Here is a 72089-nt window from a genome sequence, read left to right as displayed (position 1 = left end):
CACCAGTGGCTTGGCATCCAGTCACCCACGGGTGAGGTCTTGAATTAGAACGTCCAGTTCAGTTATTAGACAAAAGGAAACAAGTTGCTGGATTTAAACTCTGCAAACAATTATGTCACAGAGAAAACAGGAAGTGGAAAGAACAGGATTTCACTTCTGGAGTCCGGCGATGACATCAGAGGAGCGTCATCCATACAGACTCGACAAGAAAAGCCTGTGAAATCCCAGGTTGGTCAACCGCTAAGCAGGAACACGCTTCAGACGTTCCCCCTCCCTCTGCCAGCCTGTACCCGCTGGTAACACAGTTAATATCTAACACACAGGGCGAGCCGTGCCAGCAGCAATAAACCACTGCCAGTTACCTCATAGGCCTGTCAGTCACGGACTGCACCCGGGGTCAGTGACCAGGGAATAGTTGCATTAACCTGGAGGGACTGGTGACAGGTCTTCAAATGTGTAAGGCCGAGAATTTGATGAGGAAACCTTGTGGGTTGTTGGCGAGATGTTCTTTCTTGCTGCGGTTCCACCTCTTACCTCCCACTGAAATCAATGGGTGACAGAGAAAGTGAATTTATGCCCATGTTTTCCTTCAGGAATTTTGAGGCAGGTCAACTCCCAGCAAAATCCTCCGTGTGAACGGGGCCTAAACCTCCGATAAAAACAGCACCATAGTCAGTCAAAATGATTTAGCTAATCTCAAGAGCAAATTAAGAAAAGGATTTCCTAATACCCTCCAATGAGATCTACAGGAGGAAGAAGGGGTCCCTAAGCCCCAACTAGCCCAATACCTACAGTGTTGCGGCAAATTCATTCACAAGCCATACAACCGGCCCCATTGTTACTCCTTTTGCAGAAATTCCATGAACTTATCCTGTACTGATCCTGAGTTACATCCTGTATTCTACTCCAGAGCTGCACTCACTATTCTGCTGGTAGAGTCACTGTGTACATACATTACTTATCCTGTACTGATCCTGAGTTACATCCTGTATTCTACTCCAGAGCTGCACTCACTATTCTGCTGGTAGAGTCACTGTGTACATACATTACTTATCCTGTACTGATCCTGAGTTACATCCTGTATTCTACTCCAGAGCTGCACTCACTATTCTGCTGGTGGAGTCACTGTGTACATACATTACATTACTTATCCTGTACTGATCCTGAGTTACATCCTGTATTATACTCCAGAGCTGCACTCACTATTCTGCTGGTGGGGTCACTGTGTATATTACTTATCCTGTACTGATCCTGGGTTACATCCTGTATTATACTCCAGAGCTGCACTCACTATTCTGCTGGTGGAGTCACTGTGTACATACATTACATTACTTATCCTGTACTGATCCTGCGTTACATCCTGTATTATACTCCAGAGCTGCACTCACTATTCTGCTGGTGGAGTCACTGTGTACATACATTACATTACTTATCCTGTACTGATCCTGAGTTACATCCTGTATTCTACTCCAGAGCTGCACTCACTATTCTGCTGGTGGAGTCACTGTGTACATACATTACATTACTTATCCTGTACTGATCGAGACTAGTGAGTGCAGCTCTGGAGTATAATACAGGATATAACTCAGGATCAGTACAGGATAAGTAATGTAATGTATGTACACAGTGACTCCACCAGCAGAATAGTGAGTGCAGCTCTGGAGTATAATACAGGATGTAACTCAGGATCAGTACAGGATAAGTAATGTAATGTATGTACACAGTGACTCCACCAGCAGAATAGTGAGTGCAGCTCTGGAGTATAATACAGGATGTAACTCAGGATCAGTACAGGATAAGTAATGTAATGTATGTACACAGTGACTCCACCAGCAGAATAGTGAGTGCAGCTCTGGAGTATAATACAGGATGCAACTCAGGATCAGTACAGACATCTCGTTTGGATACCAGCATTAAAACAATGTTTGTGTCCTGGTCACTCTGAGGCTTCAGGAGGTGGAAACAATGTCCAATATTTAGACGTTTATCTTGATTTTATTTACTAGAAGCCGGGCAATCGCTCGCAGCTGGCAGGAAAGTCATTATCGCTGCACTTAATAGAAATGTATGAAACTTCCGCCATTTACTTGCATTGCACGACGATCATAACAAATACAAAAATACAATTTTTGGGCGGGCAAGTGAAATGACTCACATCCGGGCATAGTGGAAGAAAGAAAAATATTCTCTACACTAAACAACTACAGGTCGGCCTGGTTCACTCTTCTGTCCTATAGAGGTAAACATTGTGTTATTCGAGCGGTGGTGATAAAATACAGCGCTCTGCGTGACACCAGTCTAGCCGCAAACTCTCTGATGTGTTTAGTGGGGCGGGGGGGGGGGGGGGTCGGACTTTCTCCGGATGGTAGACGTTAGGAGAAAGAAGGCTTGGGCATCTTGGATCTTTACCTCCAGTTCTTGAGCGTGCGTGTACGACGGGGGAGTCGGGACGAACAGCTTTGTGCAGAACTGACGTTTGACCGAGAGCTACACAACGTGTATGGACAGTCACCGTTCATTATTTATTACCCGAATAATATTCTAATTGCCAGTCATCGCTGCAGGAGCGGTCAGGTGCACTTAACATGCACGACTGGAACGCCAACCGCAGGACCTTTGATGACAAGATGGCAGCCTGTATCCCGCTGACGACAATGCAAGGGCAAGCGCATGCAAAGTGATCGGTGAAATATATAAATAACCGCCAAAACATTCCCCAATTACACAAGTTCCGAGCGAAGCAGGGGGCACAATTTACGTTTTTTTTCATAGTTTAATTGAATTAGATTTTGACTTTATCGTTTCTTAAAGAATACAATAAAATTCCATTAATCTGGAACCCAATGGTCCAGAAATCCTGTAAATCTAGAAAGAGCCAAAAGAAAAAAAAAAGTCTCACGCTAGAATAGTTGAAATGTCGTATTTCCGGCAGGTCTCCAATAAGTTCTGTGTAAGCCCCGGGCCGGTACATACAGAGTGTGGGGAACCCAAGGAGCCGGCGCAGAAGAACGCGCGCATGTCCAAACGACAAATATTTTGGAGTTACCAATAATCTTCCACTTTGGCGGTTTTCCGGATTATTGGAATTCTCCAGTGTCTGGATTGACGTGGTGTCTTTTTTATACGGTTATTGCGCACGGATCTTGGAGCCGTGTTTTATTTGACTAATGCGAGAACTAGACCCAAGACGAATGCCTGCGTTATGTCCCTGCGCTCTAGGGACCTCTCCTCTGCTTTCAGATGACTGGGGGTTTGTCGCCTCCGCAGCACGGACGTGTCTAGCTCCGCTACGTGCAGTCCCTGCACCGCTGCTCAGATCGCGGTTTGCATTTAACAGTCCAAGTGGGAGGAACGTCCTGGATGCCGCACGGCGCTTCATGGGTGACAGAGAAAACAAAGCTCCTGCACACACAGACGGCTATATTTAGAAGCTGCCGGAGCCATTTTTAGCTCCGTCTATTAATAGCCGCGCTGCTAAACTACTTCAGGGTTTGGGAAATAGAAAGTCCCTGTGAACGGCAGGAAAGGAATGCAGAGCGAGCAGAACGGGAACCGCCAGAGGGAAAACCATTCATGTCAAGGTAGACTGCAAAAATCAGTGGGCAGAGACTGTGCAATAAATATAAATCAACACATTATATATACATACATACATACATACATACACACACACACACACACACACACACACACAGGAGATCAAAGATAGATACAAGATAGACATATGAGACACTATGTGGACAAAAGTATTGGGACACCTCCACATTCCACCTATAGGGACTTCTACGACGTTCCGTTCTAAATCCATAGGAATTGATATAGAGTTGGTTCCCCCTTTGCAGTAAGAGCAGCTTCCAGTCTTCTGGGGGCTTTGTACAAGATTTTGGGGTGTCTGTAGGAATTTTTTGTCCATTCATTCACAACAACATTTGTGAGGTTGGACACTGATGTAGGGGGAGGGGGCCGAGCTCACAATCTCCGTACTAGTTCATCAAAGGTGTTGGATTTGGTGGCGGCCGGTCAAGTTCTAGCATCCCAAACTCCCCCAACCAACCAGCCAGCCGTGTCTTTATGGACCTTGTGCACTGGGGCGCAGTCATGAGAAACAGAAAAGACCGAACCCCAAACTGTGCCCAGAAAGTTGGAAGCTGCAATTGTCCAGAATGTCTTGTGTGCTGAAGTATTAAGATTTCACTTCACTGGAACTAAAATGGGCAAACCTGAAAAACACCCCCATAACATTATCCTCTTCCACCAAACTTTACAGCGGGTACAATGCAGTCAGGTGGGTAACGTTCTCCTGGCATTCACCAAACACCGACATCACCAGACCGACAAGCGTCACTCCACGGAACGCGCCAGAGGAGCGTCACTCCACGGAACGCGCCAGAGGAGCGTCACTCCACGGAACGCGCCAGAGAAGCGTCACTCCACGGAACGCGCCAGAGAAGCGTCACTCCACGGAACGCGCCAGAGAAGCGTCACTCCACGGAACGCGCCAGAGAAGCGTCACTCCACGGAACGCGCCAGAGAAGCGTCACTCCACGGAACGCGCCAGAGAAGCGTCACTCCACGGAACGCGCCAGAGAAGCGTCACTCCACGGAACGCGCCAGAGAAGCGTCACTCCACGGAACGCGCCAGAGAAGCGTCACTCCACGGAACGCGCCAGAGAAGCGTCACTCCACGGAACGCGCCAGAGAAGCGTCACTCCACGGAACGCGCCAGAGAAGCGTCACTCCACGGAACGCGCCAGAGAAGAGTCACTCCACAGACCGGGAACACCCAACAAGACCGGCCCTTTTAGAGATCTGACCCAGTCATCTAGACATCACAATTTGGCCCTTGTCAGTCGCTCAGATCTTTACACGTGCCCATTTTTCCTGCTTCCCACATCAAATTCAAGAACTGACTGATCACCTGCTGCCTTATATCCCCCCCCCCTTGTCAGGCACCATTGTAACCAGATCATCAATGTTATTCACTTCACTTATCAGTGGTCTTACCATTATGGCTGGGTGCATATTACTGTATTTGAGTTAATCTTTTGTATTACGTGCCACTAACGACCAAACGACGGCACGTGGGGAACAATGAATGATAAATGAGGATTATTTAGACTGGATTCTCTAAAACAAAATGTCCAAAATTCGGTGATAAAACACCACGGACGGGTTTCTAGAAGAACGGAAACATTTGGTTTTGGTAGCCGGGCACCAGGTTCCTTTTAATTGTGCTGCTTGCAAGTTTCTGTTTAGGGCCGTCGTATTCTGTAATTCTGCTGGCGACGAGTATAAAACGGCGAACCCCAATAATTGTAATACGGAGGTAGTTTTATATTTTGCCATCTGTCCGTGACATTTAATTGATGTGGGACTGACAACGAGAGCCTTAAAGGTAAGGATTCTCCAACATGTGAGCAAGATCTCAGGAGCAATGAATGAGAGGGACCTCAATAAACTAACCAATACCTCGACATTATCGGGATTGTCCCTCGTGACCCCCGAGGCCTCAAGGTGCGTGGGCTTGACGTCAGTCTGGGTTTTAGGGGTGGGAGCGATAAGACCGACTTCTCAAAAAAGACGGATAGTTCTATGGTCACCGGACGATCAATGAGGCCGTCTGCTCCAAACCGTTCCTTGTGCAGCGCTATTCTATTGGAGTGAGGGCATCTTTGTTTTTTAGATTTCTTATGGTTTCTTATCTTTTTTTTATGTCTTCAGTGTCCTGCTATGTCGGTGACCTCACGTCTTACTGGTTTAAAGCGCAACATCTTCCCGGTCATAGAAGCCCATCCTATAGTTTCATTATTATTGATATTTTGGCTGTGACTAAATGGAATGACTTGTGTTTTGCTATTTGGGGATAGATTTTAGAATTCAGCAGTTTTTCTGAGTTCTTATATTGTTAGGCTTCTCTCACGTCTGCGTTAGACACTCCGTTAGGGGCCTCCATCGCAGATCCAGCCGAGATTACCGGAGACCACAGTGCTGCGCTATTGTTTCAGGTCAAACTATGGACACACGGACTGAAAGCCGACGGAACCCATTAAAGTCAATGACTCCGGCAGGCACCAGCAGTGTCCGTGGTGCATCGGCACCGTCGCCTCTGCTATTCCCTTGTTCTGCTCCTCTGACGGAGAAGAACGGAACACACTGACGCAGGTGTGAATGAAGCCTTATGTGATTGTATGGCTTCCTGGAGACATTTGAGCACATTATTCACAATAGCACTGTTTTTGGGTATATTAATTTCCTGCACTATTTTTTCACCTCCTATTTTAATGAAACCGGCTGATACACCAGCGATCCATCTTGCCATGTACAGTTTTTTTGCACATTTTTGCACTTTGGTCCCCAGGTCCATGTATGATCCATCTACAATTACTCATACTTGCCAGGCTCGTGCTCCGGGTAACTCCGCCTCCTTAGCCGTTTACCGACGCGCCGTCTGCTTGCCAGAACGCCGTGTACACGCGTCACCATGGTAACATGCACCGGACGTCACTATGATGGAGGACGCACTCTCTGTGGCGGCGTGCACACTCCGGGCATGCAGCCGGCCTGTCGTGGCGGTTTTGCACTGCTTTGACTGACGCTCCGGTGCGGTGGTCCCTCCTCCTGACCATATATGTACCCCCTATTCTAAGGAGTTCCCTCCTGACAAAGCTGCAGAACAGTGAAACGCGCGTTGAGGTTTCTTTTGACAGGACCCATCACCGTGTCCAGAGGTAATACTTGTACGGCCTTCAGGCTTTTATAGCCACCATTTTTCCTGTTCTCTGCTCATACACAGCCGGCTCAGGTTATTTACATACGTTATTTAACCACTTTCTTTATTCCATCAGTGCTTTGTATCCTGGGGACATTTATTGAGTGTTCACCTATTTTCTCAGGTCACAATGTCGCTTCTTTAGCCGTCAGGTGCAATAGTGGCACTTTATGAACAGCAAACTATAGCACTGTCAGTCCGACCCTCTAGTTCTAGGTTTTCCAGAGACACCTGCTGAATATTTCTCATGACTGATATAGTCTGGCGATATTTCTCTATATATGCCATCTAGGCTTGTATTGTCCTGATAGATTTCATATCATTGAATAAACTATTTTGTACATTTGGATATACAGTGCTCAGTGGCTGCTCCTGCTCTTATGTTTTAGCTCGTAGAATTTTGCACCCTTATCTATAGAGGGATCTTATAGGTTCTGTAGTCTATAAGAAAGCAGCCATGTTATTTTTAATCCTGTACCACCCCCCTTAAAGAGGAACGGTCACCAGGTCTCTGCTGCCCTCAGGGACCCCGACTCAAATGCTGTATCATTCACTTGTCAGTGCTCGCCATTTTCCGCTAAAATCACTATATTCCAGCAGTTCTTATTCATAAGCGACAACTAGCCCCATCCATCAACCGCTGATCGACAGTGTCCTCTCCATGCACAGTATGAAGACAGAGCTGTCGATCAGCGGCCGGTGGAAAAAAAATAAAAATGTGAATTTAACAAAAACGACTGAATGCTGTAAAATGAGTGATCTAACGGGAGCAAATAAACCAATTAAAACACGCAGTTATAGGCTGTGTAACCACAACCATCAACATACCCTGGGCATGCTAAGAGTAGTAGTTTCACGCTGGCTAATGAGGAACAGGTTGGAGACCCCATACCAGTGTCAATCACCACCCACAACAGCGGAGGTACTTTTACACCGGCCAATTTTGGCTGGTGCAACGAGCGTCGATCAACGACGTTTGCTCCTGTCACACGGAGCTCTGTATGGGGACGAGCACTCACTACTACGATCGCCCGTCCCCATACATTGCAGGTGATCCAATTATGTATTGTAAATTCACAACGTGTGCCGCTACAGGTACAAATCACCAATTATTTCTATTCCCCCCGCCCCCATGTAGCCGCAGCCTCTATCAGACGATTTGGATGTTCACAAATCAATCTCATTCTGCCACGTATATTCGGGTAGAGACACACAAAGCGGTCGATATAAGCGCCTACCCCAACATGGGTCACAAACTAGGATTAGAAATAAAATAAAGCCACTTTTTAAACTTCCTTATGAAGAATGTGGGTGTCCTGGTTAATTTATGAAAGGGTCGAGCTCTTGGATAGCCCACCCTCATGCCAGCTCATAACGGGACATTGCTTGGGCCTGGAATTTGCGGAGGTCTCTCTGCTGTCCCCTGTTCCTCCACTAAACTCTACATTGAACCGGTCCTTGCCAGATTTTATCTTATATTTTCTTCTGATAAGGAAAGGCTGTTTGTTCAGGTTTTATTTTTATTTTGTTTTCTTAATATATACACACACACACACACACACACACACACACACACACACACACACACACACATTGATGTACGAAATATATCCCTATGTTCTGGTTAAGAATGGACCTTGTACACTTGATGTCTTTACATTTTGCATCGCTGTTTGATATGAGGTCTTAATAAAATTACCTTTAAAAAAATAAAAATAAAATAAAGTCACAATAAGATTGGTCAGCGGTGTGCCTGCTTGCCGGTGGTTTCTATGCAGTATCAGATTTTTATTAAAAATAAATAAACTGAAGACCAGGAGGATGATGAGGGCTTTGGTGTCGGATTAGCAGCCACACAGACCTCGAAAGCAAAAGTAGGATCAGAATGTGAAACCGGTCACTGAACACCAGGAAGGGTGATAGAGCGGACAAAAAAAAGAAAACAAGCCGGGCAGGTGATATATAAAGAATGAGAAGTACGTGCACAGGGGAAAATAAATACCAGAGAGAAGCAGGTTCACAATGGGCAGATTACACCGAGGAAAGTACAACGCCCGGCCGAAGCACAACACGGGAAAGTTTACGGGAAGGTACTTTAGTCTAATTGCAGTAAACTTCTAGAGAAAGAGGAAAGAATGTAACAGGACCGAGCCAGAGCCACCTCTATACAGAGACGGCTACACCAACGTGTCCATATATATATATATATATATTGCTCATGGTCCTATTACACGACCCAATATGGGCCATGGAAACGAGCCCCGATCAACATTTGTTTCCACCTTTCACAATTAGCAATGATTGGATATGTATGGGGACGAGCGATTGTTACTACGGTCATTCATCCCCATATATCACCATCATGTCGGTAGAACATCTCCCCGATTACACACCAAGATGTGCTGCCGACAACCAGAATATTTTTAGGCTGAATAAATGAGCAGAACGAGTGTTTGGTTGATCATCGGCTGATTGTTGCCCTGTTTAAACATTGTTTGACCGATCATTGGCCCGTGTAAAAGGGATTTTACAGCAAAGTTAGATCTTGTCCTGTACTGATCCTGAATTATATCCTGTATTCTACTCCAGAGCTGCACTCACTATTCTGCTGGTGGAGTCACTGTGTACATATATTACATTACTAATCCTGTACTGATCCTGAATTATATCCTGTATTCTACTCCAGAGCTGCACTCACTATTCTGCTGGTGTAGTCACTGTGTACATACATTACTTATCCTGTACTGATCCTGAGTTATATTCTGTATTATACTCCAGAGCTGCACTCACTATTCTGCTGGTGGAGTCACTGTGTACATACATTACATTACTTATCCTGTACTGATCCTGAGTTACATCCTGTATTATACTGCAGAGCTGCACTCACTATACTGCTGGTGGAGTCACTGTGTACATACATTACTTATCCTGTACTGATCCTGAGTTACATCCTGTATTCTACTCCAGAGCTGCACTCACTATTCTGCTGGTGGAGTCACTGTGTACATACATTACATTACTTATCCTGTACTGATCCTGAGTTACATCCTGTATTATACTCCAGAGCTGCACTCACTATTCTGCTGGTGGAGTCACCTGTACATACATTACATTACTTAGCCTGTACTGATCCTGAGTTATATCCTGTATTATACACCAGAGCAGCACTCACTATTCTGCTGGTGGAGTCACTGTGTACATACATTACTTATCCTGTACTGATCCTGAGTTACATCCTGTATTCTACTCCAGAGCTGCACTCACTATTCTGCTGGTGGAGTCACTGTGTACATACATTACATTACTTATCCTGTACTGATCCTGAGTTACATCCTGTATTATACTCCAGAGCTGCACTCACTATTCTGTTGGTAGTGTCACTGTGTACATACATTACATTACTTATCCTGTACTGATCCTGAGTTATATTCTGTATTATACTCCAGAGCTGCACTCACTATTCTGCTGGTGGAGTCACTGTGTACATACATTACTGATCCTGAGTTACATCCTGTATTATACTCCAGAGCTGCTCTCACTATTCTGCTGGTGGAGTCACTGTGTACATACATTACATTACTTATCCTGTACTGATCCGGAGTTATATTCTGTATTATACTCCAGAGCTGCACTCACTATTCGGCTGGTGGAGTCACTGTGTACACACATTACATTACATATCCTGTACTGATCCTGAGTTATATTCTGTATTATACTCCAGAGCTGCACTCACTATTCTGCTGGTGGAGTCACTGTGTACATACATTACATTACTTATCCTGTACTGATCCTGAGTTACATCCAGTATTATACTCCAGAGCTGCACTCACTATTCTGCTGGTGGAGTCACTGTGTACATACATTACATTACTTATCCTGCACTGATCCTGAGTTACATCCTGTATTATATTCCAGAGCTGCACTCACTATTCTGCTGGTGGAGTCACAGTGTACATACATTACATTACTTATCCTGTACTGATCCTGTGTTATATCCTGTATTATACTCCAGAGCTGCACTCACTATTCTGCTGGTGGAGTCACTGTGTACATACATTACTTATCCTGTACTGATCCGGAGTTATATTCTGTATTATACTCCAGAGCTGCACTCACTATTCTGTTGGTAGTGTCACTATACATACATTACTTATCCTGTACTTCCAATGACAACTAAAAGCACTGTGAATACAAATCTGGACTATCATGAAGACATCACAAACCTGCACTCAGTGCCAGCCCAGAAAAACAATGCAGGGGGATTAAAATTTAGTTTTTGAATACTTGACCCTTTTGACCGGGATAGGGCATCATCAATGAAAGTGCAATTTCCCTTTAAGCTCTATTTGCATTTAAATGTACAGTATACACTTACATCAGACTAGAATGGAGATTACCAGCCCGGCCTCCTCCTCCATCATCAGTGTCTGACCTTACAAATGATCGTCTGGATTATTGTGCAACAATTCCCACAGACCCCAAAATCTTATAGAGCCCCCAGAAGACTGAAAGATTTACTGCAAAGAGGGAACCAACTCCATATTAAAGGTGTTTCCACCTTCTGACAATTGATCACCTATCCACCGGATAGGTAATCAGTATAGCATAGGTGTGGGTCCGACACCCGGACGCCGCACCGATCAGCCGCTCCGCTGGCTGTGATGGCACATAGTGCTATGTACGGAGCCGGAAGCAGTTGGCTCTGTACATAGCATAGTGGCCGTGCTGCAGAACTGCAGGTCCGCTCCTAGTCACTTGAACAGTACTGCCGCTCAGCCGCTATTCCGTGGCCGGAGCAAACCGCTTCTGGCATGTACGTCCGGTGCAGGGAGGCACCGGACCAGGTGATGTGTGCGGGGTCCGGGTGTCGGACCCCCACTAATAACATACTGACGACCTATCCGGTGGATAGGTCATCAGTTGTCAGAAGGTGGAAAACCCCTTAATGCTATGGATTTAGAACAGGATGCCATAAATGTTCCTGGAAGTGGAATGTGGAGGTTTAGACATTGTTTTAAACACAAAGTAATGATGTTAAACTGCCCATAAACAGTAAATATCCGGAAAGATCTAACAACCATCTCAGTGGGGGGAAATAGATCAGAACGGTTGGACTTAACCTGAGCAACACAAAAGTCTCCAGAGATCAGGAGTTTGGCCGCTGCTTATCATCTGTAGCCCCATATACTTGGCATAAACAGCGGCTCACCTCAAGTCATCGCAGGTCTAGAGGCCCCCCAGTGATCAGCTAAAATCTTAACGGAAATTTTGCAGTAAGTGTTCAATTTCCCTGCAGCGCCACCACAGGGGAAATTAAGTACTACACAGTGTCCATTTAGATCAATGGGTTTTCTATATAGTGCAGTACAGGACCTCAAGAGGGAAGGACAATTTTTGTAGCCGCTCTCCACTATGGCCGAGAGATTAGGATCATAAACAAGGGACTCCCTAGTCTATTAACTCATAATTCACTAATATGGCACACGGTTTTTGATACTGGAGAATCCGTTTAAATAGGTTATATCTCAATGCCAACAGTAAAACGGCTCAAACTGGGTGGAACATGTATCAGTCATGTAGAACCGACCACACAGGACCCCAGTGATCGATCACACCGATCTGTAGAAAGTGATTTGAGACTTGTGGCCTGGTGGCTTTCTAGGTCAATGCATTGGATGACGGATAGGAGCCTCTGTTTTCTTACCGATACCTTGCATGTTAACCATTTACCAGCCTGGCACCAGTCATATACACCGGAAGCAATGACCACTAACCTCGGTAGAAGTGGAGACTTTATCCTGGTTTTGTCCTTCTCCTTATCCTTCTCCTTGTCTTTGTCCTTCTCCTTATCTTTCTGTCGCTCCTTCTCGTCCCTTTTGCTTCGATCTCTCTCCCATTCATCTTTCCTCTTCTGACGGTCCTTGTCTCGCTCCCGTTCTCTGTCGCGCTCTCTTTCCCGTTGACGACGCTCTCGGTCTCTGTCCCTTTCGCGTTCTCGGTCTCGCTGTCTGTCTCTGTCCCGATCACGCTCCCGCTCCCTTTCCTGAGTGGAGAGAAAGAAGGTGTTAGAGATCTTAGTGCAAAAATGCAAAGGCCTAAAAATCCTGGAGAAGAGAAAGGCACAAGAGGTTTCCTGGCACCAATGGGTAGAATGGACTAGAAACCCGGTGGGCCTGGACAGGACAAATCCTATACATTCTCCACCAGTGTTAACTTCTACATGTCATCATAGAGACAATAGTCACCGCTGTCTTTATTTACAATGTTTAATATGGTCACTCAATAGATGTATTCACATGTCTGCAAGCTTCAGATCTGAAATCTCCCAGGAATCCCTCCTTGTTCAGTGTCTGCTTGTTCTGGCAATTTGCATTCTGGTCTATTGAGAACCTTGATGTTTCAAATAACCAGCAAAATAGTGAGTGCAGCTCTGCAGTGCAATACAGGATGTAACTCAGGATCAGTACAGGATAAGTAATGTAATGTATGTACACAGTGACTCCACCAGCAGAATAGTGAGTGCAGCTCTGGAGCATAATACAGGATGTAACTCAGGATCAGTACAGGATATGTAATGTATGTACACAGTGACTCCACCAGCAGAATAGTGAGTGCAGCTCTGGAGTATAATACAGGATGTAACTCAGGATCAGTACAGGATAAGTAATGTATGTACACAGTGACTCCACCAGCAGAATAGTGAGTGCAGCTCTGGAGTATAATACAGGATGTAACTCAGGATCAGTACAGGATAAGTAATGTAATGTATGTACACAGTGACTCCACCAGCAGAATAGTGAGTGCAGCTCTGGAGCATAATACAGGATGTAACTCAGGATCAGTACAGGATATGTAATGTATGTACACAGTGACTCCACCAGCAGAATAGTGAGTGCAGCTCTGGAGTATAATACAGGATGTAACTCAGGATCAGTACAGGATAAGTAATGTATGTACACAGTGACTCCACCAGCAGAATAGTGAGTGCAGCTCTGGAGTATAATACAGGATGTAACTCAGGATCAGTACAGGATAAGTAATGTAATGTATGTACACAGTGACTCCACCAGCAGAATAGTGAGTGCAGCTCTGGAGCATAATACAGGATGTAACTCAGGATCAGTACAGGATATGTAATGTATGTACACAGTGACTCCACCAGCAGAATAGTGAGTGCAGCTCTGGAGTATAATACAGGATGTAACTCAGGATCAGTACAGGATAAGTAATGTATGTACACAGTGACTCCACCAGCAGAATAGTGAGTGCAGCTCTGGATGTTTCAAATAACGGATGTAACTCAGGATCAGTACAGGATAAGTAATGTAATGTATGTACACAGTGACTCCACCAGCAGAATAGTGAGTGCAGCTCTGGAGCATAATACAGGATGTAACTCAGGATCAGTACAGGATATGTAATGTATGTACACAGTGACTCCACCAGCAGAATAGCGAGTGCAGCTCTGGAGTATAATACAGGATGTAACTCAGGATCAGTACAGGATAAGTAATGTATGTACACAGTGACTCCACCAGCAGAATAGTGAGTGCAGCTCTGGAGTAGAATACAGGATGTAACTCAGGATCAGTACAGGATAAGTAATGTAATGTATGTACACAGTGACTCCACCAGCAGAATAGTGAGTGCAGCTCTGGAATATAATACAGGATGTAACTCAGGATCAGTACAGGATAAGTAATGTAATGTATGTACACAGTGACTCCCCCAGCAGAATAGTGAGTGCAGCTCTGGAGTATAATACAGGATATAACTCAGGATCAGTACAGGATAAGTAATGTAATGTATGTACACAGTGACTCCACCAGCAGAATAGTGAGTACAGCTCTGGAGTATAATACAGGAGGTAACTCAGGATCAGTACAGTATAAGTAATGTAATGTATGTACACAGTGATTCCACCAGCAGAATAGTGAGTGCAGCTCTGGAGTATAATACAGGATATAACTCAGGATCAGTACAGGATATGTAATGTATGTACACAGTGACTCCACCAGCAGAATAGTGAGTGCAGCTCTGGAGTATAATACAGGATGTAACTCAGGATCAGTAATGTAATGTATGTACACAGTTACTGTTTAAATGGATAAATATATTTATCAACTGTTGAAAAAAAATTAGGCCTTAAGAATTACTTCCCAAAACATGACAATAGTTAGTTATACTTTCCTCCCCACATTTCACTAGACATATCCTATATAACGGCAGTGTACAATAAAGCTTTGCATTTCTTTATAATAAAAAACTAATGATTAAATGCAGAAGTAAATGTGGCAATTGGTTATACCCCAATATTACAGGTACATACTCTATAACGATATGGCTCTGCCTCTGTGTACTGTACACGGAAGTTTTCATACTGTCCTCCACGCCAGTATCTCTCCATTTCAAGGTCATAATAGGGATCAGCAAAGGGATCGGGGCTGGAAAAAATATATATGAAAGAAGGGTCAAATCATGGAAAACAAGGCCTTACAAGCAGACGTTTAGTGTCACAGACACCTGCAGCTTAGTAGCAAACATCTGAACACTTTTCTCTTAAAGAAACTTTTCTACAGAACGGAAAGCCACAATCAGTTTTTACACCGCTATTAAGGCCCCATGCACATGGCCGTAAAAATCGTCCGTAATTACGGACAGATTCACTTCTATTGACCACGGATACCTTCCCGTATATTGACAGGAAGGTGTTCGTGCTGTAAAAGTGTACGGCAAAAGTTAGGACATGTCCGTTCTTTTGCTTTTCACGGACCGTGCTCCAATACTTTATATGGGAGCACGACACGCAAATGCAGGGCATCATACAACTTTTATTATTCACTGAAGTCAATGTGGAAATTTTGCAACAAAAAGGACACAAAACAAGTAGAGTGAAAGGGATCCTCAATATGGCGTCTGCTTGTAGAGGAAAGCAGCAAGGGAGACTAAAAAAGCCACATCACTATATATGAAACTGGTGGAAAAATAATAGTCATAGGCCACGGCACCTGTTATAAATGAAACCGGTTGCTTGTGCCGGTAACAGTGGTGGGGGGAGATCTATAAATATGGCGTCTGTTCCAAATTGGCAAAACCGCAATGATGTATCCCCATCCCCCACCGCAGACCCTTTCTCCGCAGACAATGGAAAGTTCCACTTTTGAAGTATTAAACTCTGGTTCATAAAATCTTATTATAGAAAACACGACAGTACAAATATAGCAACAGTGCAATCATAAAGGCTTTTACGTCTCCAGCCTGTAACCTACCGGATCAAACTTGTGCTCAGTTATCATCGGACACGTACAGACCGTTCTAATACACAGCTATAAACAGTAATAAATCTCAGCACGTGGCCGTGGTCTGCTTTGTATACTCAGGAGCGCTCAGTAGTAAACGCACGTTGTTAACTTTGTGTACTTTCCAAAACTTAACCATTGTATTGAAGATCGGGGGTGAATTCTAGTGGAATAGAGCTAGAAAATCCTATCTGCCTTCTAAATGCAGCAACATTGGTGCCTTCCTATTACAAAGGCTTTGTGGGAGCTCGTGACCAGACAGACCTCCTGGTATAAAGCCTCATGGACACGGCTCCGAGCTGTATGGAAATCAGAAATCTGTGGGGCGACTACTGGCTCCAATCTCATACAGAACGCTCCATCAGATGCCGCATTACAAAGGGGAATATATAGTACAGAGTAGTGAGAAGGTGCCGTACAACGTAGCACAGAGTCATAGGGACTGTGTGTGCAGCCTCCGTGTACATGGCGTCTGAGAGCATCTATGAGGTGACCCAATAAAGAAAAGCAATAGAAATTGAGCGATTTATAAATAATGCTGTATCGAATATTCATCCTGTAATAGAGATCACATTTGTACTGTGCACAGCTCTCCGAATCGGTCAGCAGTGTAAAGAATGGAGGTTTACATTCAGGTTTCCATGGCTGCATCCACGTTCATCTACACATGTATGAATGTATCCAAGTATGTATGTATGTATGAATGAATGAATGTATCCAAGTATGTATGTATGTATGTATGAATGTATCCAAGTATGTATCCAAGTATGTATCCAAGTCTGTATGTATGTATCCAAGTATGTATCCAAGTATGTATCCAAGTCTGTATGTATGTATCCAAGTATGTATCCAAGTCTGTATGTATGTATATATGAATGTATCCAAGTATGTATGTATGTATGTATGTATGTATCCAAGTATGTATCCAAGTATGTATGTATGTATCCAAGTATGTATGTATGTATGTATGTATCCAAGTATGTATCCAAGTATGTATGTATGTATGTATCCAAGTATGTATGTATGTATCCAAGTATGTATGTATGTATGTATGTATCCAAGTATGTATGTATGTATGTATCCAAGTCTGTATGTATCCAAGTCTGTATGTATGTATGTATGTATGTATCCAAGTCTGTATGTATGTATGTATGTATGTATCCAAGTCTGTATGTATGTATGTATCCAAGTCTGTATGTATGTATGTATCCAAGTCTGTATGTATGTATGTATCCAAGTCTGTATGTATGTATGTATGTATGTATGTATGTATCCAAGTATGTATGTATGTATCCAAGTATGTATGTATGTATGTATCCAAGTATGTATGTATGTATCTATCCAAGTATGTATGTATGTATCTATCCAAGTATGTATGTATGTATGTATGAATGTATCCAAGTATGTATGTATGTATGTATGTATGTATCCAAGTATGTATGTATGTATCCAAGTATGTATGTATGTATGTATCCAAGTCTGTATGTATGTATCCAAGTCTGTATGTATGTATGTATGTATCCAAGTATGTATGTATGTATCCAAGTATGTATGTATGTATGTATGTATGTATCCATCCAAGTATGTATCCAAGTATGTATGTATGTATGTATGTATCCAAGTATGTATGTATGTATCCAAGTATGTATGTATCCAAGTATGTATGTATGTATCTATCCAAGTATGTATGTATGTATGTATGTATGTATGTATGTATGTATGAATGAATGTATCCAAGTATGTATGTATGTATGTATGTATCCAAGTATGTATGTATGTATGTATCCAAGTATGTATGTATGTATGTATGTATCCAAGTCTGTATGTATGTATGTATCCAAGTCTGTATGTATGTATGTATGTATGTATGTATGTATGTATGTATGTATGTATGTATGTATCCAAGTATGTATGTATGTATCCAAGTATGTATGTATCTATCCAAGTATGTATGTATGTATGTATCTATCCAAGTATGTATGTATCTATCCAAGTATGTATGTATTTATGTATGTATGTATCCATCCAAGTATGTATCCAAGTATGTATGTATGTATGTATGTATGTATCCAAGTATGTATGTATGTATGTATCCATGTATGTATGTATCCAAGCATGTATGTATGTATCCAAGCATGTATGTATGTATCCAAGTATGTATGTATGTATCCAAGTATGTATGTATGTATCCATGTATGTATGTATGTATCCATGTATGTATGTATGTATGTATGTATGTATCCAAGCATGTATGTATGTATGTATCCAAGTCTGTATGTATGTATGTATGTATGTATGTATGTATGTATGTATGTATCCAAGTCTGTATGTATGTATGTATGTATGTATGTATCCAAGTCTGTATGTATGTATGTATGTATGTATCCAAGTCTGTATGTATGTATGTATCCAAGTCTGTATGTATGTATGTATCCAAGTCTGTATGTATGTATGTATGTATGTATGTATGTATGTATCCAAGTATGTATGTATGTATCCAAGTATGTATGTATGTATCCAAGTATGTATGTATCTATCCAAGTATGTATGTATGTATGTATGAATGTATCCAAGTATGTATGTATGTATGTATGTATCCAAGTATGTATGTATGTATGTATCCAAGTCTGTATGTATGTATGTATGTATCCAAGTATGTATGTATGTATCCAAGTATGTATGTATGTATGTATGTATGTATGTATCCATCCAAGTATGTATCCAAGTATGTATGTATGTATGTATCCAAGTATGTATGTATGTATCCAAGTATGTATGTATGTATCCAAGTATGTATGTATCCAAGTATGTATGTATGTATCTATCCAAGTATGTATGTATGTATGTATGTATGTATGTATGTATGTATGTATGAATGAATGTATCCAAGTATGTATGTATGTATCCAAGTATGTATGTATGTATGTATCCAAGTATGTATGTATGTATGTATGTATCCAAGTCTGTATGTATGTATGTATCCAAGTCTGTATGTATGTATGTATCCAAGTCTGTATGTATGTATGTATGTATGTATGTATGTATGTATGTATGTATCCAAGTATGTATGTATGTATCCAAGTATGTATGTATCTATCCAAGTATGTATGTATCTATCCAAGTATGTATGTATGTATGTATCTATCCAAGTATGTATGTATCTATCCAAGTATGTATGTATTTATGTATGTATGTATCCATCCAAGTATGTATCCAAGTATGTATGTATGTATGTATGTATCCAAGTATGTATGTATGTATCCATGTATGTATGTATCCAAGCATGTATGTATGTATCCAAGCATGTATGTATGTATCCAAGTATGTATGTATGTATCCATGTATGTATGTATGTATGTATGTATCCATGTATGTATGTATGTATGTATGTATCCAAGCATGTATGTATGTATCCAAGTATGTATGTATGTATCCAAGCATGTATGTATGTATGTATCCAAGTATATATGTATGTATGTATCCAAGTATGTATGTATGTATGTATCCATGTATGTATGTATCCAAGTATGTATGTATCCAAGTATGTATGTATGTATCTATCCAAGTATGTATGTATGTATGTATGTATGTATGTATGTATGAATGAATGTATCCAAGTATGTATGTATGTATGTATGTATCCAAGTATGTATGTATGTATGTATGTAGCCAAGTCTGTATGTATGTATGTATGTATGTATCCAAGTCTGTATGTATGTATGTATGTATGTATGTATGTATGTATGTATGTATGTATGTATGTATGTATCCAAGTATGTATGTATGTATCCAAGTATGTATGTATCTATCCAAGTATGTATGTATCTATCCAAGTATGTATGTATGTATGTATCTATCCAAGTATGTATGTATCTATCCAAGTATGTATGTATTTATGTATGTATGTATCCATCCAAGTATGTATCCAAGTATGTATGTATGTATGTATCCAAGTATGTATGTATGTATCCATGTATGTATGTATCCAAGCATGTATGTATGTATGTATCCAAGCATGTATGTATGTATCCAAGTATGTATGTATGTATCCATGTATGTATGTATGTATCCATGTATGTATGTATGTATGTATGTATGTATGTATGTATCCAAGCATGTATGTATGTATCCAAGTATGTATGTATGTATCCAAGCATGTATGTATGTATGTATCCAAGTATATATGTATGTATGTATCCAAGTATGTATGTATGTATCCAAGCATGTATGTATGTATCCATCCAAGCATGTATGTATGTATCCAAGCATGTCTGTATGTATGTATCCAAGCATGTATGTATGTATCCAAGCATGTATGAATGTATCCAAGCATGTATGTATGTATGTATCCAAGTATATATGTATGTATGTATCCAAGTATGTATGTATGTATGTATCCAAGCATGTATGTATGTATCCATCCAAGCATGTATGTATGTATCCAAGCATGTCTGTATGTATGTATCCAAGCATGTATGTATGTATCCAAGCATGTATGAATGTATGTATCCAAGCATGTATGAATGTATGTATCCAAGCATGTATGAATGTATGTATCCAAGCATGTATGAATGTATGTATCCAAGCATGTATGTATGTATGTATCCAAGCATGTATGTATGTATGTATGTATGTATCCAAGCATGTATGTATGTATGTATCCAAGCATGTATGTATGTATGTATGTATGTATCCATCCAAGCATGCATGTATGTATGTATCCATCCAAGCATGCATGTATGTATGTATCCATCCAAGCATGTATGTATGTATCCAAGCATGTATGTATGTATGTATCCAAGCATGTATGAATGTATGTATCCAAGCTTGTATGAATGTATGTATCCAAGCATGTATGAATGTATGTATCCAAGCATGTATGAATGTATGTATCCAAGCATGTATGAATGTATGTATCCAAGCATGTATGTATGTATGTATCCAAGCATGTATGTATCCAAGCATGTATGTATCCAAGCATGTATGTATCCAAGCATGTATGTATGTATGTATCCAAGCATGCATGTATCCAAGCATGCATGTATGTATGTATCCAAGCATGTATGTATCCAAGCATGTATGTATGTATGTATCCAAGCATGTATGTATGTATGTATCCAAGCATGTATGTATGTATCCAAGCATGTATGTATGTATCCAAGCATGTATGTATGTATCCAAGCATGTATGTATCCAAGCTTGTATGTATCCAAGCATGTATGTATGTATGTATGTATCCAAGCATGCATGTATCCAAGCATGCATGTATTCAAGCATGCATGTATCCAAGCATGCATGTATCCAAGTATGAATGTATCCAAGTATGAATGTATCCAAGTATGAATGTATGCATGCATCTATGTACTGCTGGTACCGTTCAAAGAACTGGAAAAGTGTGAAAAATCGAATAAAAATGTGTTTTACAAAGTAACAATTTAATGAGTGAACAACTTTCTCTTTAAAAGGGTAAATTCACACGGTGGATTTTTGCATGGCGGTCCCGCCCCAAAATCCGCCACAGAATTATTTCTGCCGTCAGCAGGAAGATTCCTCCTCCTATTGACTTCAATGAAAGGTTCCAGCAGAAAAAATAATACCAGCTAGCGGGAAAAAGAAGTGTCCGACTCCCATTGAAATGAATGGGAGGCTGAATTTTGTGGCGGAATCCGCCGCAAAAATTCTGCTGTGTGAACAGGGCCTTAAAATTACCCCTTAAGCAGTGACCGTAGAATATACAAATACGATACTCTGCCCTTTAGCAAATACTCTCGAGCTGTCAGAGTGGACAACGTCCGTGTGCTGCGCCTGGAAATCACGTACAACACATGGACCCATTAATTTCAATGGGGCCGTTCACACATATGTGAGTTTTCACGCAGCGAGAGACCGCTGTGTGAAACTCCCAGCATGTCCTAGATTGGTGCATTTTCACGCACCTATTGAAGTCAATGGGTGTGTTATTTGCACATCAATTTGTTTGAAAAAAAAATTAAAAAAGATGTGCGATCCAAGCGCGTGAAAAACGTATGCCACTCGCAAAGCACACTGATGCATAACGCAATGCAACGCACACCCGTACCAGATTCACGCGCATTTATCTGATAAGCTCGTGTGAATGTAGCCTTAGACTGAGGGGTAGTTCACACCGTTTTTTGGCGCTGTTTTTGACGTGGAAGCTGTGCCGAAAAAACTTTCAAAAATTGGCTTCCATTGATTTTAATCAGTGGTGGAGGTGTTTTTCTCCCGCGAGCGGAAAAAAAGGATTGCGGGAAGAAAAAGCGACATGCTCTTTCTTCCCGCGGTTTCGTCTCTGACCTTCCATTGAAATCAACGGGAGGCAGAGAAAGCGTTATTCGCTGCCCGTTTTTTTAGGTAGATTTTTCTGCCTGCAAAAACTCTGTGTGAACACGGCCGTGAGGTGCACTTACTGCTACAAAAGGGAGTCCACAGTGTTATAAAATACAGACATGAGCGCTCCAACTGAGAGGACTCGGGGGATGAGGGCACATTTGTCTACTTTATTTTAACAGCGCACCTACGAGTTTAGCTCTAGAATACGATGCCCTTCAGTAGAGACATCTATTTCGGCTATTTAGCCCTGTCATATGTCCTATGTGCGCATGATGAGAAGAACAGGATGGACCTCCCTGGTACAACGCCGTAAGTCAGAGCGGGGAGCGGAAATATAGACCTCAACGGGGCACTAAAAATGATCGCATGACCGCTGATTGCCTCTCTGTAATGGATCAGATTTTCCTGCATCCGATGTGCACAGTGATGTCTGGCATAAAGTCATAATAATAGAAGGTCACATACCCATGGGTCACAGTTTCTCGAAATTCCACTTCTCTGGAAAGAAAGGAAAATAAAACAGAGATAAATACAGGTTTAAAAGCAAATCTAAATCCAATAAAATCTTCTAATATTAATCACTCCTGGCTTTGCTAGAATTTTATTACAGACCGAGATTAGCGAAGTCATGAGGCCTTATTCACACCTGCAGTTTCAGGCAGATTTTTTCTTTTTTTTTAGCAACCAACGCCGGGATTGGATCCAAAAACAAAGCATAAAGGAAAGACTACTACATCTAAACTCTTTTGTATCCACTCCTGTGTTTGGCTTAACAATCTGCATCAAAAACTGCACATGTGAACGCAGCCTAAGGCTATGTTTACACGATAAAGTAAAAACCGCTGTAAAATACGGAGCTGTTTTCAAGGGAAAAGCCTCTGATTTTCAGCTGTTTTTAAAGCATCAAAGTATTTTTGATGCGTTTTTTTTTTTTTAGCCGTTTTTGGAGCGGTTTTGCTATCGACAATGAAAAACGGCTCCAAAGCGGCTCAAGTAGTGACACGCACTTTTTTTTTACAGGTGTTTTTTTATGCGCCGTTTATTCAAACGGCCGCGTAAAAAAATGCCCCGTCTGAACGAAACACCATTTTTCCCATTGAATTCAATGGGCAGATGTTTGGAGGTGTTCAGCTTCCGTTTTTTTTTAAGCATTTACGCCCCGGGAAACGCCTGAAAACACTGCATGTGAACATACCCTAAGGTCCCATGCACACAAACGTACTTTTGCGGCTGCAATTCCCCCGAAAATCCATTGGAGAATTGCGGCCCCATTCATTCCTATGGGGCCATGCACACGACCATGGCTTCCACGGTCCGTGCATGGCCCCGGAGCCCAGACCGCAGAAATAACGGACATGTCTTATTACGGGCGTCTTCTGTGGTCCGGGCTCATTGAAAATAATGGCCGCAGCCATGTGCACAGCCCGCGATTTGCGGGCGGCTCGCGGGTGACACTCCGGGGCCGGCCGACCCGAAAATCACGGCCGTGCACATGGCTACAGTCGTGTGCATGAGGCCTAAGGGAGCGATCTCAAGGCCATAGTTTTATGCCATGGCTATAGATTGCTGACTATTGCTTAACATATTAGGATGGACATAATCTATTAAACTCTGATCCATTAGAACACAGTTTCGTGTCCTGCCTCAGTGCTGCTTGATGTAAAAAATGAAATGACAAGTTTTTAGCATGTGTGGACTTCTACGCTAGAAACAGGTTCCGGATTATGAGATTTTCTGTGTTATAGGATGCCGGACTAAAGGAATTTCAGATTCATTGCCTTATTTCTGGTCAGGGATACAGCCAGGAGTACTCACTCATCTGACTCCGGGAAATACTTCTATGCTGTATCTCAGGGCAACCAGAAAAAACCCAAATAAATGAATGAAAAAGTCCTGCAGTAAGAATCGGAGTCTGACGTGTACGCACCCAGTTTCACGAACTTCTCTAGTGATCCGATAATTCCAGTCCCGTAAATAGTCGTTCTCCTTATCAAACTCTCTCTCGTCTTCCCCAATAGTGACCGTGAGACGCTTCTCTTCAAAGTCGGGCTCCTGCTCTTTCCGTATTGTGGCTTTTTTCAGCACCTGAATTGAAAAAAAAAATAATAATAATAATAAATAAAATATGTGGATTGGAAAATAATTCACAGCAACAAAGACTGTCCAAAACCTCCAATATAGAACTATAAAGACCTGAGTGCGGTGCCGAGCAGCATGGTCTCAGTTTATTGGAAAGCTGGGTAACCAGCAATATGGCCACCCAGCATTCCCAGGCTTATACTGCCCACCCTGGAAACACACTGAAGCAGATCGGCCATCCTGGATACTTAGGCCCAGTTCACACAGAGTTTTTGGCCGGCGATTTTGACGCGGAAACAACATCAGAATCAGCAGCAAAAAAACGTCAGAGACAGCATCCCATTGATTACAACAGTAGGCGGCCTCAAAATCCCAGGATTTTTCTGCCAGCAAAAATACCCTGTGTGAATAGGGCCTTAGAAAGCGGAGAGAGAACCCCTCTGAAAGCGTAAAGTGGGGGTGGTGGTCACACTGGCTGCAATTCAGCTTTCCAAGATCAGATAGATACCCAATGTAAGCCAGCAAGCAGGCGGTGATAGGGCGTATGGTACACAGGGTATGTTTGTACCCATGTAGAAACACATTGGTCGGCATAGGAGCCGTATGCACAAAACGGTAGGATATTTTTAAAATCAAAATTCTTTGCAAAGCTGCTTATATTTTATTTTAGATGCAATGGAAGAATAAAACAATGAACGCAAAGGTTTAGGATTATTCAGCTAAAACCCCTTTACATCAGAGAATCTGCAAATTAACTCCAAATGACATTTTCCTAATGGTTTTCTTCTGGGAAGTGAGAATTGTCACAAAAAACACAAGTCAATCTAACGACGCCTTAAATATGCCCCAACACGTCTACATACTACCGCTGTTCGTTACCTCTTTGGCGTGTCGGAGCCCTCTTTCCCAGGCGCTTTCTGAAGGGGGTTCCTGGACTGGAGGAAGTAGCAGTTCTTCAGAGCTCGGAGCCCCCTGTAGAAGGGAAACGTACATTTGTATTACATTATTTCAATATCGAGTAAAAATTCTTACTCCAAAAATCATAATTCTGCAAAGAATCCAGAAGATTTGGGGGATCCATCTCGCTGCCGTCCATGCAGAACAGCAGAGGAGAATATTACGCTGAATGGCGACATCCCGGACAGACATGACGAGCGCTAGTCCTTCCATCTCAGGGTAAACTTCTATAAAGACCATCACAGGTTTTGTCATATAGAAGAAACCCCGTCAATCCCACCTTGTAATAAGTTACACACTGAGGATAGGAGGCCGGATAATAGGTTATTCTCATGACACTTGGCGTATGACCGGATGTGGAGGGGACACAACACTGCAGATCTTACCCAGGGGTTCTGAGCCAGCGGGGCCCCTCCAGCAGAGGTGCCATTTGGGGCAAAGGGGTCTGGTTTAGTGATGAGTGAATAATTTCCCTTATCGTTCATTCCGGGATGTAGAAACCGACAGCTCATTCCCCACGTGCAGTTCCCTAAAAGAGACAGAATGGTTGTTAGTGGCAGGTCATACATAAGACATGTACAGGAAGATCCCTCTAATCCGACATTAATGGGACCAGATCATCAAATATTCTAGATTATCCGGTGGTCATAGGAGAGCAGATACTTAGAACAATAGTGAACCTTCAAAAATAATGCCCAAAAAAAGAGGAAAGGAGCTGCCACAGATTCTGCTGCCATCATGTGCCAGATTATCAAACCTTCCGGATTATGGGATGTCCGATTAAAAAAACAATTCTATAATATTGCGGTGGACTCAAAAGATTTCAGAATAAGTCTCCAGTTATAGAGGAAAACTCTGAAACCACTGTCTGAACCTACGAATACACTGAGTAACTATACACTCCAATCACATCCAGAGCTGCATTCAGAAACCTGTTTTCAGAGTACAGTGCATTGTGGGAGCTCAGATGACACTTATAAAGTCAGCGGTAAACAGCAAGATCACGTTGGATGGTGAAGTGTACATCAACCACCTGATTCCAAAGAGGGAGTTTTGAATGCAGCTTTGAATGTGACTAAAGAAGAAGACACTATGTATGAACAAAGCAAAGTATCCATTTTTTTCCATGTAGATTATATCTATATAAAAGGGATCACAGACTTCGAAAAACATTAGATACTTCATATCTCCATGATAATTAAGCCACTAGGGGGCACTGACAGCCATGATGGCCACAAACCAGATTATTCAACCCCCCCCAAAAATGTACAGAATAATTCTCTACGTGCCATAAAATACATTTTTATTTGTGGGTTTGTGGGTTTTTTTTTTAGCGGGACAGACGAAAGAGAAACAGAAAATCGAAAATCACAAAACAAAAATTCTGGAAAAAAAACGCAGAATTTTACTGAATCCTTCTAGACAATGAGGACAATTTCAGAAGATGCACGGGACAGGACAAAGCTCACATTCTTTGTATGGACTTTAGGCTAGAACCTGTTAATAGTTTATTGCAATTGTGTAAAAAACTAAAAAATTCCGCTCACATGACCGCGTACAAAAGGTATGACCAAAAAATAAATAAATCAATCAAAGGTACACTGGGGAAAAACCAGAGTCAAGCAATGAAGCTGCCCGCCCACAAGAGGCTGTACACACCGGCCGGCAGCATGAAGGAAGTGACAGCCGACGGACGGCACTAAAGAAAGAACTCACACAATAGACATGACGGGGGCGGGGCCAGATCTACACATGATAGCATTCAGCACACGGCTGTCTAGTTAACCCCGTCTTACCCAGAGAAGGACAAGGGGAAAGGAAATTTCCATTGCTGCAGCTCCGGATTGGAAGACACATGAGATGTGGAGACTACAATCAAGGTCTGTATGAAAGGAGGTGTCCAGTTTAGAAAACCCAATCATACACCCCATCAGTGAACCCTGAGTTAATAGAGGGGGGTCCTCTGTTCAGGATCCTCATCTCTTGGTGAAAATGGTTGCAAAAAGCGTCTCTCTCTCTCTCTCTCTCTCTCTCTCTCTGGAGGACCTGTCCTGTATTACACAGACAACACATTGACATGAATGGACACGGTAATACTTAATTTCCCCTGTGGTGGCACTGCAGAGAAACTGAACACTTACTGCCAGGTTCCTCCACAGATCACAGCTGATCGCTGGTGGTCCCAGCAGGAGGACACCCTGATCAGCTTATTGTCAAGGAACCCTTCTAACAAGTAGAGATTGTCCAAAGTGGAGAACCCCTTTAAGAACCCGAACTGCAGTCCATGTGCCTCAAAAACCTGTGAAAATGTTTAAAAATCGAGATCTGTAAGATATTATGAGATGTGTGTAAGGGATCCATACATTAAAGATACCAAACATACTTGTGTGAATGAACCTAAGAGCAAAAAGAAGATCTGCATCCTGAGCGAGGAGCAAATGACATCTGGTAAATAAGTGGATGGAGCTAAGAAGCAATACCAGACATGACCATAGAGAAGCGGGGTGCTGTGTCTGGCAAAAAGAAAACCTGTTTTTAATCTCGAACAACCCTTTTAAAATAGAACGCAAAACTGGTTTCTATTAGGCCTCATGCACACGACCGTAAAAACTCCCGTTATTACGGGTCGTAATTACGACCCCTAATAACGGGCTCATAGACTTCTATTGGCGACGGGTACCTTCCCGTTTTCTCACGGGAAGGTGCCCGTGCCGTTGAAAAAGATAGAACATGTCCTATTTCAAGCCGTAATAACGGCACGGACAGTCCATAGAAGTCTATGGAGCTCTCGTAATGACGGGTGGCTACATGTGTGCACCCGTCATTACGGCAGCGTTGCTAAGCGACGTCAGTAAATAGTCACTGTCCAGGGAGCTGAAAGAGTTAACTGATCGGCAGTAACTCTTTCAGCACCCTGGACAGTGACTACCGATCAGTATAAACCTGTAAAAAATAAAAATAAAAGACGTTCATACTTACCGACAACTTCCTGCTTCCTCCAGTCCGGTCTCCCGCCCGTTGCCTTGGTGACGCGTCTCTCTCGACATCCGGCCTGACGTCCTGGATGACGTTTCAGGCCATGTGACCGCTGCAGCCAATCACAGGTCAATCACAGGCTGCAGCGGTCACATGGACTGCCGCGTCATCCAGGGATGTCGGGCTGGATGTGAAGAGAGGGACGCGTCACCAAGACAACGGCCGGGTAAGTATGAATTTCTTTAACTTTTATTACAGAAAAGGCTGTCCCTTCTCTCTATCCTGCACTGATAGAGAGAAGGGGCTGCTGATTAGTGCAGTGCTATTTTGCCGCCAAAAACGTGCTCGTAAATACGGGTGGAATACGTGTGACACCGGACCCATATTTACGAGCACGGGTTCGTAAATACTGGTGCAAAATGGGTGGAATACGTGTGACACCGGACCCGTATTTACGCCAGCATTTACGGGTGGGAAAAAATACGGTCGTGTGCATGAGGCCTTAGGCCCAATTTTTTAGTTTGGGATAAACAATGGAGGTTCCCTCTCCATCAGTATATATCTATATGTATAAATTGATATACAAATATACACAAAATTAAAAATAAAAAAAGAGAAAATACAAAACACGTATCTGTATAGAACCCTGGACGTAGTCATGGCAACCAGAATAAAACCTCAATTTTTTACACTGTCCATCTACACAGCTCTCCCACATATCTCAATTGTGCGATTACGCTGATCAACAAATGAAGATTGGATTTTATGAAAATCATTGGGACAGATTATACCAAAGGAAAAAAAATTCCTGATGAGAATCCACTAAGAGAAAATGTTAGAAAGCTAGTCACATCAGAAACATTCTCATGCATTGGCCAACATAATCCTACATGAATCTCTGAACGTTTTATACTTTATATATAGAATAAATCGCTGAAACAGAGTCACTGTGTACATACATTACATTACTTATCCTGTACTGATCCTGAGTTACATCCTGTATTATGCTCCAGAGCTGCACTCACTATTCTGCTGGTGGAGTCACTGTGTACATACATTACATTACTTATCCTGTACTGATCCTGAGTTACATCCTGTATTATACTCCAGAGCTGCACTCACTATTCTGCTGGTGGAGTCACTGTGTACATACATTACATTACTTATCCTGTACTGATCCTGAGTTACATCCTGTATTATGCTCCAGAGCTGCACTCACTATTCTGCTGGTGGAGTCACTGTGTACATACATTACATTACTTATCCTGTACTGATCCTGAGTTACATCCTGTATTATACTCCAGAGATGCACTCACTATTCTGCTGGTGGAGTCACTGTGTACATACATTACATTACTTATCCTGTACTGATCCTGAGTTACATCCTGTATTATACTCCAGAGCTGCACTCACTATTCTGCTGGTGGAGTCACTGTGTACATACATTACATTACTTATCCTGTACTGATCCTGAGTTATATCCTGTATTATACTCCAGAGCTGCACTCACTATTCTGCTGGTGGAGTCACTGTGTACATACATTACATTACTTATCCTGTACTGATCCTGAGTTACATCCTGTATTATGCTCCAGAGCTGCACTCACTATTCTGCTGGTGGAGTCACTGTGTACATACATTACATTACTTATCCTGTACTGATCCTGAGTTACATCCTGTATTATACTCCAGAGCTGCACTCACTATTCTGCTGGTGGAGTCACTGTGTACATACATTACATTACTTATCCTGTACTGATCCTGAGTTATATCCTGTATTATACTCCAGAGCTGCACTCACTATTCTGCTGGTGGAGTCACTGTGTACATACATTACATTACTTATCCTGTACTGATCCTGAGTTACATCCTGTATTATGCTCCAGAGCTGCACTCACTATTCTGCTGGTGGAGTCACTGTGTACATACATTACATTACTTATCCTGTACTGATCCTGAGTTACATCCTGTATTCTACTCCAGAGCTGCACTCACTATTCTGCTGGTGGAGTCACTGTGTACATACATTACATATCCTGTACTGATCCGGAGTTACATCCTGTATTATACTCCAGAGCTGCACTCACTATTCTGCTGGTGGAGTCACTGTGTACATACATTACATTACTTATCCTGTACTGATCCTGAGTTACATCCTGTATTATACTCCAGAGCTGCACTCACTATTCTGCTGGTGGAGTCACTGTGTATATACATTACATTACTTATCCTGTACTGATCCTGAGTTATATCCTGTATTATACTCCAGAGCTGCACTCACTATTCTGCTGGTGGAGTCACTGTGTATATACATTACATTACTTATCCTGTACTGATCCTGAGTTATATCCTGTATTATACTCCAGAGCTGCACTCACTATTCTGCTGGTGGAGTCACTGTGTACATACATTACATTACTTATCCTGTACTGATCCTGAGTTACATCCTGTATTATACTCCAGAGCTGTACTCACTATTCTGCTGGTGGAGTCACTGTGTATATACATTACATTACTTATCCTGTACTGATCCTGAGTTATATCCTGTATTATACTCCAGAGCTGCACTCACTATTCTGCTGGGGGAGTCACTGTGTACATACATTACATTACTTATCCTGTACTGATCCTGAGTTACATCCTGTATTATACTCCAGAGCTGCACTCACTATTCTGCTGGTGGAGTCACTGTGTACATACATTACATTATTTATCCTGTACTGATCCTGAGTTATATCCTGTATTATACTCCGGAGCTGCACTCACTATTCTGCTGGTGGAGTCACTGTGTACATACATTACTTATCCTGTACTGATCCCGAGTTATATCCTGCATTATACTCCAGAGCTGCACTCACTATTCTGCTGGTGGAGTCACTGTGTACATACATTACATTAATTATCCTGTACTGATCCTGAGTTATATCCTGTATTATACTCCAGAGCTGCACTCACTATTCTGCTGGTGGAGTCACTGTGTACATACATTACATTACTTATCCTGTACTGATCCTGAGTTACATCATGTATTATACTCCAGAGCAGCACTCACTATTCTGATGATTATTTTAGAAAACATCCAGCAAGCATGTGAACAAACACCCCCTAACATAGATGAGCTCCTATAAAGACGACAGATCCCAGAATGAATGCAAATCACCAGAGCAAGGTCTGGGCAGACACTGAACAAGCAGGGCATACTAGTCAAGTATGTAACGTATGGTATTTCCAAAGTGACAACTTTTTGTTGTTGACCCATTTTCTATGTAAACTATGAAATAGTGATGAAAGGTGAACATGATTTGGTGTGACATCACTGCAGTAGAGGAAAGGCAAATCAATCCCATTGCGTGTAGATGTGACACCGGCAGGTGATTCACTCTGGCTGTTTACAAGAGCGTTCCCTGCCACGCAGCCGCCGACATCCAGAGGATGGGGCAGGATATTGTGTCACCACACAGGTATGTCCTCCAGATACCAACATCTATTCTGCATCACATTAACTGGGAAAAAATCTCTGCAGAAATGTAAATCATCTAAAAATATATAGAACATTTGTGAAATCTGGGGAGGGACCTCACGGCCCACACGTTGCCATAAACGTTCGTGTCTTATGGTGTGTAATTGTGTAATCCACAGAGCCGGATCATCAATGCGTCTAATATTTACGTACAGCGCTAATGTTTTTAGCCGCTCTCAACGGACAAGCAAGTTCTTCATGCCAAGTAGCTAAAAAGGGAAATCTGGCCCCTGATCGGCGGGTGCCATCTGTATATTACGGTTGATACCCTGCTCTAACGGCTGGGATCGGAAATTACCCCTTAGTTACCGCTGTCAATAGCAACCGCGGTATTGAAGCTGTTGAAAGCGGGAGGTAGCCCGCTCCAACAGACCATTGCCCCCGCCACGATATGATCGCGGCGTGCCAACGGTCATAGCAGCCCGGGGGCCTAAAAAAAAAGTCCCAGGTCATGCCACCTTTGTGCTATTAAGCCCTGCCCGGTAAAAAACACAATATACGGCAATATATAAATATACTACGCAAGCCATCCAAAGATCACTGGTTCAAGTCCCCTAGAAGAAAAAAAAAAAAAAAAAAAAAAAAAAAGGTACAAAAACCCGCATTTTACCCAATTTTACCCCAAAGAAATGTAAAAAACAAAAACATAACTGGTATCGCTGCGTCTGTAGAAGTCCAAACTATTACAATATGACATTATTGAACGGTGACCACCGCTAAATAAAATAAAAGCGCCAGAATTGGTCGGTTTTGGTCACCTCATCTCCTACAAAAAAAAAAGAGATCAAAAAGTTGTATGGACCCAAAACCGGTACCAATAGAAACTACGGCTCACCCCGCAAAAAAAAAAAAAAAAAAAAAAAATCAGCCCTCACACCCCTCAAATCAATGAAAAAATAAAAACAATTGGGAAATTGCTGGTTTTTTTTTCATCCCACAAAATAATTTTTGGAAGTTTCTCAGTGCATTACATTAAAAACGACAACTTGTACTGCAAAGAACAAAGCACAAAACACAAAGCCCTCATACGGCAAAGTCAATGGGAAAATGTAAAGTTTAAGTTTTTGTGCTTAATGTGTTTCTGCTAATATCAACCAATCAGATTCTGCTAAAAGTTTAAAGACGGAAGACACACTTGTCATTGGCTGCTGTGGATCTTGTCAGCCACTTCCTGTCATTAGGGAGAGCGGCCACCTTTGCCCTGCCCTGATGGCTGTGACCACAGTCTGGTTTTTCCCACAGCTATGAAATAATGCCACTTGTTGCTGCCAGGTTATTAAAATCCCCGGCGTCTGAGGTCATCGCTCTTTCCATTACTCCTATTCTGTTTAATAAAATGCATTCTAAAAACTTCATCACATGTCCACAGCGGAAAAACACTGCTCAGAGTGACTGGCTGCCTGATATCATCTCCATATAGAAGGGATGCTCATTAATACTCTGTGCTGCTGTGGGGCCAGGCTAACCCTGCCTTCTGTTACCTTCATAACACTGCCCTGCCCTCAAAAACGTCATCAAGAGTCGATAGGTCACTGCCCCCCTCAAACTTAAGCAGACTACGCTCCTTAAATACTCTGCGCAGTTTGAGCCCCTTATCCTTACACTATGTAACTCTCGGCCTCTGGCATCACACTTTCCTCCATTCCCCTCCTTTCGTCTGGATACATTCAGTCCTGTCCTCACTAACATCATCAATAGAGGATAGATCACTGCCCCTCCACACAGATAAGCACACTCCCCTCCTTAAATACTCTGCACAGTTGGAGACCCTTATCCTTCCACTACGTATCTCGCATCCCTATTTCCTCGATTCCCCTCTGATATGGACACATGCAGTCCTGACCTCACTAACATGACAAGTTGACAGGATACAGCTGCCCGTAAGCTTAGTGGACTTGTCTCCTGAAATACTCTGTGCTGCAGTTCTTCCACTATGCATGTCAATCTGTGACCTCCCACAAAATTCGGACATTTCTCTTGAAAACCCTACAGCCTGATCCCACAGATGGGTGGCACTGAATGTGGGGTTTGGGTGGGGGAAGGGATATACATGATTGGATGTGATTTAACACACAGAAATAAAAGGATATGTTGTCAATTCTCTGTGTGGATGTAACCAACTCACTGACAGGGGCAGAGTAGAATTTACTAATGGATGACATCACTCAAAAGTGAAAATCCCAAAAAGGTCAGAAACCTCACACAACAGAAAGTGATTCACCTGTAACGACATCCCCTCCACCCATCACTATTACTTCCCATTACGCATACAGCGGAGGAGGAGGATGATGATGATGATGATTATACCTCCTGACATTAGGGACAAGGGCAGGTTACAGGTCACAATAGACCACAGCACAGAACTAGAACAATTAGGGCTTGTCCACACCTAATGGATTTGAGGCGGAGAATTCCTTCACTATTTCATGCGTTTTTTTACGCCATTTTTTTTCAAGCGCTGTGACGGTAATATTTTTTCTTCCTGTGATGTCATTTCCACCCCTGTAAAATTCGGCAGCGTTTCCGCAGTACATTGTAGTTCCTCATTGATTTCAATGGGAAAAAAAACCCCGCAGGAAATCTGTCCACTTTGAAATAGAATTACGCACCGCGGAGGAATTTCTGGACGGAATATTGACGCAGCGCGTGGACGACATTCGTTACATTTCACCCACTTTGCTGCTGCTTTATTCTGTTGCGCATTTTCTGTCCGCAATTCCGCACGGAAAATATGCAGTAATTCCGTTACGTGTGGACGAGCCCCTACGGCTATTGAAAATTCTGGGCAATGTGGTAATGCCGGTCAGCACGGTTGTCATTATCTCGTCACCAATGTAATAATGTTTAACGTGAAGAACCTGTTATTCAGCCCCAAGAAACAGAGCTTGGGGGGAGGGGGAGCGCTGTGCCCGGCATCCAGCTGAAAAGGACATAGGTAGCGCTATCCTCACGTCCAATCAGCTGCTCTCAGCCAATCAGCATGGCTGAAAAATGCTGATTGGATAATAAGAGCTGCAGCAGACAGCAGCTTATATCGCTCCTCCAGCAGGTCCCGTTCAGCTGGCTGCCAGGCCCAGTATCCAGCCACCAAGAGATATACAGTCTCACCCGCTAGTGAAACCCTCGATTTCAAAGTACAGTTCATTTCCCTTAAGCCCCGTGCACACGGCCGGCCGCGGACAGCCACTTGCATTTTCAGCCCATGCTCCCATATAAAGTATGGGAGCACTGCCGGGAAGAAGCAAAAGAACAGACACGTCCCTATCATTTGCGGTGCACGTCTACGGCCCGGACACCTTCCCGCAGATATACGGGAAGGAGTCTGTGGTCAATAGAAGTGAATGGGTCTGTAACTGCGGACTGCAATTACGGACGATTTTTACGGTCGTGTGCATGGGGCCTTAATCGGACATGAACGGGACCATGATATGTGCTGAATGGACAGATTTCTGGATTATTGGAAAGATATAGAAACGTGTATATATATATATAAACTCACTGGTGAGGGCAGAGAAACATCCTAAACTGCTTCAAATTAAAAAAAACTGCGACTAAACACAACTTTGGTGCATTAATAGTAACCAGCCTCTGACCGCAGTAATGACCTCACTACGGGCGACCCGGCTACCGACGACCTCACCGCTGAGGTCACGGACTAGAAGAGATTTTTCACATTTGGAGCTCTGAATTACCCGACCTCAGATTACAGGAATTCTTATTGTATAATCTATATCATGACACTGAGGCAACTTGATAGAAATAAAACCGTGGAGAATCGGGGAAGGGAGGCGCGGTGGGGGGCAATTTAGGAACGTATTCACCCTCCGCCCCAGTCCTCTATCCATGACCCTATAGAACAGCAGCAGCTGACTGTAATTCTATGTATTCTATGGCGCCCGGGGGCAGCGCGTCCTCGTCAGTGTTAGGACTTGCGGGTCACTTAGGAGGGAATTTGCTGACAACAGACGAGAAGCTTTACATGAAGTGCTGGACAAACCAGGTCCTGACCTTTCATGAAGAAGCGGCAGGTCAGCCGGGGTCTGGTTTTTCTGTCGTTTGGATCCTTCACTTCACCCTCCTCGAGGTCGTCATCCTGCAGGAAGAAATAAAGAAGATAAAAATGTGCTCAGAGTCCGGATATAATGAAAGTCGGCCTGGATTATTGCACAGCTACAACTCCGGCTCCTGCAATGAGAGCAAATAACAGGACAAAACAACAGTAATACGAGTACACGGCGTCAGTGGTGGTATCAGCAAAAATACTCTGTGCTGCTGCTTCTTCCAGTATTCAACTCTCAGCCCTGTCCTCGCTAACATCACCATGCCCCCCCCCCCCCCCCCCCCAACATCAGCACACTCCTCTCCTGAAATACACTGTGCTGCTGGAGACTCTGTACTTTCCACTTTGTAACTCGCCGTCTAGGACCTCCCTCAAGATCAGAACGCTACTCTCCATAAACACTCTGTGCTGCTCTGAACATTTAAAATACCTAGGTAGCTACCAGATGTGTAACCTTACAGCTGAATCTACACAAAGGTGAAATACAACAAGGATAACATACAGCAAGATATATTTAAATAGTGGACCTAGAGCGCAAGACCACAATAGCAAAAATCAATAGTGCCATCCCAGTACCTGTATTTGCTGCCTGCACATCCCTTATACCACTAGATACAATTACTCATCTTTTATTAGGGACAACACTGACATCTAGTGGCAACATTCTTTAATCCGTACGTTTTTCTCGGCCAGTATTATATGGTGTTGCATGACCCCTACTGTTGAAATACAGTACTGCACTTTTTTCTTTTGGTCCCACTTTTAACCAGCAAAATAAAAACCTTTTTTTTTTTTACATTTAAAGTGTACATCCACCTGTATAATGATATATAGTCCCGCTCACAGTGCAGGATCATTTTATAATGTAAACATCACTTTCCAGTCTTCTGCGGGTATTACAGCGCAGGTTCTGCCTCCTCGTCTCACTCTGCGCCTCCTATCTCTTACATTAGGAGCTGTGGCGTCTGCAGGAGTTTAGGTGACAGAACCTGCGCTGCTGAACACAGGGAAGTTATACAATCTGTTCCCACGGGCGACCAGCAGAATCTTAAAAGCGGCTTTGTGTAAGAAAGGAGAACATGATAAAGTCAAAAAGGGTCTAAAAATATTAACGCAAAAAAAAATTCCAAAATGACGACCTCTTATGTTGATTTTAATTGTGAAATCTTCTTATGAACAGATTTATGCTGCGGCTGTCTTAGTGTTTTCCTGCATCAATCCAGCGCCAAGAACCTACATTACCCTAGGATAGGCCATTAACGTGGCAGGCGGTGGAGGTCCAACCCGTGACCTCGACCAATCAGCAGCATGAAGGGGCCGCAGCTCATCGGTGAGGGTCGCTATCCCTTCATTGTTTATCAGTCATTATCTTCTGCTGCGCCCAGATAAACAATGAAGGGGTCACAGCCCTATAGTGAGCACCACAGCCCACCGCTCTGATGAGAAACTGAAGGAGAGACCGCAGAGAGAAGTCATTGATATGGTCTGTGGTCTGACAAGATAAGGATCTGGGGTCTAATGGGGAATTGAATGTGGCACTTTACAGTGAGCAGAGACCCTGGAGTCCAGAGTCCTGCACAGTCAAATATATATATGGACTCCATATATAATAAGTCTGCTAAATATACCCCAGCCCTGCACATACAGTATATAGGCCATATATCATGTATGTGCAAGGCTGGGGTATATCCAGCAAACTTTATATATGGACTCAATATATATGCAAGCTAAATATACCCCAGTATTGGTGGCACTGAAGCTGTTGTGGGGATCATTAACTGTTATGGGGGTACAGTGGTTGTTATGGGGACGCAGACACTGTTATGGGCGCACTGGGGCTTTTATGAAGGACCAGAGGCAGCTATGAGGGCACGGTGGCCGTCATTGAGGGGGGATATTAGTATGGTCTGGCACCGTGCGTGGATTTTGGGTGCTGTAAGGAGAGTTCACAGCCCATTAATATTATTAAGATCAACTTGAGCACGACTTTTTGATATGCACAAAAGGATTTATTCAGAAAGCGGCAGAATAAGTGTGTGTAACATTTTGGCCTATAAATACGGCCTCTCTCAAACACTATTGCCGCAGGGTTAGGGCGTACGCTTCTAATGTAGAGGCGCTATAGAAAAGGTATATATAACCAGTGGTGGACGCGAACCATAGTGCAGCCCTAAGGCTGGGTTCCCACATTGCAGATTTTGCATGTGGTTTTTTTAAAGCCAAAACCAGGAACGGAACCGAATCAGAATAAAAATATAGAGAAAGGCCTTATAGGTCTGCTCTACCTGATCCAATTCTGGTTTTGGCATACAAAATGCAGGCAAAATCTGCAGAAAATCTGCACTGTGGGAACCCAGCCTTACTCTGTTTAAATGGAGCGGGGGTTGCACTATGATTAGCGTCCCCCACTGGTTATATATACCCCTTTTCTATAGCGCCACCACAGCAGCAGTGTATACCCTAACCCAGCGGCAATAGTGCCGGAGAAAGGCCGTATTTATAGGCGCACACATTTCACACGCTTATTTTTCCACTTTCTGAATAAATCCTTTTCCGTATATCAACACGGAGTGCTCAAGTTTATCTTACGAAAATGAAGGGGGCATAGCGTCTGGTGGAGGGGCTCGGAGGCCGTTTCTGTATGGTGGCATAGAAGCTTTTATGGGGACACTGTGGCTGTTTATAAACCACGTCTAATCCTGTAAATCAGTCACATGGTGTTGAGGGGTAACCCAAGCTCACCGCCTGACGTCTGGGAATTTGCCAACAACGGTAAGCTCAGGTATCACACTTAAAGGGAAGACTTTTTTTTTTAATCCATTTTAAAGCAAAATTCAGGTGCCAAGGTGATTTAGAAGTAATGTGTATTATTAGTTTTTAGCCTTTTTTTTAATCTTGTAATAAATAATTGGTAGGGAAATACGGTGTTAAAGGAATAGTAAAACTGATACACAGTGTTGTGCCTAGTGCTGGGGGTGGAGCATGACACAGAATCCCTGTGCCATGCTCCGCCCCTCAGATTTGCCTGGAGTGTTCCTTTAAGCTCCCAACCAGTTCTATTGTTACGTTGAGCTGAACAACTGATTTTTATAACATCGAGTGTGCAAGAAATCCAATGTGGAGTCGACAACCCAAATCACTCACATCAATCTCCCCCTCATCAATCTCTCCGTCGTCGTCCTCCTTCTTCTTGTCCTTCTGCTCCTCTTCTTTCGGACTCTCCTTCTCGTTGAGTGGAGAACCTGCTTTCTCTTTCTCGTCTTCGTCGTCAGCCACAGTTTTCTCTTGGTCGTCTTCCTGGTTGGGACCCGCCGGATCTTCCGGAACCTCCTCATCGTAGTCCAGTTCATGTTCATCCAGTTCTCGAGTCACAGAAGAAGCTTCGTCGTGAAGGTCGTTGCCTCGGTCATCATCTTCCTCATTGGGAGAACGTGGAACGTCTTGGTTGGGTTCGCCTTCCGAGGCCGGAGATTTGATCTCACTCAAGCGATCCTCGTCATCGGAGGGACGAGGGGACCTCACAGAACGTCTCTCGAGTCCTTCCGAGTCACCTTGGTGGGTTTCATCAATGTTCAAACTACTTTTCTCCATTGGAGGGGAATCAGGAGAATCTTGGAGGGCTTCAAAGATGGACCCAGGCATGGCTTTATCCTCTGGAAAAGATTTTGGGGAATGTTTACTGTTTGCGTATGGAGAAGTATAATCTCCGGAGCCTGATAAAGGTTCAGCCGAGTCATTGGGCGAGCTCTTCTCTTCTAAGAGATCATCATTGCTTCCCTCCTCCTCCTCCTCTTCCTCCTCCTCTCTATCCAGCTCATGGTCTGAAGATTGATCCCCATCATCGTCTTCCTCTTCATCGGTCAGCTCAGGCAAGATTTCTTCAGGAGACAGCGGGTCCCGTTCAGGACTATCTGCTGAGGCCATCTGTCAAACGTACCTGAAACACAACAGTCTGAACGTCAGAAACAGAATACATAATCATAGAATGGTGTAAAGCGGTCGTCCAGTCATTCCATTCTCCAGATCTTTGCTTGTTGTCAGTGAATGCAATCTCTCACAGCTGAAGGATTATTACAGTCTGGACAATCCTCTGATCATCAGCACAAATCTCTCTCCTTTCATTATAGTTTGCTACAATGTATCAGTGCAGGTAAAAATCCAGTCTGTTTAGCTCAGAGGAGGTTGTCTAGACTGGATACAAATGTAGCAAACACTCAGCTGTATGTAGTATTAAAGGGGTATTCCCAGAATCGACAATTATCAAATATCCACAGGATTGGTGATAATTGCCTGATCATTGGGACCACCGATGGCGGGAACAGGGGGTCCAGAACCCCTTGTTCCTCCTCCCTGCATCGAGGGGGACATTAAATGGAGCAGTCGTCAAGCATGTGCTACCACTCCATTCAATGGCTATGGACTGACGGACTGGACTCTGCTATTTCTGACATTCCTATAGACATTGAATGGACTGGTAGCACATGCTTGACTGCTGCTCCATTTAATGTCCTCCTGCTCTACAGTCGGGCAATGAGGAGGATCAGCTGTTTTGGGACCCCCGTTCCCACAATCAGTCAGGGTGTCAGCAGTGGGGCCGCCAGCGTTCAGACAATTAGCAACCTATTCTGTGGATAGGTAGTAATTGTCGGTTCTGCGAATACCCCTATAAGTTAGGACCTTTTTTCAAACACTGGATGAAAACTAAAAAGTTCCCGTTCACTGAGAGCAAGCAGAGATCCTAAAAGTGGTAAAGAAAAAGAAGTCAAACAAATTATATTAGAAAGCTGAAGAACTTCTCATTACACGATGATAAAAGGTTAGGTATACTTTTGCTATCATTTTATGCGTCAGTACACTTAAAATAAAATAACTTTGTAAAACTAGATTAAAAATCCACCGTTTTGTGTATTCCACTCCTATGCAGAGCGGTGTCTCTCCCTGGTTACGGACTGCCAACAAACCCTCTCTCCGTGTTTCTGCTTAAAACATAGAAAATCTGAACCGTGTGAATGAGGTTTGAAACGGCCATAGCGATAATTGTTACGTCTATGGTACGAAATACGATCGGATCTGACCAATGGAAATCCGCGCCGCTGCTCAGAACAGTCCATGATTACATTTGTCTCCATCGTTCGTGGTAAATACAGATAAAAGGTAGAGGCGACCGTACACATTAGATTAATATTGGACAAACCTACCGATTCTAACCATATGACCATCTAACGTGTATGGGGGGGGCCTCCGGATTATCATTTGACGGAAGATGTCGGCGGGAGAGAGGGATCGGGCAGTTGGATTTCAACATGCCGACAATTTCGTTCTCAGGGGAGATAAGCCGATGACGGAGGTGTCTGTACTCCCCTCTTCCCATTCAATATACATGCATGCTCGGCCGAGCCCAGGGTTCATGCGTATAGGGGGGGGGGGGGGGGGGAGATTGGGAAGAATAGAGGTCAGCCGGCAGATATCGGATGTGTATTGACAGCCTGCAGCCATGTTTACATCGGCGTTGTGAATTCCGTTCTATTGCTCCGTCGTAGAAGCAGAAAAACTGTATTCAAGCTGTGAGAGGACGGACACCAACAGCACCATTGCTAGATTACGTCGTCGTGTCTGTCATTTTGATGGAAAAATATAGTGCCGCACGCTACGGTATTAATATCCGGAAAATAGGACGGAATCTGCAACGGAGCCTCAAACGCTGATGTGAACCGAGCCTAATACGACTGCACAGGGCTTGTTTATAGACACATAGGTCTGCATAAGAGCTGTATACACAAAAAGGGAAGAGACTATTTGCATTGGAGCAAAACAAGAAATGCTCACAACCGTGGACATGGCCTTGACACTTTACATAAAAAACGTTAGACCCCGTTAAGTAAAGCCCTTGTGTACAACTCCGCCAGATCAGGGCAACAAGTGACTTACGGGACGGACGTGTCCGGCACATTATAGATCACACGCGCCTGGAGAATTATAGCCAGACATCACAGTTACACATTTGTGGGGGTTTTTCTATTCGGCGATCCGCGAGCTTCACTAAACTGATCAGGTGGAAAACTGGAATTTCTATTGTAGAATAATTGCTCCCTATGGGAAATGAATCCAAGGAAGAAGTGAGACCTCAGATGTGCACAGTCCCTGCGCTGAAGTGTCGGATCACTCAGGGAGAACAATACCCCCCCCCCACCGATATAGGCACAAGCCAAAATTAGGAGGTTATCAGGATCCAAAACACAATTTTGGCCTCATGCACATTGGCCGTGCTCGTTATCACGGTCCGCAATTATGGGCACGGCCGGCCGCGGGCAGCCACTCGCATTTTCGGCCTGTGTTCCGATACAAAGTATGAGAAATCTGTCCATAAAAAGCAAAAAAAAAGAGGCTTTCTACGGCCCGGAAACCTTCCCGTAAACATACGGGTAGGTGTCCGTGGCCAATAGAAATGAATGGGTCCGTAATTGCGGACAAATTCTACGGTCATGTGCATGGGGCCATTCAAATATCCTATTAGGAAATTCTGAGTTAATAGGGACGGGGGAGGGGATTCTCGTTCAGGACTCATCTATTAGCATAGATATCAATGTGAACGGTGTAATGCTTCATTTCTCCTGTGGTGGCGCTGCAGGAGAAAATGACACTGCTGCCAGACATCGTGCGGATTACAGCTGATCGCTGGGGGTCCTAAAGCAGGAATAGGTGTGATCAGCTTTTTGTTGGGGGATCTTCCTAACAATAAGGGATTAAGTGGACAACCCTGTTGTGGGGATATTTACACACGCATGTAATTGCAGGAAAACCACAACGAAAAATGCCTGTAAAGACACGTGGTTTTTGCAGCGGTTTCTGCAGTGCGGCAATGAATATCACCTAAAGGGGTTTTCCTGCTCGCACAGCTGCATGATGGCACTTTACATAAACTGTTAGGCTATGTTCACACGTAGTGAGCAAAATGTCTGGAAACACGGAGCGGATTTCAGGCGAAACCAGCTCCTGATGTTCAATGTTTTATTAACAACTTGCGTTTTTCGTGGCATTTTTGGAGAAGTTTTTCAATGGAGTGAATGAAAAACGGCTCCAAAAACGTCCCTTTTGACAGCGACGCATAAAATAAAGGCTCGTGGGAACAGAACACTGTAATTCCCATTGAAAGCAATGGGCAGATGTTTGTAGGCGTATTACGGGCGTTTTTTCAGGCGTAATTTGAGGCATAAAACGGCCGAATTACGCCTGAAAACACTGCGTGTGAACATACCCTTAGGCTGGATTCACACGAGCATGTTCGGTCTGTAAAGGACGGAACGTATTTCGGCCGCAAGTCCCGGACCGGACACACTGCGGGGAGCCGGGCTCCGAGTCATCACGACGGTCTGCGCCGTGCCGAACAGACCAGAGGACATGGGGGATCTCCTCCACTCGCCATTGGAACGGGGTTAGGTGAGTATGTATATAATTATTTTTACCAGGCACTATTGGGGGCAGCTATGGGTGATTTAAACAGCGTGGGGGCAGCTATGGGGGACTTTATACTGTGAGGGGAGCAGTTATGGGGGCATTATACTGCGTGGAGGCAGTTTAGTGGTATTATAATGTGTTGGGAGCACTACGGGGGTAATATACTGTGTGTGGGGGCAGATGATATACAGTAGTATACAGCAGGCTCAGGGAATAAATATTAATTCAATGGCGTAGCATGCAAATAGGGGGCGTGACATGCAATAAAGGGTGTGTCCTAAAGAAAAAATTAATTAAAGGGAACCTGTCACCAGCATTTCCCCTATTAAACTCTACTCACCCAACGCTGACCGCTGCTGTCAAAGGTTCATTGGCGTTATCCCCTCTCCTAAACTGCTCCCCCGACCGTAAATAACGGTCCGCAAACATATTGAGCCTTTTATGGTAATAATCCGGCAGTCTCGTTTGTTCCTCTTCTAATGCCCGCCCACCGCCGAAAACTGGCCTGCCCTGAATGCTGAAATGTTGTCTAAGATAGCGAGATAGCGCACATGCGCCAGTCACGTGTGGTCCGACACCGTTCCCTGCTTCATCCGGGCTTCAATCCTAGTTACTGCGCTGCTATAGTGTCCCGTTGTACGCACGCCCCAGAACAGGACATCGATGCGCAATGTGTGTGGTGGAGGGAGAGGAGGAGCTGACAATCAAAAGTAAGTAGGCGGGGTTAACTCTGGAAGGCTCGAGGAATGAACATGTGACTCTTATGCTCATCAGCATACGGCACAGGAACATTAAAAAACTGAATATTAAACGGTACAGAGCTACTTAGAAGATAATTATAGGTTACGTAAAAATGATTTTTCCCCACCAGGTATTGCTGGATTAATAGGTGAAATGCTGGTGACCGGTGCCCTTTAATGGCAATCGAGGTTACATGTTCAATTAATCGTGATTTTGATCCTAATCTCGCAGTCCTACACTCTACCCAAAATCTATCAGTTTTAACGCATTACAACCATCACATGAGCGGAAGGGCCGGGTGATGGGCTGTTACAGTGACAGGTCGTCCAGGGTAAAGTCACTATAGCGGGCCACGTATACGGACAGTGCTGCGGGTCACATATCCGGACAGTGGCAGTGAAGAATTCTAAGCGCAGATTCACATGCGCCAAGTTTTGTTGCAGAAATTTGTACAACTGAAAAGCAGTTCCTTTCATCTGAACGCGGTTGAATCTGCAGCAGGTGCCGGGATCTCCGCAAGTCCCGTTCTGATCACTGGAACGGATTTTCAGTTGTAGAAATTTCTACAAGAATTCTGCCGCGTGTGAACTCACCCTTAGAAATCCGCTCTGGTAATGTCCGGGTTCCCCGCAGCATCTCTGCTTACGTGTCTGAGCGAAGACGGCTATAGTGACCTTACTACGGACGTGGGGTCGCCGCAGCAGCCATGATTGTCCGGCCTGTTTGCGTGACGGTTGTAATGCCTTTAAAAGGATCTGTCCTTAGGATAAGCCATTAACATCAGACCGGTGGGGGTCCGGCGCGCAGCACCCCTGCCGATCAACTGACTGATGGGGTCACGGCGTTTGTCGCTGAAGCATTTTCGCAGTTAACAGGCTCAGCACCGCACACTCCCGTAGCAGCCATGCCTGGGATTGCAGTTCCGGTTCCATTTAAGTGTCCAGTAAACACTGAAGAAGCCGCGGCCCCTTCACTCAGCTGATCAGCGGGGGATTCAGGAGAAGTCGCTCACCGATCTGATATTGATGATCTTTCCTAAGGATAGGCCATCAATATAAAATGCCCGGAGAACCTTTAAAGGCACCTATTGGGGAGCTTAATATTTTAGGGTCAGTAAAACGTTTTATTTAAAAATGAGGTGTAAAATAACGCCCCGCCGAAACAGAATGCCGTATTTCCCATTTAAATCAATGGGCAGATGTTTGTAGGCGTTCTGCTTCAGATTTTTCAGCCGGTTTTCGCCCAGAAAAACGGCTGAAAATAAACCGTGTCCACATACCCTCATAGAAGTCTCTGAGCCGGTTTTCAGCTGACTCCGGCTTTCCATGAAAAGCTGAAAAGAGCTGAAGTCATAGCGTTACAGACGAAGTGGCTCCTGCTCCTTCATTTCAGCGATCGACAAGGGTTTCAGCACCCAGACCCCCACTGATCAAAACGTCCGACGTCATATAACAAGTTTTATGAAATGATAGTTGCTCTTTAAAGGGCTGTCCACTTAGGAGAACCACTAGCCATACTGACATAGAGGCTTAAGAAACCCCTCCCTCTATTAGACAGAGTCACCGTAAAGAGCGTCTCCCACTCTAGAGGACTTTACGCTGCGGTGGATACCCAAGAGTTAAGTGATCAGCTGATCTCCGGAGGAGTGGATTCAGATGAGGGGGGGGGGGTGCACCACTAAGTTTCAGTAAATTGCATTAATAGCAACGACTCCTTCACATGCAGGAGGGATCTGATCAGCAGTTTGCAGGGATATGGAGAATTGAACGTGGCGCTGTCCTTCCTTATTCCATTAAGGCGTTGCTATTTATGCAATTCTCTTACACACACGTGTAGGTTGGTTCACCTTTTCTTTACCACAGCAAAACCTTTCAACAAAAAAACAAAAACCTTGTTGAGAAAACCAGAATGAGTCGCGGTGGTCTCCGAGGTTCCACTGTGCCCACCCCCCAGACTTCAGAAAACCATTCTATGGGTCGGGCCAAGAACGCCACCTGCCATCACAGGCCATGATCAGCGGAAGAAAACAAAACTTATGGCTGACCTTTCAGCTACAGGACGCCGTGATCCGACCGCCGATGTGACATTTTCCACCATCGTTGATTATTAAAGGGACAGACACTAAATTATCTGCCGTTTTCAGAATTATTTCCACTTGGGAATCCTGACTATTCATTTGCGGTTGCCCAGCGACGGATAACTTACCGTATTTCATACACATTTTAGCCTCTATTTTGCTAAATAGGGAAAATATAACAATCTGCTACTTGAAAAAAAGAATAGTTTTATTCGCTCGAATGCAATGATCATCGTGAGCGATCGTCTTTTGTGGTCAGACTGTTTGTTTTCTTTTAAGGTGCCGTACACTTCAGATGGCCGTCGGCCGAACGCTTCACCGTCAACTATTCCTCCCGACTCCTGCACACACACTGGGCTCTGCTGAGTGTGAAGGTTTGTGGAGAGGGGAACGAGCTGCTGTCACACACATCTGGCTGCCGCTTATCTCCCTCTGGAAAAAATGATCGGGCATGGTGAAGTCCAGCATGTCCGATCCTTCTGCCGTCAGGACAGCCCCATACACATTAGTCGGTGGGTTCGGGCGCCTGTCATCTGACGTGTGGGCACCGTGAGGACGTTCACGTGGAGCGGGGGGAGTAACAAAGCGCAGACATTTACAGTCACATGGCCAGCGGACCCCGGGGTTCATATGTCACAATCATTTTGTCGTCATCTAATGTCTAGGGCGCCCGGAAGACAATCCCCCGATATCTGCTGTTCAGGGGACACATGGAGAAAATTAAAAGTTGGGTTTTTGTTGAAATTATCGGTGCCTGATGTGTATTTCAGCCGCTTATCTCCCTCACCTTCTTGATATAATGCGCGTTCAGCAGAGTTTGAGATTTTGGGGTGCAGGCGCATTACAGTAAATTTCTAAGTACAAGGGGTTTCACCAGAACAAAAAATGGGAACCAAAGTCCTCAGCACCCCGAGAGTGGGCAGATCCATCACTACCGGGGAACCCCAACTAAGGGGAGCTATGGTTACTGGGGTACCCCAACATGAATGCATTCAGCATTACAGGGAGACCCCAAATTGGAGGGCACTGCCGTTACCGGGGGGGGGGGGGGACACACCCCAACACTAAGAGGTAGCGTTACCAGGGAGACGGCAGAGCGCAGCACTCCTGGGAGACCCCGACACAGAAGATTTATTTTTGGGGGAGATAGAGATTTTCTGACCGATTTTTTTCCTATGACCCACATGAAGCCGTCCTGCTCCTGCACGACCCCCCCAATGACCTCTATGAGCCCCCCAAACCCATATGCTCCCCATCCCCAAAAATCTGAAGGCACAATCACCAGGCCCCATATTGATCTGCAACCTCCTATGAAAAAAAGACCCAATAATAAGAGGAGCGCAGAGGAGGCCGCCATCATGTTCTCCCAGCCAGGACGGGCCCCGAAATAAAAGAGCCCTCAGAGTAGGCGAAGATCCCCCGGACTGTGACAGCGGCCATGACAGAAGGGACTACCGGGACAAGCTGGCAGCTATCTCCAGGGCTCTGCCTCCTTACATATCGCTTACCTGAGGCAGGAGAACCGGGGACAACGCCGGGCTCCTCTCTCATACACGGGCGACAACGAGTGACGGGATCCCGCTCCTGGCGCAGGCGGCCGCACTGACGTCATCACCCTGCGACGTCTACTCACTGACGCCATCACCCGGCGCCGTCTCCACACTGCACTCGTTAACCAGTGCCGTGCCGGAGAGTGAGTGACGTCACCTGTATGTATAACCAACATGGAGGCTCTGAGCAGACGGTGAACCGTGGTAATCACCTCAATCACTCGCTAAGGCCCCCAGACCAGAGCCCCGGCCCTCAGCATCCTACATAGAGGGGTCTCTACAGGTTCTCTGTGCTGCGGAGATACAATTGTACTGGCACTACTAAATCCATCATCTCCCGTCCTACTACTCCCATCATTCCCCGTCCTACTACTCCCATCATTCCCCGTCCTACTACTCCCATCATTCCCCGTCCTACTAGTCCCATCATTCCCCGTCCTACTACTCCCATCATTCCCCGTCCTACTACTCCCATCATTCCCCGTCCTACTACTCCCATCATTCCCCGTCCTACTACTCCCATCATTCCACACCATACTAGTCCCATCATTCCCCATTCTACTACTCCCATCATTCCACACCATACTAGTCCCATCATTCCTCATCCTACGAGTTCCATCATTCGCCGTCCTACTAATATTATCATTCCCCGTTCTACTCCCATCATTCCTCATACTACTACTCCCATCATTTCCTGTCCTGCTAGTTCCATCATAGTCCCTATTAGTCCCATAATTCCCCGTCCTACTACTCCCATCATTCCCCGTCCTACTACTCCCATCATTTCCTGTCCTGCTAGTCCCATCATAGTCCCTATTAGTCCCATCATTCCCCGTCCTACTACTCCCATCATTCCCTGTCCTACTACTCCCATCATTCCACACCATACTAGTCCCATCATTCCCCATTCTACTACTCCCATCATTCCCCGTCATACTAGTCCCATCATTCCTCATCCTACGAGTTCCATCATTCGCCGTCCTACTAATCTCATCATTCCCTGTCCTACTAATATTATCATTCCCCGTTCTACTCCCATCATTTCCTGTCCTGCTAGTCCCATCATAGTCCCTATTAGTCCCATCATTCCCCATCCTACTAGTCCCATCATTCTCCTACCTAATAATCTCATCATTCCCTGTTCTACTCCCATCATTCATTATCCTACTACTCCCATCATTCCCCATCCTATTAGTCCCATCATTCCCTGTCCTTCTAGTCCCATCATTCACCGTCCTACTAGTCCTATCATTCCTTGTACTACATGTTGATGATTTTTCTGAGGTGTGACGACATTTGACCTCCATAACGTAAAGGGTCACATCATTCCCCGTCCTACTAGTCCCATCATGTCCTGTCCTGCTAGTCCCAACATTCCCCATCCTACTAGTCCCATTATTCTCTGTCCTACTAATCTCATCATTCTTTGTTCTTCTACTCCCATCATTCCCCGTTCTACTAGTCCCATCATTCCCATCCTACTACTCCCATCGTTCCCCATTCTACTACTCCCATCATTCGCCGTCCTACTAGTCCCATTATTCCCCATTCTACTACTCCCATCATTCCCCATCCTACTAGTCCCATCATTCCCCGTCCTACTACTCCCATCATTCCCCGTCCTACTACTCCCATCATTCCCCATCCTACTACACCCATCATTCCACACCATACTAGTCCCATTATTTCTCATCTTATGACTCCCATCATTCCCTGTTCTGCTCCCATCATTCCCTGTTCTGCTCCCATCATTCCCCATCCTACTACTTCCATCATTCTCCGTCCTACTAGTCCCATCATTCCCCATTCTACTAGCCCTATCATTCCTTGTACTACATGTTGATGATTTTTCTGAGGTGTGACGACATGCGACCGCCATAACATAAAGGCCATTAGAGCTGTGTTGCATTTCTAGCCTTGAATCAGGTCAATGATAAAGGTCGTGGATGCTTTGCTCCTCATTCGCTCTCGTCATCGTGTTGTAAGTGACGCCATAGTTACACAGACATCATGGACACAGCCCCCTCCCCCATAGTAGAATATTCACAACAAGTTTATGGGGCAATTGTTCGGTGGTCTCAGAGTTGCTGCACCAAGTGAGAGCTTCAAGGTGATAATTGCGCTAATGCAACTACACGTAATGTGGGGTTATATAATCCGCATGTCGCATTGTGATGTGATGCGATATTGCGAGGGAATTTGGGTCATTATTTTTATTCTCAAAGAAGATTTCACCCCTAAATGACGGATAATCACCTGTAAAATCGCATGCGGTAAGTTACCATGGAGACTGACCCAAGGACCCTGGTAGGGTGGGATGTGGGGTCCCTACGGTTCCATGTTACTACCTCCGTAAGGCGTCATATTCTCACAAACGCAATCCTTCTACGGGAGAATACCGCGGCGTCTGGTGAAACATGATACCCATTATTTTCTCATGGATTCCATAAGAAACGGAGAAAAAAAACCCCTCCATATGCCTCATCAGAGACTTGTATGGGTGCCATATTACCAATCCGTAAAACGGCCGTGGACATGACGCCTAATACTTCATATTTTGTCTCCCACACCTTTTATTTAAGAAATGGAAAACCTATGAGCGACAGTGGAATAACGGAAGATGTGCTGTGATTGGTTGCTATAGGCGACAGCCATAGTTTGGAGGGCCAATAAGGACGATTTATCAAAACTGGTGCACACGAAAGAGAAAATTGTTTCCCATAGCAACCAATCGGATTGCATCTTTTACACGTTCGGCGTGTAACGCTCCGGGTGCATAGGCTGAACCCCTTTGATTGACCCAATGTATCCCAAAACAATGTCCTATTTTTATAACCTTTCTGAGGGTATGAAAGGATTTTTTCATAGTATTGAAAAGCGTAAGTGATCACAAAGGGGTCCTGCGAAAAAAAAATACGTAGGAGTCTATCGGCGATGTATGACATAGGCTGTCCGTTGAAATAACTGACAGCGCAATGACCCACGCAAATCATTGGGGCTATTCACACGTGTGCGTTATTTTTTGCAGCGAGTGTCCGTTGCGTGAAACTCATCGCATGTCATATTTTGGTCCGTTTTTGCGGACCACGTCGCCCATTGAAGTCTATAGGTGCGTGAAAAACACGGACAGTGCACGGACGATATGATTCACGCATCATTTGCTAAAGAAATAATGAGAAAAAATATATATAAAGGGCAGAAACACGTGAAAAACGGATGACACACGGAACTAAAACACATGAAATACGCTCCGAACGCAAAACAGACGCGCTCGTCTGAATAAGGACATACAATTGTATATATCGGGAGCAGTGTGAACAGTGTGCTGGCCACACGCTAGAGATTTTAGACCATTGTCTATCGACTGTCGTGGCCAAAATGAGACGCAACAGACGCTGACCGAAGACAGATACCTGTGGAAAAGTTGCTCTGCCACTTTGGATTTTTCCGGTCCTTGTCGGGTGAAGTCGTGTAAAGTCATTCATGCCAAATAACAGATCTGCATCCCATCAATAGAAGCCCTGACCGGGCCGCAGATCAAGACAGAGATCGATGGGCGATTTGTAGATTTAACTTGTGGAGATGTCGTCCCTTCACAGACCAACAATGAACGACAAGTCGTGTAGACTATAGAAAATGGCCGTTGGAGATCACTAATGTATAGCAGCTTTAAGAACCAATGGGCTTCATTTATCAACAGAAAAACTGGCCTCTCTGCCCAAAGCAACCAATCAGAGCGCAGCTTGAATTTCTTAAGTAGCTCTGGAAACATGAAAGCTGAGCTCTGATTGGTTGCTAGGGGGAACAAGGCCGGATTTTCTGTTAGGCAGTTTTAATATTGGGTCCCTCATAGTTTAGTTCGTGTTTAATACGCTAAAAACTGTTATTTCAGTCATTAGTGAGGTAACACATTGGGGGAAATTTACCAAATCCGGTGTAAAGTAAAAGTGGAGTAGTGCTCGACTTAATGACCAATCGTATTGCTGCTTTCATTTTCCAGAATGCCTCTATAGAGGGAGAGCTGGAATCTGATTGGTTGCTATGGGTAACTGCTCCATCTTCCTATCGCATCGGATATGATAAATCTCCCCCATTAGACCTTGTTTCTTTCTTACTGAAAGGAGCTGTCTTTGTTGCCCATAGCAACCAGTCAGCGCAGGGCATTGTCTCCATGGCAACATATCGGCTGTGCTGTGTTGCGCTGCGATCTCATGCGATATGCTTGCCGTGAATGTAGGAAGTTGGGGAATGGTTGTTAATTAGATTTCTGCATTGTTGGATTTTTTGCCATCGCAATATCGCGATGACATGCGATCCTATGGGAACACATTACATGTGATACCAGGTTCACAGCCGTAAATAAATCGCGATGGTATCAGACAAAGGCCTCTGTGCGTGAACCCGGTGTAGAGCGTCATTGTCCCACATGGACCCCCGGCGTTTATGTCCTGGTCTGACGGTAAACACATCACTCCCCGGGGAATCGCTCTAATTAGAGAACATGGTTTCCTCTGGTGTCATTAGCGTTTCCTCCTGACAATTGTTCAGCTCCTTGATGAGTATAAGACGAGGCCTGGTCACTCCCCGAGGCATCTCGGCATCTGTCCTCCGCAGATCAATCATTTCTCTATGCCGGGGGTTCATACTCTGTACACTCGGCTGCGCTCTCTCCGAATTTCACCATTGACCTGCGCGAAAGACCGCCATAGTGCGCAAAAGAATAATAAGTCCGTTTTATAGAGCAACAAATGAAAAAAAATGACCGATTGGGAGAGTGCTCACCGGCCAATACAAGACATCGGACACAATTCCATTAATCCGGCACCCGGTGGTTCAGAAATTACGCTAATCCAGCATATGTCAAAACAAGTACCATAGCGGGAAAATGAGCGAATAGGCACTGGAAAGTATATGAACCCCAAAACATGCTCCGTATTCTTCCCCCAGGCCCCGCACATGGGGGGACATGCCAGTAGTGAATGTATACAGCAGTGCGGAGGCTTTCCTGATCTCACACTACGGTTCTAGGCACTAAATATATGGGACGGAGATTTCCGTTGTATCCTAGGACAGCTGGGTGACACGGCGTGGGGGCTACAATGTCGGCCATTTTGGCTGTCACTTGGCTCTTGCAGCTTTTATAAGGAGAATGAACAACTCGACTTAATTTTTAATTTCAGGGGAAAACGCTGTGAATAAAGTGGAGATGCTCCTTACAGGTCTGATCGACAATTACGTGTGATATTAGCGTAGAGCGGTAAGTGTCATCATCATAGCGGGCAGGGTTGTCACCAAGTGGGGGTCTCCAGTCCTCACCGCTCTGAAGAGCTCCTCAGGCTTCCTCCCTATTCATGACTTTTTCATGATTTAATCTCCATTCAGCCTCCCGCAGAGAAATGTTTATGTTCTGTCGTCTCAGGAGTGGCGCTCAACTCTCTACGCCGACCATGCACTTAACCTTTGCCGTACAGCTCTGCTCCATTGTGTGACTCAAAGCTCTGCATAGCGCCATGTATCCCTCCTACCGGCTGATATAATGCCGGGGATGTGAAGTCGCCCACACAGTAATGGACTCAGACCGTGAGTCACCGAGCAGACAATGGAGACTTCTGCTCAATAATTCCTTTTATATCGGCCTCACTGATGCAGCAAACAACGTCCATCATCCACCGCCAGTATACCATGACCGAGCGCACTGAAACTTTATACTATGTTATATTCTTGTATATAGGGGGCAGTATTATAGTAGTTATATTCTTGTATATAGGAGGCAGTATTATAGTAGTTATATTCTTGTATATAGGAGCAGTATTATAGTAGTTATATTCTTGTATATAGGGGGCAGTATTATAGTAGTTATATTCTTGTATATAGGGGGCAGTATTATAGTAGTTATATTCTTGTATATAGGGGGCAGTATTATAGTAGTTATATTCTTGTATATAGGGGCAGTATTATAGTAGTTATATTCTTGTATAGAGCAGTATTATAGTAGTTATATTCTTGTATATAGGGGGCAGTATTATAGTAGTTATATTCTTGTATATAGGGGGCAGTATTATAGTAGTTATATTCTTGTATATAGGGGGCAGTATTATAGTAGTTATATTCTTGTATATAGGGGCAGTATTATAGTAGTTATATTCTTGTATATAGGGGCAGTATTATAGTAATTATATTCTTGTATATAGGAGCAGTATTATAGTAGTTATATTCTTGTATATAGGGGGCAGTATTATAGTAGTTATATTCTTGTATATAGGAGCAGTATTATAGTAGTTATATTCTTGTATATAGGGAGCAGTATTATAGTAGTTATATTCTTGTATATAGGGGCAGTATTATAGTAGTTATATTCCTGTATATAGGAAGCAGTATTATAGTAGTTATATTCTTGTATATAGGAGCAGTATTATAGTAGTTATATTCTTGTATATAGGGAGCAGTATTATAGTAGTTATATTCTTGTATATAGGGGCAGTATTATAGTAGTTATATTCCTGTATATAGGGAGCAGTATTATAGTAGTTATATTCTTGTATATAGGGGCAGTATTATAGTAGTTATATTCCTGTATATAGGAAGCAGTATTATAGTAGTTATATTCTTGTATATAGGAGCAGTATTATAGTAGTTATATTCTTGTATATAGGGAGCAGTATTATAGTAGTTATATTCTTGTATATAGGAGGCAGTATTATAGTAGTTATATTCTTGTATATAGGAAGCAGTATTATAGTAGTTATATTCTTGTATATAGGAGCAGTATTATAGTAGTTATATTCTTGTATATAGGGAGCAGTATTATAGTAGTTATATTCTTGTATATAGGGGCAGTATTATAGTAGTTATATTCCTGTATATAGGGAGCAGTATTATAGTAGTTATATTCTTGTATATAGGGGCAGTATTATAGTAGTTATATTCCTGTATATAGGAAGCAGTATTATAGTAGTTATATTCTTGTATATAGGAGCAGTATTATAGTAGTTATATTCTTGTATATAGGGAGCAGTATTATAGTAGTTATATTCTTGTATATAGGGGACAGTATTATAGTAGTTATATTCTTGTATATAGGGGCAGTATTATAGTAGTTATATTCCTGTATATAGGAAGCAGTATTATAGTAGTTATATTCCTGTATATAGGAGCAGTATTATAGTAGTTATATTCTTGTATATAGGGGCAGTATTATAGTAGTTATATTCTTGTATATAGGGAGCAGTATTATAGTAGTTATATTCCTGTATATAGGAGCAGTATTATAGTAGTTATAGTCTTGTATATAGGGGCAGTATTATAGTAGTTATATTCTTGTATATAGGGGCAGTATTATAGTAGTTATATTCCTGTATATAGGAGAAGTATTATAATACGGTAGTTATATTCTTGTATATAGGGGACAGTATTATAGTAGTTATATTCTTGTATATAGGGGGCAGTATTAGGGCATGACCACACGTGGCGGATTTCCTCCGCAACTGTCCGCATCAATGCCGCACAGAATCTGCGTTGCAGATTCTGCTGCGGATCTGCACAAAATGTGCAGTAAATTGATGCGGACTAGCTGCTGCGGACTGCGGTAAAAGTACTTCCCTTCTCCCTATCAGTGCAGGATAGAGAGAAGGGACAGCACTTTCCCTTGTGAAAGTCAAAGAAATTCATACTTACCGCCCGTTGTCTTGGTGACGCGTCCCTCCTTCGGCATCCAGCCCGATCTCCCTGGATGACGCGGCAGTCCATGTGACCGCTGCAGCCTGTTATTAGCCTGTGATTGGCTGCAGCCGTCACTTAGACTGAAACGTCATCCTGGGAGGCCGGACTGGAGACAGAAGCAGGGAGTTCTCGGTAAGTATGAACTTCATATTTTTTTACAGATACATGTATATTGGGATCGGTAGTCACTGTCCCGGGTGCAGAAACAGTTACTGCCGATCGCTTAACTCTTTCAGCACCCTGGACAGTGACTATTTACTGACGTCTCCTAGCAACGCTCCCGTCATTACGGGAGCCCCATTGACTTCCTCAGTCTGGCTGTAGACCTAGAAATACATAGGTCCAGCCAGAATGAAGAAATGTCATGTTAAAAAAGCAAGACGGATCCGCAGCACACATAACATGTGCATGACAGCTGCGGACTTCATTGCGGAAATTAGAATCTCCATTGAAGTCAATGGAGAAATTCCGCCATGAGTCCACCACTGCTCCGCAACAGACAGAGCATGCTGCGGACACCAAATTCCGCTCCGCAGCCTATGCTCCGCAGCGGAATTTTACGCCTCGTCTAAACGAACACTGCTAAATTAAAGTGTAAGTCAATGGACAAACGGCTCCGCTGCGGATTAACGCTGCGGAGTGTCCGCAGCGGAATTTAAGTGAAATTCCGCCACGTGTGAACCCAGCCTTATAGTAGTTATATTCTTGTATATAGGGGGCAGTATTATAGTAGTTATATTCTTGTATATAGGGGACAGTATTATAGTAGTTATATTCTTGTATATAGGGGGCAGTATTATAGTAGTTATATTCTTGTATATAGGAGGCAGTATTATAGTAGTTATATTCTTGGATATAGGGGACAGTATTATAGTAGTTATATTCTTGTATATAGAGGGCAGTATTATAGTAGTTATATTCTTGTATATAGGAGCAGTATTATAGTAGTAATATTCTTGTATATAGAGCCAGTATTATAGTAGATATATTCTTGTATATAGGGGGCAGTATTATAGTAGTTATATTCTTGTATATAGGGGGTATTATTATAGTAGTTATATTCTTGTATATAGGGGGCAGTATTATAGTAGTTATATTCTTGTATATAGGGGGTATTATTATAGTAGTTATATTCTTGTATATAGGAGGCAGTATTATAGTAGTTATATTCTTGTATATAGGAGCATTATTATAGTAGTTATATTCTTGTATATAGGAGCAGTATTATAGTAGTTATATTCTTGTATATAGGAGCAGTATTATAGTAGTTATATTCTTGTATATAGGAGCAGTATTATAGTAGTTATATTCCTGTATATAGGAGTAGTATTATAGTAGTTATATTCTTGTATATAGGGAGCAGTATTATAGTAGTTATATTCTTGTATATAGGAGCAGTATTATAGTAGTTATATTCTTGTATATAGGAAGCAGTATTATAGTAGTTATATTCTTGTATATAGGGGGCAGTATTATAGTAGTTATATTCTTGTATATAGGGAGCAGTATTATTGTAGTTATATTCTTGTATATAGGGGGCAGTATTATAGTAGTTATATTCTTGTATATAGAGGCAGTATTATAGTAGTTATATTCTTGTATATAGCAGGCAGTGTTATAGTAGTTATATTCTTGTATATAGGGAGCAGTATTATTGTAGTTATATTCTTGTATATAGGAGCAGTATTATAGTAGTTATATTCTTGTATATAGGAGGCAGTATTATAGTAGTTATATTCTTGTATATAGGAGGTAGTATAAGGGCGGGTTCACACATGGCGGAATTTCACTTAAATTCCGCTGCGGACACTCCGCAGCGTTATTCCGCAGCGGAGCCGTTTCTCCATTGACTTTCACTTTAATTTAGCAGTGTTCGTTTACACGATGCGTACAATTCCGCTGCGGAGCATAGGCTGCGGAGCGGAATTTGGTGTCCGCAGCATGCTCTGTCTGTTGCGGAGCAGTGGCGGACTCATGGCGGAATTTCTCCATTGACTTCAATGGAGATTCAAAGTTCCGCAATGAAGTCCGCAGCTGTCATGCACATGTTATGTGTGCTGCGGATGCGTCTTGCTTTTTTAACTTGACATTTCTTCATTCTGGCTGGACCTATGTATTTCTAGGTCTACAGCCAGACTGAGGAAGTCAATGGGGCTCCCGTAATGACGGGAGCGTTGCTAGGAGACGTCAGTAAATAGTCACTGTCCAGGGTGCTGAAAGAGTTAAGCGATCGGCAGTAACTGTTTCTGCACCCGGGACAGTGACTACCGATCCCAATATACATGTATCTGTAAAAAAAAATGAAGTTCGTACTTACCGAGAACTCCCTGTTTCTGTCTCCAGTCCGGCCTCCCAGGATGACGTTTCAGTGTAAGTGACGGCTGCAGCCAATCACAGGCCAAGCACAGGCTGCAGCGGTCACATGGACTGCCGCGTCATCCAGGGAGGTCGGGCTGGATGCCGAAGGAGGGACGCGTCATAAAGACAACGGGCGGTAAGTATGAATTTCTTTTACTATCACTAGGGAAAGTGCTGTCCCTTCTCTCTATCCTGCACTGATAGGGAGAAGGGAAGCACTTTTCCCGCAGTCCGCAGCAGCTAGTCCGCATCAATTTTCTGCACATTTTGTGCAGATCCGCAGCCGTAATCCGCAACCCGGATTAGGTGCGGCATTGATGCGGACAGTTGCGGAGGAATTCCGCCATGTGTGGTCATGCCCTTATAGTAGTTATATTCTTGTATATAGGGGCAGTATTATAGTAGTTATATTCTTGTATATAGGAGGTAGTATTATAGTAGCTATATTCTTGTATATAGGAGGCAGTATTATAGTAGTTATATTATTGTATATGGGAGGCAGTATTATAGTAGTTATATTCCTGTATATAGGAGCAGTATTATAGTAGTTATATTCTTGTATATAGGAGCAGTATTATAGTAGTTATATTCTTGTATATAGGAGGTAGTATTATAGTAGTTATATTCTTGTATATTGGGGCAGTGTTATAGTAGTTATATTCTTGTATATAGGGGGCAGTATTATAGTAGTTATATTCTTGTATATAGAGGTCAGTATTATAGTAGTTATATTCTTGTATATAGGGGGCAGTATTATAGTAGTTATATTCTTGTATATAGGAGGCAGTATTACAGTAGTTATATTCTTGTATATAGGGGCAGTATTGTAGTAGTTATATTCTTGTATATAGGAGGCAGTATTAGGCTGGGTTCACACGTGGCGGAATTTCACTAAAATTCCGCTGCGGACATTCCGCAGCGTTAATCCGCAGCGGAGCCGTTTGTCCATTGACTTACACTTTAATTTAGCAGTGTTCGTTTAGACGAGGCGTAAAATTCCGCTGCGGAGCATAGGCTGCGGAGCGGAATTTGGTGTCCGCAGCATGCTCTGTCTGTTGCGGAGCAGTGGCGGACTCATGGCGGAATTTCTCCATTGACTTCAATGGAGATTCTAATTTCCGCAATGAAGTCCGCAGCTGTCATGCACATGTTATGTGTGCTGCGGATACGTCTTGCTTTTTTGCCATGACATTTCTTCATTCTGGCTGGACCTATGTATTTCTAGGTCTACAGCCAGACTGAGGAAGTCAATGGGGCTCCCGTAATGACGGGAGCGTTGCTAGGAGACGTCAGTAAATAGTCACTGTCCAGGGTGCTGAAAGAGTTAAGCGATCGGCAGTAACTGTTTCTGCACCCTGGACAGTGACTACCGATCACAATATACAGCAACCTGTAAAAAAATATAAGTTCATACTTACCGAGAACTCCCTGCTTCTGTCTCCAGTCCGGCTTCCCAGGATGACGTTTCAGTCTAAGTGACGGCTGCAGCCAATCACAGGCCAATAACAGGCTGCAGCGGTCACATGGACTGCCGCGTCATCCAGGGAGGTCGGGCTGGATGCCGAAAGAGGGACGCGTCACCAAGACAACGGCCGGTAAGTATGAAATTCGTTTACTTTCACTAGGGAAAGTGCTGTCCCTTCTCTCTATCCTGCACTGATAGGGAGAAGGGAAGCACTTTTCCCGCAGTCCGCAGCAGCTAGTCCGCATCAATTTACTGCCCATTTTGTGCAGATCCGCAGCAGAATCTGCAACGCAGATTCTGTGCGGCATTGATGCGGACAGTTGCGGAGGAAATCCGCCACGTGTGGTCATGCCCTTATAGTAGTTATATTCTTGTATATAGGGGCAGTATTATAGTAGTTATATTCTTGTATATAGGGGGCAGTATTATAGTAGTTATATTCTTGTATATAGGGGGCAGTATTATAGTAGATATATTCTTGTATATAGTGGGCAGTATTATAGTAGTTATATTCTTGTATATAGAGGCAGTATTATAGTAGTTATATTCTTGTATACAGTAGGCAGTATTATAGTAGTTATATTCTTGTATATAGGGACAGTATTATAGTAGTTATATTCTTGTATATAGGAACAATATTATAGTAGTTATATTCTTGTATACAGGAGGCAGTATTATAGTAGTTATATTCTTGTATATAGGGGGCAGTATTATAGTAGTTATATTCTTGTATATAGGCGCAGTATTATAGTAGTTATATTCTTGTACATAGGGGAAGTATTATAGTAGTTATATTCTTGTATACAGGAGGCAGTATTATAGTAGTTATATTCTTGTATATAGGGAGCAGTATTATAGTAGTTATATTCTTGTAAATAGGGGCAGTATTATAGTAGTTATATTCTTGTATATAGGGGGCAGTATTATAGTAGTTATATTCTTGTATATAGGGAGCAGTATTATAGTAGTTATATTCTTGTATAGAGGCAGTATTATAGTAGTTATATTCTTGTATATAGGAGCAGTATTATAGTAGTTATATTCTTGTATATAGGGGGCAGTATTATAATAGTTATATTCTTGTATATTGGGGCAGTGTTATAGTAGTTATATTCTTGTATATAGGGGGCAGTATTATAGTAGTTATATTCTTGTATATAGAGGTCAGTATTATAGTAGTTATATTCTTGTATACAGGGGGCAGTATTATAGTAGTTATATTCTTGTATATAGGAGGCAGTATTACAGTAGTTATATTCTTGTATATAGGGGGCAGTATTGTAGTAGTTATATTCTTGTATATAGGAGGCAGTATTAGGCTGGGTTCACACGTGGCGGAATTTCACTAAAATTCCGCTGCGGACATTCCGCAGCGTTAATCCGCAGCGGAGCCGTTTGTCCATTGACTTACACTTTAATTTAGCAGTGTTCGTTTAGACGAGGCGTAAAATTCCGCTGCGGAGCATAGGCTGCGGAGCGGAATTTGGTGTCCGCAGCATGCTCTGTCTGTTGCGGAGCAGTGGCGGACTCATGGCGGAATTTCTCCATTGACTTCAATGGAGATTCTAATTTCCGCAATGAAGTCCGCAGCTGTCATGCACATGTTATGTGTGCTGCGGATACGTCTTGCTTTTTTGCCATGACATTTCTTCATTCTGGCTGGACCTATGTATTTCTAGGTCTACAGCCAGACTGAGGAAGTCAATGGGGCTCCCGTAATGACGGGAGCGTTGCTAGGAGACGTCAGTAAATAGTCACTGTCCAGGGTGCTGAAAGAGTTAAGCGATCGGCAGTAACTGTTTCTGCACCCTGGACAGTGACTACCGATCACAATATACAGCAACCTGTAAAAAAATATAAGTTCATACTTACCGAGAACTCCCTGCTTCTGTCTCCAGTCCGGCTTCCCAGGATGACGTTTCAGTCTAAGTGACGGCTGCAGCCAATCACAGGCCAATAACAGGCTGCAGCGGTCACATGGACTGCCGCGTCATCCAGGGAGGTCGGGCTGGATGCCGAAAGAGGGACGCGTCACCAAGACAACGGCCGGTAAGTATGAAATTCGTTTACTTTCACTAGGGAAAGTGCTGTCCCTTCTCTCTATCCTGCACTGATAGGGAGAAGGGAAGCACTTTTCCCGCAGTCCGCAGCAGCTAGTCCGCATCAATTTACTGCCCATTTTGTGCAGATCCGCAGCAGAATCTGCAACGCAGATTCTGTGCGGCATTGATGCGGACAGTTGCGGAGGAAATCCGCCACGTGTGGTCATGCCCTTATAGTAGTTATATTCTTGTATATAGGGGCAGTATTATAGTAGTTATATTCTTGTATATAGGGACAGTATTATAGTAGTTATATTCTTGTATATAAGGGGCAGTATTATAGTAGTTATATTCTTGTATATAGGGGGCAGTATTATAGTAGATATATTCTTGTATATAGTGGGCAGTATTATAGTAGTTATATTCTTGTATATAGAGGCAGTATTATAGTAGTTATATTCTTGTATACAGTAGGCAGTATTATAGTAGTTATATTCTTGTATATAGGGACAGTATTATAGTAGTTATATTCTTGTATATAGGAACAATATTATAGTAGTTATATTCTTGTATACAGGAGGCAGTATTATAGTAGTTATATTCTTGTATATAGGGGGCAGTATTATAGTAGTTATATTCTTGTATATAGGCGCAGTATTATAGTAGTTATATTCTTGTACATAGGGGAAGTATTATAGTAGTTATATTCTTGTATACAGGAGGCAGTATTATAGTAGTTATATTCTTGTATATAGGGAGCAGTATTATAGTAGTTATATTCTTGTAAATAGGGGCAGTATTATAGTAGTTATATTCTTGTATATAGGGGGCAGTATTATAGTAGTTATATTCTTGTATATAGGGAGCAGTATTATAGTAGTTATATTCTTGTATAGAGGCAGTATTATAGTAGTTATATTCTTGTATATAGGAGCAGTATTATAGTAGTTATATTCTTGTATATAGGGGGCAGTATTATAGTAGTTATATTCTTGTATATAGGGACAGTATTATAGTAGTTATATTCTTGTATATAAGGGGCAGTATTATAGTAGTTATATTCTTGTATATAGGGGGCAGTATTATAGTAGTTATATTCTTGTATATAGGGGGCAGTATTATAGTAGTTATATTCTTGTATATAGGGGGCAGTATTATAGTAGTTATATTCTTGTATATAGGGAGCAGTATTATAGTAGTTATATTCTTGTATATATGGAGCAGTATTATAGTAGTTATATTCTTGTATATAGGAGCAGTATTATAGTAGTTATATTCTTGTATATAGAGGCAGTATTATAGTAGATATATTCTTGTATATAGGAAGCAGTATTATAGTAGTTATATTCTTGTATATAGGGGCAGTATTATAGTAGTTATATTCTTGTATATAGGGGCAGTATTATAGTAGTTATATTCTTGTATATAGGAGCAGTATTATAGTAGTTATATTCTTGTATATAGGGAGCAGTATTATAGTAGTTATATTCTTGTATATAAAGGCAGCATTATAGTAGTTATATTCTTGTATATAGGTGCAGTATTATAGTAGTTATATTCTTGTATATAGGGAGCAGTATTATAGTAGTTATATTCTTGTATATAGGGGGCAGTATTATAGTCGTTATATTCTTGTATATAGGAGCAGTGTTATAGTAGTTATATTTTTGTATATAGGAGGGCAGTATTATAGTAGTTATATTCTTGTATATACGGGCAGTAGTATAGTAGTTATAGTCTTGTATATAGGACCAGTATTATAGCAGTTATATTCTTGTATATAGGAGCAGTATTATAGTAGTTATATTCTTGTATATAGGGGCAGTATTATAGTAGTTATATTCTTGTATATAGTGGGCAGTATTATAGTAGCTATATTCTTGTATATAGGGGGCAGTATTATAGTAGATATATTCTTGTATATAGGGGCAGTATTATAGTAGTTATATTCTTGTATATAGGGGCAGTATTATAGTAGATATATTCTTGTATATAGTGGGCAGTATTATAGTAGTTATATTCTTGTATATAGGGGGCAGTATTATAGTAGATATATTCTTGTATATAGGGGGCAGTATTATAGTAGTTATATTCTTGTATATAGGAGCAGTATTATAGTAGTTATATTCTTGTATACAGGAGGCAGTATTATAGTAGTTATATTCTTGTATATAGAGGCAGTATTATAGTAGTTATATTCTTGTATATAGGGGGCAGTATTATAGTAGATATATTCTTGTATTTAGTGGGCAGTATTATAGTAGTTATATTCTTGTATACAGGGGCAGTATTATAGTAGTTATATACTTGTATACAGGGGCAGTATTATAGTAGTTATATTCTTGTATATAGGGGCAGTATTATAGTAGTTATATTCTTGTATATAGGAGGCAGTATTATAGTAGTTATATTCTTGTATATAGGGGCAGTAGTATAGTAGTTATATTCTTGTATATAGGGGGCAGTATTATAGTAGTTATATTCTTGTATATAGGGGGTAGTATTATAGTATTTATATTCTTGTATATAGGGGCAGTATTATAGTAGATATATTCTTGTATATAGGGGGCAGTATTATAGTAGTTATATTCTTGTATATAGGAACAGTGTTATAGTAGTTATATTCTTGTATATAGGAGCAGTATTATAGTAGATATATTCTTGTATATAGGGGGCAGTATTATAGTAGTTATATTCTTGTATATAGGAGCAGTGTTATAGTAGTTATATTCTTGTATACAGGGAGCAGTATTATAGTAGTTATATTCTTGTATATAGGGGGCAGTATTATAGTATTTATATTCTTGTATATAGGGGCAGTATTATAGTAGATATATTCTTGTATATAGCGGGCAGTATTATAGTAGTTATATTCTTGTATATAGGAGCAGTATTATAGCAGTTATATTCTTGTATATAGGAGCAGTATTATAGTAGTTATATTCTTGTATATAGGGGCAGTATTATAGTAGTTATATTCTTGTATATAGTGGGCAGTATTATAGTAGCTATATTCTTGTATATAGGGGGCAGTATTATAGTAGATATATTCTTGTATATAGGGGCAGTATTATAGTAGTTATATTCTTGTATATAGGGGCAGTATTATAGTAGATATATTCTTGTATATAGTGGGCAGTATTATAGTAGTTATATTCTTGTATATAGGGGGCAGTATTATAGTAGATATATTCTTGTATATAGGGGGCAGTATTATAGTAGTTATATTCTTGTATATAGGAGCAGTATTATAGTAGTTATATTCTTGTATACAGGAGGCAGTATTATAGTAGTTATATTCTTGTATATAGAGGCAGTATTATAGTAGTTATATTCTTGTATATAGGGGGCAGTATTATAGTAGATATATTCTTGTATTTAGTGGGCAGTATTATAGTAGTTATATTCTTGTATACAGGGGCAGTATTATAGTAGTTATATACTTGTATATAGGGGCAGTATTATAGTAGTTATATTCTTGTATATAGGGGCAGTATTATAGTAGTTATATTCTTGTATATAGGAGGCAGTATTATAGTAGTTATATTCTTGTATATAGGGGCAGTAGTATAGTAGTTATATTCTTGTATATAGGGGGCAGTATTATAGTAGTTATATTCTTGTATATAGGGGGTAGTATTATAGTATTTATATTCTTGTATATAGGGGCAGTATTATAGTAGATATATTCTTGTATATAGGGGGCAGTATTAGGCTGGGTTCACACGTGGCGGAATTTCACTTAAATTCCGCTGCGGACACTCCGCAGCGTTAATCCGCAGCGGAGCCGTTTGTCCATTGACTTACACTTTAATTTAGCAGTGTTCGTTTAGACGAGGCGTAAAATTCCGCTGCGGAGCATAGGCTGCGGAGCGGAATTTGGTGTCCGCAGCATGCTCTGTCTGTTGCGGAGCAGTGGCGGACTCATGGCGGAATTTCTCCATTGACTTCAATGGAGAGTCAAAATTCCGCAATGAAGTCCGCAGATCTTATGTGTGCTGCGGAGCGTATTGGTTTTACTACCATGACATTTCTTCATTCTGGCTGGACCTATGTATTTCTAGGTCTACAGCCAGACTGAGGAAGTCAATGGGGCTCCCGTAATGACGGGAGCGTTGCTAGGAGACGTCTGTAAATAGTCACTGTCCAGGGTGCTGAAAGAGTTAAGCGATCGGCAGTAACTGTTTCTGCACCCGGGACAGTGACTACCGATCTCAATATACATGTATCTGTAAAAAAACATATAAGTTCATACTTACCGAGAACTCCCTGCGTCTGTCTCCAGTCCGGCCTCCCAGGATGACGTTTCAGTGTAAGTGACGGCTGCAGCCAATCACAGGCCAAGCACAGGCTGCAGCGGTCACATGGACTGGCGCGTCATCCAGGGAGGTCGGGCTGGATGCCGAAGGAGGGACGCGTCACCAAGACAACGGCCGGTAAGTATGAATTTCTTTTACTTTCACTAGGGAAAGTGCTGTCCCTTCTCTCTATCCTGCACTGATAGGGAGAAGGGAAGCACTTTTCCCGCAGTCCGCAGCAGCTAGTCCGCATCAATTTTCTGCACATTTTGTGCAGATCCGCAGCAGAATCTGCGACGCAGATTCTGTGCGGCATTGATGCGGACAGTTGCGGAGGAAATCCACCACGTGTGGTCATGCCCTAATAGTAGTTATATTCTTGTATATAAGAACAGTGTTATAGTAGTTATATTCTTGTATATAGGAGCAGTATTATAGTAGATATATTCTTGTATATAGGGGCAGTATTATAGTAGTTATATTCTTGTATATAGGAGCAGTGTTATAGTAGTTATATTCTTGTATATAGGGGGCAGTATTATAGTATTTATATTCTTGTATATAGGGGCAGTATTATAGTAGATATATTCTTGTATATAGGGGGCAGTATTATAGTAGTTATATTCTTGTATATAGGAGCAGTGTAAGGCTGGGTTCACACGTGGCGGAATTTCACTTGAATTCCGCTGAGGACACTCCGCAGCGTTAATCCGCAGCGGAGCCATTTCTCCATTGACTTCCCCTTAAATTTAGAAGTGTTCGTTTAGACGATGCGTAAAATTCCGCTGCGGAGCGGAATTTGGTGTCCGCAGCATGCTCTGTCTGTTGCGGAGCAGTGGCGGACTGGTTGCGGACTCATGGCGGAATTTCTCCATTGACTTCAATGGAGATTCTAAATTCCGCAATGAAGTCCGCAGCTGTCATGCACATGTTATGTGTGCTGCGGAGCGTATTGGTTTTACTAACATGACATTTCTTCATTCTGGCTGGACCTATGTATTTCTAGGTCTACAGCCAGACTGAGGAAGTCAATGGGGCTCCCGGAATTACGGGAGCGTTGCTAGGAGACGTCAGTAAATAGTCACTGTCCAGGGTGCTGAAAGAGTTAAGCGATCGGCAGTAACTGTTTCTGCACCCTGGACAGTGACTACCGATCCCAATATAGAGCAACCTGTAAAAAAATAGAAGTTCATACTTACCGAGAACTCCCTGCTTCTGTCTCCAGTCCAGCTTCCCAGGATGACGTTTCAGTCTAAGTGACGGCTGCAGCCAATCACAGGCTGCAGCGGTCACATGGACTGCCGCGTCATCCAGGGAGGTAGGGCTGGATGCCGAAAGAGGGACGCGTCACCAAGACAACGGCCGGTAAGTATGAAATTCGTTTACTTTCACTAGGGAAAGTGCTGTCCCTTCTCTCTATCCTGGACTGATAGGGAGAAGGGAAGCACTTTTTCCACAGTCCGCAGCAGCTAGTCCGCATCAATTTACTGCACATTTTGGGCAGATACGCAGCCGTAATCCGCAACCCGGATTAGGTGCGGCATTGATGCGGACAGTTGCGGAGGAAATCCGCCACGTGGGGGCATGCCTTTATAGTAGTTATATTCTTGTATATAGGAGCAGTATTATAGTAGTTATATTCTTGTATATAGGAGTAGTATTATAGTAGTTATATTCTTGTATATAGGGGGCAGTATTATAGTATTTATATTCTTGTATATAGGGGCAGTATTATAGTAGTTATATTCTTGTATATAGGAGCAGTATTATAGTAGATATATTCTTGTATATAGGGGGCAGTATTATAGTAGTTATATTCTTGTATATAGGGGCAGTATTATAGTAGTTATATTCTTGTATATAGGAGTAGTATTATAGTAGTTATATTCTTGTATATAGGGGGCAGTATTATAGTATTTATATTCTTGTATATAGGGGCAGTATTATAGTAGTTATATTCTTGTATATAGGGGCAGCATTATAGTAGTTATATTCTTGTATATAGGGTCAGTATTATAGTAGTTATATTCTTGTATATAGGAGCAGTATTATAGTAGTTATATTCTTGTATATAGGAGCAGTATTATAGTAGTTATATTCTTGTATATAGGGGGCAGTATTATAGTAGTTATATTCTTGTATATAGGGGCAGTGTTATAGTAGTTATATTCTTGTATATAGGAAGCAGTATTATAGTAGTTATATTCTTGTATATAGGGGCAGTATTATAGTAGTTATATTCTTGTATATAGGGTCAGTATTATAGTAGTTATATGCTGGTATATAGGGGCAGTATTATAGTAGTTATATTCTTGTATATAGGAGCAGTATTATAGTAGTTATATTCTTGTATATAGGGGGCAGTATTATAGTAGTTATATTCTTGTATATAGGGGGCAGTATTATAGTAGTTATAATCTTGTATATAGGGGCAGTGTTATAGTAGTTATATTCTTGTATATAGGGGCAGTGTTATAGTAGTTATATTCTTTTATATAGGAGCAGTATTATAGTAGTTCTATTCTTGTATATAGGGGCAGTATTATAGTAGTTATATTCTTGTATATAGGGGGCAGTATTATAGTAGTTATATTCTGGTATGTAGGGGGCAGTATTATAGTATTTATATTCTTGTATATAGGGGGCAGTATTATAGTAGTATATTCTTGTATATAGGGGCAGTATTATAGTAGTTATATTCTTGTATATAGGGGGCAGTATTATAGTAGTTATATTCTTGTATATAGGGGGCAGTATTATAGTAGTTATATTCTTGTATATAGGGGGCAGTATTATAGTAGTTATATTCTTGTATATAGGAGCAGTATTAGGCTTTATTCAGACGAACGTAAAATACGCGCGTGCAACGCGCGTGATTTTCACGTGCGTTGCCCGTAGCTATATTTGTCAATGGGACCGTGCAGACATGGCAGCGTTTTTTGCGCAGCGTTGCTCCGTTGCCAAAAACTCACGACATGTCCGTTGATTCAGCGTTTTCAACGCATCACGCACCCATTGAAGTCAATGGGTGCGTGAAAACCACGCATGTCGCACGGAAGCACTTCCGTGCGAACTGCGTGTTTGCGCAACAGCTGTCAAAAGGATGAATGTAAACAGAAAAGCACCACGTGCTTTTCTGTTTCCGAACATCCAAACGGAGTGTCTTTGCGATTAGCGAACCCCCGACAACCGAAGCTAACTTCACCGAGTTCGGCCAAACTCGTTTTGGCCGAACCCGGCAAAAAAATTTCCGGTCCGCGACGTCGGGAGACATTCACTGTGCATGGTGCTGAAAGAGTTAAACTGTTTCAGCACCATGGACAGTGACTTGCGATCCCAAAATACATGAACCTGTAAAAAAAAACGAAGTTCTAACTTACCGATTACTCCTGTCTCCTTCCTGCAGTCCGACCTCCCGGGATGACACTTCAGTTCAAGTGACAGCTCCAGCCAATCACAGGCCAAGCACAGGCTGCAGCCAATCACAGGCTGCAGCGGTCACTTGGACTGCCGCATCATCCAGGGAGGTGGGGCCCGATGTCAAGAGAGGCGCGTCACCAAGGACGCGTCACCAAGGCAACGGCCGCGAAGTTCTCGGTAAGTAGGAACTTTATCTTTTTTTTTTACAGGTTTTTCGCTGTTGTGTTCGGCATTCACTGTCGAGGGTGCTGAAAGATTTAGCTCTTTCAGCACCTTGGACAGTGACGGGCGTCGACAAGCCTCATCTCTATGATGGCGGCTGCGCGAAAATCACGCAGCCGCGCATCAGACACGCATGACACACGCAGCTGTCAAATGGTTTTTGCGCGCACAAAACGCCGCGTTGTTTGCGCGCGCAAAAACGCAACGCTCGTGTGAATCCAGCCTCATAGTAGTTATATTCTTGTATATAGGGGGCAGTATTATAGTAGTTATATTCTTGTATATAGGGGGCAGTATTATAGTAGTTATATTCTTGTATATAGGGGGCAGTATTATAGTAGTTATATTCTTATATATAGGGGGGTAGTATTATAGTAGTTATATTCTTGTATATAGGGGCAGTATTATAGTAGTTATATTCTTGTATATAGGAAGCAGTATTATAGTAGTTATATTCTTGTATATAGGGGCAGTATTATAGTAGTTATATTCTTGTATATAGGAAGCAGTATTATAGTAGTTATATTCTTGTATATAGGGGTAGTATTATAGTAGTTATATTCTTGTATATAGGAGCATTATTATAGTAGTTATATTCTTGTATATAGGAGCAGTATTATAGTAGTTTATATTCTTGTATATAGGAGCAGTATTATAGTAGTTATATTCTTGTATATAGGGGCAGTATTATAGTAGTTATATTCTTGTATATAGGGGGCAGTATTATAGTAGTTATATTCTTGTATATAGGGGGCAGTATAATAGTAGTTATATTCTTATATATAGGGGGCAGTATTATTGTAGTTATATTCTTGTATATAGGGTGCAGTATTATAGTAGTTATATTCTTGTATATAGGGGCAGTATTATAGTGGTTATTTTTATTGTATATAGGAGCAGTATTATAATAGTTATATTCTTGTATATAGGGAGCAGTATTATAGTAGTTATATTCTTGTATATAGGAGCAGTATTACAGTAGTTATATTATTGTATATAGGGGTAGTATTATAGTAGTTATATTCTTGTAAATAGGGGCAGTATTATAGTAGTTATATTCTTGTATATAGGGTGCAGTATTATAGTAGTTATATTCTTGTATATAGGGGCAGTATTATAGTGGTTATTTTTATTGTATATAGGAGCAGTATTATAATAGTTATATTCTTGTATATAGGGAGCAGTATTATAGTAGTTATATTCTTGTATATAGGAGCAGTATTACAGTAGTTATATTATTGTATATAGGGGCAGTATTATAGTAGTTATATTATTGTATATAGGGGCAGTATTATAGGGGTTATATTCTTGTATATAGGAGCAGTATTATAGTAGTTATATTCTTGTATATAGGAGGCAGTATTATTGTAGTTATATTCTTGCATATAGGGGCAGTATTAGGGCATGACCACACATGGCGGAATTCCTCCGCAACTGTCCGCATCAATGCCGCACCTAATCCGGGTTGCGGATTACGGCTGCGGATCTGCACAAAATGTGCAGAAAATTGATGCGGACTGGCCGCTGCGGACTGCAGGAAAAGTGCTTCCCTTCTCCCTATCAGTGCAGGATAGAGAGAAGGGACAGCACTTTCCCTAGTGAAAGTAAAAGAAATTCATACTTACCGCCCGTTGTCTTGATGACGCGTCCCTCCTTCGGCATCCAGCCCGACCTCCCTGGATGACGCGCCAGTCCATGTGACCGCTGCAGCCTGTGCTTGGCCTGTGATTGGCTGCAGCCGTCACTTCCACTGAAACGTCATCCTGGGAGGCCGGACTGGAGACAGAAGCAGGGAGTTCTCGGTAAGTAGGAACTTCTATTTTTTTACAGGTTGCTGTATATTGAGATCGGTAGTCACTGTCCCGGGTGCAGAAACAGTTACTGCCGATCGCTTAACTCTTTCAGCACCCTGGACAGTGACTATTTACTGACGTCTCCTAGCAACGCTCCCGTCATTACGGGAGCCCCATTGACTTCCTCAGTCTGGCTGTAGACCTAGAAATACATAGGTCCAGCCAGAATGAAGAAATGTCATGTTAAAAAACCAATACGCTCCGCACCACACATAACATGTGCATGACAGCTGCGGACTTCATTGCGGAACTTAGAATCTCCATTGAAGTCAATGGAGAAATTCCGCCATGAGTCCGCAACCAGTCCGCCACTGCTCCGCAACAGACAGAGCATGCTGCGGACACCACATTCCGCTCCGCAGCCTATGCTCCGCAGCGGAATTGTACGCATCGTGTAAACGAACACTGCGAAATTAAAGTGAAAGTCAATGGAGAAACGGCTCCGCTGCGGATTAACGCTGCGGAGTGTCCGCAGCGGAATTTAAGTGAAAATCCGCCATGTGTGAACCCGCCCTTATAGTAGTTACATTCTTGTATATAGGAGGCAGTATTATAGTAGTTATATTCTTGTATATAGGAGGCAGTATTATAGTAGTTATATTCTTGTATATAGGGGCAGTCTTATAGTAGTTACATTCTTGTATATAGGAGGCAGTATTATAGTAGTTATATTCTTGTATATAGGAGGCAGTATTATAGTAAGTATATTCTTGTATATAGGGGCAGTATTATAGTAGTTATATTCTTGTATGTAGGGGCAGTATTATAGTAGTTATTTTCTTGTATATAGGGGCAGTATTATAGTAGTTATATTCTTGTATATAGGAGCAGTATTATAGTAGTTATATTCTTGTATATAGGAGGCAGTATTATAGTAG

General features: G+C 42.5%; 1 protein-coding gene across 1 annotated transcript; it reads right to left on the bottom strand.

Moving 5' to 3' along the window:
• Positions 1-11725: 11725 nt before the first annotated feature.
• ZC3H18 (zinc finger CCCH-type containing 18) lies at positions 11726-51507 on the bottom strand. The gene is made up of 10 exons (XM_075836803.1): positions 51248-51507; positions 39156-39948; positions 35960-36044; positions 25842-25984; positions 25378-25470; positions 24347-24504; positions 22885-22917; positions 15099-15213; positions 12544-12812; positions 11726-11750 (listed from the first exon to the last, which is right to left on the bottom strand). Exons 2-10 carry the CDS (start codon positions 39933-39935, stop codon positions 11726-11728), a joined length of 1701 nt encoding a protein of 566 aa, XP_075692918.1. The 5' UTR covers positions 39936-39948; positions 51248-51507.
• Between the last annotated feature and the right edge of the window lie 20582 nt (positions 51508-72089).

This window comes from Rhinoderma darwinii, chromosome 9, assembly GCF_050947455.1.
Source record: "Rhinoderma darwinii isolate aRhiDar2 chromosome 9, aRhiDar2.hap1, whole genome shotgun sequence".
NCBI lineage: Eukaryota > Metazoa > Chordata > Amphibia > Anura > Rhinodermatidae > Rhinoderma > Rhinoderma darwinii.
Note: the sequence above shows the minus strand (reverse complement) of the source record. Positions and strands in the feature narration are given on the sequence as shown.

Coding starts and splice junctions, on each gene's coding strand:
- ZC3H18 (XM_075836803.1), bottom strand. CDS start 39,935: ATGGCCTCAGCAGATAGTCCTGAACGGGACCCGCTGTCTCCTGAAGAA. Junction 24,505..25,377: donor GGCTCCGACACGCCAAAGAG/GTAACGAACAGC, acceptor TTTTCAATTCAG/GTGCTGAAAAAAGCCACAAT. Junction 11,751..12,543: donor AAGTCTCCACTTCTACCGAG/GTTAGTGGTCAT, acceptor TTCCACTTCCAG/GAACATTTATGGCATCCTGT.